The sequence below is a fragment of the Bidens hawaiensis genome, unplaced genomic scaffold, assembly GCF_021521415.1.
Source record: "Bidens hawaiensis isolate Kalapana, Puna unplaced genomic scaffold, B.hawaiensis_p1.1 tig00006990_1, whole genome shotgun sequence".
Lineage (NCBI taxonomy): Eukaryota > Viridiplantae > Streptophyta > Magnoliopsida > Asterales > Asteraceae > Bidens > Bidens hawaiensis.
The window spans coordinates 1,115,490-1,187,578 of NW_027491479.1; the positions used below are offsets into that span (position 1 = coordinate 1,115,490).

The following is a 72,089-nucleotide window of genomic DNA, read 5'->3' on the forward strand; positions in this document are numbered from 1 at the left end:
TGACAACCCAATGTTCCCCAACATCATCATTACATGCAAGCCAAGAAAAAAGGGTCAAGCAGTTGAACACCTTTGGTAGCAACCACGTTTTTTGGCTTCACATTGTGCAAGTAAATGCGCAATCCCACATAAAAAACTCTAACAAACATACAATTAATTAACAATTATTTGTCACCGCAGGTACATGCTCTTGGACAACATGTGTTTGCATCTAATATTAAAGACCATCACCAGATGTACAAAACATATTCCTATTGTGTTTTGTAAAAAAGAGATAGCAAAATGTATGACCTTTGTAGTTAAAACGAACACAATGATTGCTACATTTCTAGAAATTGTAGTAGAATAGGCTGGTAACAATGCTAGAACACCAAAAACATGCAAGTTTTGTACAATATAATACAACGTCAAATACTAAGACTTAAGTCACATTCACACTGTTGCAAGCACCCATACACAAAGAAATACAACAAAATTACGATGCGACGGTTCATCCAACTAGTATATATCTAATTTCAAGTTTATATGAATCACTGTGATTATGTCACATATACATAACCTCCACAAGTTTCCTAGTAACAACGGTAGATGCACACTTTGACGCACCATATAACAGCCAGAAGCAACTATGTTACCAAATAGCTTTCCAAACTCATTGATTACAATATGATTCAATAATCCATTTTTGGCTTTCGTTGACGCTTTGTTGCTCAATGCCCCAGAGACGTTTCATTTTCTATCTTTCCATGTGTTTGCACTTCCTATCGACTTTTTCTCCGTTTCTAAGCCTTCTAGCTAGTGACTCAACCTTGACATATCAGAACCAGGTAATTGTGTCATCCTTAAGTGTATGAACATCATACGTCATAAGATGTATATATACATGTATATGTATGTATGTGTCACACCCCGACCATGACGGAAGCGTCGGGGCGCAACCGATTCTTCATCGCACACGACACTATTAAGTGACAATATTTAATCAACTCATTTAAATTCATAAAAACATAAAGTCACATAACCTGTTCATACAATAACCGAATTCAAATCATAGTAAATAATATATTGTTCGTTTTGCTAATATCCTAATAGTCTCGATAACGTTTTTTTTTCTTCAAGTCCTCGAGTCAACCTAAAGTCAAACCTGTAACATTGCATAAATAGATTTTGTCAACACAAAGGTTGGTGAGCAATTTCATAGTTTTTGAACAATAGATATATAATATGAAATTCCACAACTTGTATACAAAACAATAAATAATAGCAACAATTTAGATAAATGAAATCGTTAATAAGAATACATTAACGACACCTTTCTATAAGGGGATGCCAGATATACTCGGATTTATGAATCAACCATCCAAAAGCGGTAAACACATTAGCACTTAAGCATATAAGCATGTAATCACCAAATCGAGCATTTATTTAAGTGAAGTATACAATAAAGTTTGTGGTTTAAGACTCAAGTATAAATCATTTGGATTTGAATAAATTTGCAATGTCACCCCCAAAATATAAAAGAGTGAAAACGGGGGATGAAAGTACTCACATTCAAGTAATAAACTTGAAAGATTTGATGATTTGGAGATTAACCGGAACGATGAGTTTAACGAACGAAGCCTAAAGGAGAAGAAGTCTTGTATTAGAAAAGTTGTCTTGGAAGTCTTTAAATGAAAATAAATGATAAGAAATATAAACAATTTAAAGTTTAAGGTTTAAAATGTAAATATTTAAGAAATTATAATAATAGTCCTTTAAAAATGTAAGTTTGCTCGAAACCGGGTTAAAGTATCTAGCCCTTAATTTTACTCAACCTATGTTAAGTAATAAGGTGGGTAAAAATGCAAGAAAACAAGTCCCTTTATAATATAGATACTAAAACGGGTTTTAACGAGTGTTCGGGTGGTCTGTTCGGGTCTTGGTGACTTGACCAAACCCAAAGTCAACTTTCCCAAAATAATAAATGTATGAGATAACTCAATAAATCTTAAAGAGACTTAACCAAGTATGTAGTTCTATTGTTTTAGAACTAACAACGTCCGTTAATCGAGTGTTCGGTTTAGTCGATCCAAACTTTGTTATAGGATCAAGTTGGATTCAACATTCCGAGTACTTTGTGAAAATAATTAAAATCAGTTTATAAAGTATTTTTAAAGAAATATATAAGCTTTAATGGTTAAAAACACACTTGTGTGTCTTAAGCGAGTAAACTTGGTTTAGTTCGGTTTGGCTCGGTTTTTTATCTTGGAATAAGGCCAAGAATTGTTACCACATGTCCAAACATCATAGAACTTGTAAAATAGTTTATAAATAATAATACCAAAGTTTTACATACAAAAAGTCAACAACAAAGTCTTTAAACAAAAGTTCGGTTTCCGGTTCGGATCTTGTTTCGGGATAAGACCGAGGTTAGATTCTACAAACCCATAACCATGGAACTAATTAAAATGATTTTAGAAACTCAAATCTTACATAAAACATGTTTATACAACTATTTAAACAAACTAGTAAACAAGAGTTCGGCTTCCGGTTTGGAGCTATTTACGGAATAACCGAGGCTAGTCTCTACAAACCCATAACCATGGAACTCAAAATGTAAAATAAAACTAAGATGAGCAGAAGTTAAACAAGTATAACTAGTTTGATAGTTAGATGCGGAAAATATATATAATCAAGGACTACTACGAGTCCTCCATGTAGCTTTGTCTTATGGGCCGGACACTTAACCGACCGAGACCGGAGAAATGCCCACCGAAGGTACAAAGGGTGCTATTATATATATGTTGTATAACAATCTTCAAGTATAAATAAGTGTTAACAAGTTGATTATAATGTAAGACTATGGTCAGTTTGACTTTGGAAAGTCAAACTGCCAAAAAAAAATATGAAGAACACCTTTGAATGCTTGAGAATTGGAAGAGAAAGAGATGAATGAGCAAGGATTAATGAAGGGGATTGGGGTTTATATATAGAGTGGGTTGAAAGGGTCAAGCATGGGGTGTGATATCAAGGTTTGCATGCAAGAGGGGTCAAGACAAGTCACAAAAAAACAAAAAAAATAAAAAATAAAAAAATGGGCTGCTGGTCTGCTGCTGATCTGCTGCTGGTCAGCACGTCGGTTCGCGTCCGGAAGTTCGTTTTTGATGTATCTTGAGCGTTTTAAGTCCGTTTTTGAATCCGTAAAAGGGGTTTTTCAAATTAGACAAGCGGGAATGTTTTAGTAACATAAAATCCAATATTTTATATATTTGAAATGTTCGGGATATAAATCGGGTCGGTTTACAACATAAAAACAAATACAAAATAAATACAATTTGACCCGAAATCGAGGATTGTCACAGTATGCATATGCGTATGTGTATGTGTATGCATGTATGTATGTATGTGTGCGTACATGTATGTATGTACGCCATATAGACGTACGTGCATGCGTCATTTTTTTACATATGTCGTCCCTTTTTAATTGATTATAAGTTGATCGAGTGAGTTTAGTTAACAAATTTAAATCTCAAAGTTTCTAGTTATTTATTTACACTTTCTTCCTTTTCTAATACAAATCTTTTTATTGAGTGGTAAATGCACGCTAACATTTGTTTATGGTTCTTTTATTATTATTTGTTTTTGTTATTACTAATTTGGTGAACTAGCTGTATTAGATATAAAATCTTAAATATTATGATTTTGTTACTAATATTTACGGGTTCATGCTGTTATCACTTCTCAATTATACTTCAATCTATCTATCTATAATATATATAAACGAAACCCCTAAAATCCTATATGTCGCGATGTGGTCGCTCCCTCCTTTTATGTAAGCCATCAGGTTGCTTAATTTTAAATGGAGGCCTCTCATTGATTTAACCCAAATTTATGGGTATGGGGCTTATCAAAACCAGATAGCTCTTAAACGGGTTATAACATCTCATTAAATAAAAAATTAATCTTAACAATTATTTGATATGAAAATCCTATAAAAAGGGATATATTAAATTTGATATCCAATTTAAAAAAGAAAAAGATATTATTTATAATTAATAAACAAATTTATAGTAAAAAACATAAGCGGGTCATAGGTCACCAAATCCAGATAGCTTATAATTAATAAACAAATTTATAGTAAAAAACATAAGCCGGTCATAGGTCACCAAATCCAGATAGCTTTTAAACGAGTTATAACATATCATTTACTTATTAAACTCTTTCATCATCAAACTCTAATTATATTATTAACTTTCATACAATAAAGAAAATTAAAATCCAAAAAATAAATATTAAAAAACGAAAAATGTAAAACAACCATTCTCTCAAGCCATCAGATTGCTTTATTTGTAAATTAAGGTTTCTCACGCATTTGACCCGAATTCACGGGTAAAGGTCTCACCAAACCCATATAACTATTAAACGGGTTATAACATCACATTATATTAAAAATTAATCTCATAAAATATTTGATATGAAAATTCTACAAAATAGGGATATACTAAAAATTAATATCCTATTTTATTTTAAAAAAAAAGTTATAATTTATAATTAAGAAATAATTTTATAATAAAGAAAATAAACAGGTAATGGGTATCACCAAACCCAGATAGCTTTTAAACCGTATTATAACATATCATTTATTTATGAAATCATTTTATCATCAAACCTCAAGTATATTAATTATTAACTTTCTTACTATAACTAAACTTAAAATCCAAATATACATATATAAATATTAAAAATGAATAATGTAAAACAACCCCCGTAATACGGGGGATAAAATCTAGTAATATATATAAACGAAACCCCTAAAATCCTTCGTATCACGATGTGGTCGCTCCCCTTTTTATGGAAGTCACCAGATTACTTGATTTTTAAATAGAGACCTCTCATTGATTTAACCTAAATTCATGGGTATGTGTCTTACCAAAACCAGATAGCTCTTAAACGGGTTATAACATCTCATTAAATTAAAAATTAATCTTACCAATTATTTGATATGAAAATCCTATAAAATATGGATATACTAAAATTTAATATCCAATTTAAAAAGAAAAAGATATTATTTATAATTAATAAACAATTTTATAGCAAAAAACATAAGTGGGTCATGGGGTCACCAAATCCAGATAGTTTTTAAATGGGTTATAACATATCATTTATTTATGAAACACTTTCATCATCAAACCCTAAGTATATTATTAACTTTCTTACAATAAAGAAAATTAAAATCTAAAAAATAAATTTTAAAAAATGAAAAATGTAAAACAACCATTATCTCAAGCCATCAGATTGCTTTATTTGTAAATTAAGGTTTCTCACGCATTTGACCCGAATTCACGGGTAAAGGTCTCACCAAACCCAGATAGTTCTTAAACAGGTTATAACATCTCATTATATTAAAAGTTAATCTCATAAAATATTTGATATGAAAATCCTATAAAATAGGGATATACTAAAAATTAATATCCTATTTTATTTAAAAAAAAGATATTATTTATAATTAAGAAACAATTTTATAATAAAGAAAATAAACGGGTAATGGGTATTGAAGAAACACTATGTGACCCCGGCGGATTATGGATAATCTTAGGGTTAAGTAGATGTTTCCCACGAGGGTTAGGTCTTGCAAAGATGGTTATTATTCTGATGACCTGCAAAACAGACACCGTGAGCTCGTTACTGAGAAGGGGGGGTTCCTCCTTGTGACCACCCTCCGGCGTGAGAATCAGACTAGATTGCTCTGAATATAAGTGTATATTGAGAGAAATAGCTAGGGAAGATAAGATAATATCAGATGATATATGATAATGTAAGATGATGATACCGTTCCAAGGTGTTGGAGTATTTATAGCTGAAGGTAGGTTTCCAAGCAGGTACAGCCAGCTGTATAATATTCCTTTTCCACCAACTGTGGGCTACGTACGTGCCATGCTGGTGGTTGGTGGGTAAGCAGCGGCTGATAGTGACATGGCCGGCTGTGTACTATTCCTTTTCCACCAACTACAGGCTATGTACGTGCCACGATGAGGGTTGGTGGGTAGGCAGCGACTGATAGTGACATTTTGTACTGGAGCATGCTCCTCCTCGTACTATTGTCGGTGAGCTGTCACCCTGTGATTGGTTTATGGGCTGCTTTGGTCAGATCTTGTCCATTTTGTCCATACCTTGGCAGGTATAGTACAAAAGATCTTCCAGAAGCATACGGACTGGCTCTTTTGGGCGGGAATATTCCCGCCTTGCTCATTCCTTCTTCAGGTGACATTACTGAAGTATTAAGAGTTAGTGCCTTATGATTGTAGCTTTACTGTTAGTGCGGGTGGCCTTCCTTCTCAGCTTGTACCCATAGCTGCGGGAACAGGCAAGGTACTGTACCAAGGGAGGCTTTCCTGCGGGAACAGCTGGCTTACTGCGTGTAAGGTCTTCATCTCTCTGAGCATGGTGGGTCTTGCGGAACCGGTTGGTCTTTGCGCAGACGTACCCCATCAAGGTGTGTCTTGCGGGTCCAACTGGGCTTTGCGGGGACCTACCTCTTCAAGTCCCCCCAAACCCAGATAGCTTATAAACCGGATTATAACATATCATTTATTTGTGAAACCATTTTATCAACAAACCTCAAGAATATTAATTATTAACTTTCTTACAATAAATAAAATTCAAATATATATATATATATATATATTAAAAACAAATAATGTAAAACAACCATCGTAATATAGGGGATAAAATCTAGTATTTCATATTTGTGAGAGAGTAATTAACTCCCCTGTTTTCTTTAATTAAAAAAATTCAATTCTTAAGTATTATGACTTTCTAATACAAATCTTTTTATTGAGTGGTAAATGCACGCTAACATTTGTTTATGGTTCTTTTATTATTATTTGTTTTTTGTTATTACTAATTGGTGAACTAGCTGTATTAGATATAAAATCTTAAATATTATTATTTTGTTTCTAATATTTACGGGTTCTTGTTGTTATCACTTCTCAGTTATACTTCAGTATTTCATATTTGTGAGAGTAATTAACTCCCCTGTTTTCTTTCATTAAAAAAAAAATTCAATTCTCCATTTTTGTAGGATGGAATTTTCTCCCTTATTTACATAATTTGTCCTTTCATCGAAAACATAGACAAGAAAGAATATACACGAATAAGAAAATTTAGTCAACGTGGTGGTTCATAGACAGGGTAAAATGCATGGAATGGAAAATATTTTAATTTATTTGTGTAGAACTAACAATAAGCATTGACTGAGGAAGCATCCCAAAATTTTAAATTATACGAATAATAGGATACGTTCTCTTGCTAGTTCATGTATTAATACTACTTTATTAATGTTGTTCTTTGGGCTTAGTATACATATACTTTACTTTTTTACAATATTAGAAGCAAATGATTATATGTTTAGCAAACTGTTCGGAATGTTCAATACCGAGAAAATTTGCCTTGATAATGGCCATGCATCTGGTTATATATCCGCTTTTAGTTGACATATTAAAATATAGCCCAACAAAAAATTATTAAAAAGAAATTAGTCCGTTATAAAACGTAAAAGGGAACTGAGGGTACATCGTTTGTTCACTTTGTTGCCAATTGGTTGTTAATATATATGTCGGAAAATACATGTGGACGACCCTGTAAAAGTTGTCAGTAATCAATCACTGTTAGTCTCATCGGTTAATCATCACTTGGTAAATTCCAATGACAGTATGCAGAAATTAGATTATCCATAATCAGATTTCTGGCAAAATATCACCAATAAGTTAACTTATAATTGACAGAATATCACCAATAAGTTAACTTATAATTGTCTATTGCATATTTCGTTACAAGATAAAGATATTCAAGTTGGAGCAAGACACAAAATATGTATAAAAAAATAATCCAATATACTAAAAGATTTCGTCAACTAGGTAGTTAACTAATTGTGATATTTATCTTATTATAGTTTGACATGTTGCAAGCATATGTTGTTACCATTAATAATTGGCATTAGAATATAAATAAATATTTGTTCATCGTATGCTTGTTTGTTCCCTGCACGTAGGTGTTAGACGGTACTCATTTGAATTGATAAATATAATAAGAGATCGAATGGAGATTAATAGAATGTCAAACACTACCAAACCAATTAGGAAGATGACTCATGGTATACATGTATAATAAGATCCATGCACTTCAGGAGATTTAAAAAGAAGCATATTAACTTATTAAATGGATCCATATAATATAAATAAATTCTATGCTAATCCGAAAGTTTAGAACTTTATTTTACTTTAGGGGTACCAAGGGCTATAATGAAGCTGCCCATGTTAGTGAATAAGAAGAAAGAAATTGTAAACTTCAAAGCACTTATAAAGAAAGTCTCTCATCCCGCATTGATAAATATCCATAAAACATGCCATGCTATCCCCCATTGTTAAAGCACTTATTGTGGGTTAACCAGGGAGCGGTTAAAGTATGTCGCATGGCTTGTTAACACTTTTAACACCAACACTGCGCTGCTTCAAACGAAGGAGACACCAAAAGCGTTTTTTCGTCTTCTTTGTTAGTGTGTTAGCACCCAAGAAAGCCAACCAAATGCACCAATCAATTTTTTTTTTCTCTTATTTAATTTTTGTTTACTTCATAATATAGTTAAAGGGTTGGTTAGTCAATGGCCAGGTCGCCTCCGTGAATTATAAAAAAATTTTGGGCCAAAGGCTAAAAACAATTTGAGACTTAAGTAAAAGAATTTTTATTGAGTTTAAATAATTAAATTTTTGAATGGACTTATTTGGTTATGATCTGGGTTGTGCATTTTTTTTATATAAAAATAGACTTAAATGAGTTTAGTAATTGGGTTTAAAAATTAAAATACATACTTTTTTGCATAAAAATTTATATAACTTTAAAAAAAAATGAGCCTACCGGGTGACTGGGCTAACCGTGACTGTTGGCCATCCTACCCTCCTTCAAAACCGGCACTGTAAAGGTTTCCAGTTTACTTGACGTTAACATTCCACTATGGAATTCTAGCTAGCCCATGGAGTAGAAAGTGGTGTGTGTAGCTGTTAGAAAAACTGTTAAAAAGGACCTCAAGTCCCCAAACCCAAATATTTTTTGGCATAAGAGCATTTTTAGCTTGTTGTCTTTAAATATTTGAGTGAGTTTTGTTAAAAATATAAGGTATATTTATGAGTGGTTGTGAGTACAGAAAAGAAAAAAAACATTATAAAGTTAAATTTGGGTTAGGATTGTTCACATCATATAATTTTTTTAATATTTTCTGAAAGTAGTCGTGAGTGAAAATAGTGAAAAATAATGATAAAGATATAAAAAAAAGGTATTATTTAATTAAAAATACAAAAAAATATAGTAATTTATAGTGTAAATGTGTAATTGTATTAATATTAAGTATTAACCAGGAATAAATTGAGAATGTTCCAAGTTTTGTTAAGCAAGCTTTGTTCTTAACGCTATAGATGTCTTCTCGCTAGAGATGATCAACAAAACCGGTTCCTGGAACCGAACCGGTGGACCTGAACCGGACCCGAACCGGTTCCTACCCGTTTTTTGTAGGAACCGGACCCTATCTGATCCAACCCGATGATCCGTGACCGGTTCTTGCATTTCTGAGTGGGGGCGGGTAGGAACCGGAACCGGTTCCTAACCGTTTTTTTTTGGCCGTTTTTTGACCGTTGGGGTCAAAAATAGCCGTTTTTTACCGGTTACGATACAGGAACCGGGTTAGGAACCGGTAAGAACCGGTTAGATATGTTAGGGGTCCGAGGGTGGGAGAACCGGTTCGGTTCCCTAACCGGTTCGAGCCTGGAACCGGTTTAAAAGGTGGTTTTGAATATAGGAACCGGTTAGGAACCGGTTCCGGTTCCTAGTCCCAAACCGTTTTGAACATCTCTACTTCTCACGGTCCACCCGGCACACCCAATGGGCCTTCAAACATTTGTTTTTGGGCCTACAGAAATTTTGTTTTTTGGGAAAGTTAACGGCGTTGTCTCCTTTGTCTACCCCAGTAAACCAAAGGCCGAAGGGCCCGCCCTGGTTGAATTCAACAACTCATCACAGATTAGTGTTAAAAAAAAATAAAAAAATAAAAACTCAACACAGATCCTCGGTGAAGGCACTACCATACAACTTACGAGTCCCTAACTATCTATATCTATGCATATACCTCCTCGGAATCCTCTTAGTTCAATACTATACCAAATCATTGGCCAAAGACAGTTTATACTTTATAGTAAACCATTCTGACATAAATCCCAATTGACTCTTTGTAATCTGTCTTTCCTGGTTTTTTTTTCCCTAACGGCAAACGAATAATTCAAATGAACTACTGGTTAAATTCATCACATCGGGATACACTCGTTTGAATGCACGACAGTGCAATGAGATAAAACCCCTTCAGTTACTAGATTATTTTAAAACCATTAATTAGATTCGTATTAAATATGGTAAACTTTACAATAGTTAGATCATTTTTAAATAATTAACTAGATTAAGTTTATCAACAGTAATTAAATTTCAATTGGGGAGTGCAGCGACCTAACACATAAAAAAGTCACCATTTCAAAAAAAAATTGTTAAAGTAGTCAAAGCGTAGTTCCTGGATATGGCAACAGTGCAAAGTATACTAGCAGGAGCTCTATGTTAAAATACACGACCCCTACGCAAATATTAAAGGCGACAACGACGCATAGCACACGACCTTTAATTAGCTTTTCGTCTTTGAACACATAAAGTTAACCACAACCACTCACCTGCACCCTTTATTGCTATGGCCACACATTCATCTCGCTGAAAGTTCACATCTATATATTTACACGCTGGCATATTTAATTTCCTACATTTTGATCACATCTTTTTATATCTTCTGTACAGATTACAAAATGAAATGGTATAAGTATCTATAGACTATGGTTAACAATTTTTAAAAAGTGAACGATAACTCAAGAAACTTTATCAATAAAAAAAATATATAAAGAATACAGAGAACTTGAAACTCATGGGATGTCCCTCATGGAAAAAAGCAACAATAAGTCCATTTTGAAAGGTGGTCGGCCAAATGGACAAAATGTGACTTTATTACTTTTTTCTTCTTGTTAACTTACATTAAGAGAGATTATAGTCGGCAGCTCATATGAAAAGTCCATTTTATAAGTAACTGGAAACACGTTCACCTTCAATTATTTGAAGAACATGCATACTCATCAACAAGAAAGGTGCATGGCTCGCCGTGAACATGGGTCTCGCTATCAGCCAGTGATTGATGGTTACTATGCACTAAGCGCGATTATCATATATTATCAGTTAAAATACCTAATATAACCAAATAACCAATATATACCTGAGTTTATATTCTGGGGAGACTGATAAACGTCATCAAATAACCTCAGTTTTACAATCAATAAGAAAAAAAGAATGCAGTTCCATATAACCTCAGTTAAAAAACTAATCTAGCAGAATTTAAGCAGGAAGAAAGAAATCCTAAATTAAATATATATATAGGTAAGGTCACAATCATGAACGTGTAGAATGGATGAAAAAATATATATAAAAGAAACTCAAATTGAAGAATAAATAATAAGGGTTAGTTTCAAATAAGAAGTTTGACTTTTCTAAAAGGGTTAGGAAGGAGGGTATTTTAGACATAACACTTAAATATCAAAACCCACTTAAATTAATTTCAAAAACCCACTTACATCTTCACTCATCTCCTACAACCACCACCACTCCACTGCCCACCGCCACCACAACCGTCACCCACCGCTGCCACCTCGCCGGAAAAGTCTATGGAAATTTCGCCGGAAATTTCACCGGAAAAGTTGTCGGAAAGTCACCGGAAAACAATCCTCGAGAAATTTCTCCGGAAAAATCGCCTATAAATTCACCGAAAAGTCGCCGAAAAAAGGTCATCGGAAAAAGGCCGCCGAAAAAAACACAATGGAAACACAATTTAAAAAACACAATGTAAAAAACACAATGGAAAAACACTATAAAAAAAATACAATGATAAAAAACACAATTGTATGGCACAAGGTAAAATACACAATGCAAAAAAACACAATGATAAATACCATTGTATAACACAATTTTGATAAAACACAATACGTGAAAAACCCACTAATTTTTTTTTAACAAATGTAGAGTAAGTACTACTTGAGCAAATCTTCATAGGCAAATCTTATGGTCAACATGCCTAAAATTAAATGGTTGGTTGGAGGACAAATTAAGTGATGAATAGAAACTTTATAATTTTGCGGACCAAGTACGTGGTTAATTTATTGTATTTATTATAAGTTTATAACCATAAGTCATGTTTAGGGATTGCTCCTACTTAACACTTAGAAAAAATCAGACTTCAATTAATTCACTAATTCATGGCCATAACCAGTATTTAAAGTGACATGCACCACCAATTCCTTGAACACTCCAAACTCATGGCTCTCTCCACTTCCATTGTTACTAATCATCTCATCATCTTCTTCCTCGTCCTCCTTCATGCTCCACCATGTCCCGCCGCTAGCGGATCATGGTCCATCCTCATCCCAAGCATAGGCATCTCAGCCATGCACATGCAACTACTACCCAACGACCGTGTTGTAATGTTTGATCGCACCGACTTTGGCCCCTCTCAAATCTCCCTCCCTAAAGGCAAATGCCGCCGCAACTCAACCGATTGCTCTGCTCATTCGGTTGAGTATGATGTTGCATCCAATTCTATACGTCCACTTACTGTACTCACGGATATTTGGTGCTCCTCGGGGTCTTTAATGCCAAACGGAAGGCTAACCCAAACCGGCGGTTGGGGTGAAGGTTTTCGTGTGGTTAGAAATTATAAACCATGTGATAGATGTGACTGGAAAGAAATACAAAATGGGTTGAATCAACCAAGATGGTACGCAACCAATCATATATTGCTTGACGGCCGACAAATTATCATTGGCGGTCGTCAGACATTTGACTACGAGTTCTATCCTAAGATGTCAGCCGCCGAAAATTCTCATAGTTTACCCTTCCTTGCACAAACAAACGACCCCAACATTGAAAACAATTTGTACCCATTTGTATTCCTCAATACTGATGGAAATCTCTTCATTTTCGCCAACACCCGTGCTATTTTATTTGACTACTCGAAAAACCAAGTTGTGCGGACGTACCCAAGTATGCCTGGTGGTCAACCAAGGAACTACCCGAGCACAGGCTCCGCAGTGCTACTCCCTTTGAGGATAACAAAGGGCGTGATGGATACCGTTGAGGTCATGGTTTGTGGAGGCGCACCAAAAGGAGCTTTTATCAATGCATTAAATGGGAAATTTGACAGAGCCTTGGATACTTGTGGTCGGATCAAAATATCCGACCAAGATCCAAAATGGTTTATGGAAACCATGCCTTTGGCTCGAGTAGTAAGCGACATGCTACTACTGCCAAATGGCCATGTGTTGCACATTAATGGTGCGTCAGCAGGGTCGGCTGGGTGGGAACTTGCAAGGAACCCAGTTCTGAAGCCAGTAGTCTACCGACCTGATGACCAGGTCGGGGCTAGATTTAAGGTCCAGAACCCAAGTAGGATACCTCGAATGTACCATTCTTCAACAGTTTTGTTGAGAGATGGTCGGGTTCTAGTTGGTGGAAGTAATCCTCATGACAAATACATGTTCACGGGCGTGCCTTACCCGACCGAATTGAGCTTGGAAGCATTTTCGCCATCTTATTTGGATTTAAGTTTATCCAAATTACGCCCGAACATAGTCTCACCCAAAACCAACACAAAAATTCGATATGGTAAACCGTTGGTTATTAGATTTATCGTATCGGGTCCCGTGGATCCAAATATGGTCTCGGTGACAATGATAGCGCCTTCATTTAACACGCACTCATTTTCCATGAATCAAAGGTTGTTGGTCCTTGATGGCGGTAACTCGACCAAGCCTGTCGGGCAATCTTACTATACAGTCGATGTGACAGCACCACCCTCCGGTAACATTGCTCCGGCTGGTTATTATCTACTGTTTGTGGTTCATAAAGAGGTTCCGAGTCCAGGCATTTGGGTCCGAATACAGTGAGTCATTAGTAAACGTGCTGCATTGGTTGTCGGTATTAATTACTGAAGTCATTTATGGTTTGGTTATTTATTTCGATCGTACACCATTTATTAAGTGTATATATATTTCTTTCATATTTGTAACTTATGTATAAAGTAATGCAATAAATCATGAATGGAATAAATTTTAAAAGTTTTGAATTTTCGGACTCTTGTAAGGGCGGTAAGGCGCTTCATTGAGGACCACTAGTAATGCTGACTGCTAAGGCTGAGGGGTGTGGGGGGCGCGAGAGGGGGCGCGAGTGGGGGCGCCAGCCAATAATATTGTGACGTGTGGCAGAGAGAGAAACTTGATAAGATGGGTGTTGGTTGTGGTGCTCGCGCCCCGGGCCATGGTGTGGAGGGGCGCGAGAGGGGGCGCGAGTGGATTTTTTTTTTTTTTTTATAAATGTATTAAAAAAACGTATTATTAAAAAAACTCATAAATTATTTAAAAAAACACACATTAATTAAAAAAACACGTTAATATCTAAAAAAAATTAAAGTACTAAAAATATTTGATTTTTACGATTTTTACGATTAATCGATTTTTACGATTTCATGTGCAACCCTAACCGAACAACAACATCCCCCTGCTATTCATACGCTCCCGTTTTAAAATATGTTTTGTAATAAAATTGAAAAATATTTAATGCTTTTGAGTATGTGTTGAAAATGAGAAAGATGGTTGCGTGTTGAAATGTTATATATGAATGACAATTTGTCTTTTACTTGATAAATAACTCTATATATGAGAAAGGTGTACAAGTAATAATTATTGCATTGCGTAAAACAACACTCTCTGTATGGAATGGTTGTACATCGTCGGTGGTTGAATTGAAGCTTTTCTGGCAATTTTGGTAAGTTAAATTTCACATGTCCGTTCAGTTCAGATATGTAATGTTGTAGTCGATTATTAATAAACCACCATAATTTTTAAGGAAGATTTACCATTTAAATTGGAAGAAATCCCAACAAATTATTGAATTTAGTGCTGCAAACAAATCAAATATTATTTGAGTTTGACTACGAATATATATATATATATATGAGCTGAAACAATCCCAAGACACCCAATATGAGCCCAACGGCTCTATTATGCATCCCAAGACACCCCTCACGCGCAACCTGTCCCGCGAGACCCCTGGCGCCTGCCTCTTTTTCCGTGCTCGCGCCCCTCTCGCGCCCCTCTCGCGCCTCGGTGGTGTGGTGCTCGCGCCCCGGGGCGCGAGCGGCTGTCCTTTTGCGCCCTTTCTCGCGCTCCACACCCCTCAGCCTAAGGTGGTACTAGTGGCCTCACGCTAACACTGCCCCGCCCCTACCCCCATATCACTAGTGGCTGGTCCCAATAACCGAGCCCACAAACACCACACTCAATAATATATATTTGCTTTTCTTTTTCATTTCTTCTATATTTCCTTGTATTTAAATAATATAAATGAATGAATGAATGTTGCAGAATGGTTAAGAATAAAGTATAATATAGGTTGAATGATGTAGGAAAAATGAGATCATTTTGATGTGGTGAATTGTTTAGAGTAGTGAAGATTGGAGTATAAAGAATAGCCTAATAAAATGCTACCGTTCAAGTAGAAAGTAAATAAACTTTCTTTAACATAATTAGAGCTCGATCTATACCAAAAAATTTCCCAATTTCTACATAGTTTTTTATTCTAGACTTGGTTAAACTTTCATATTTTTTTTCTTTGTCAAACTCTTTACCCTTACAAACTGTTAACAGATAAATGAAGTCATAAAAAACTTGCTTTTATAATTAGTGGAAAGAAAATTCATACTTATAAACACTTAAAAATACAATTAACTAGTTGAAGTTACCCAACGTGATGCCCATATATAATAGGTTAAATCTCATTAGCAAGATAGTAAACACATTCATATTGTTGTCCGTTAACTTGAAAGGGACACCTCGGAATATATAGTTCCATGCGTCTTATTAGTGTATAATGAGGATGGTTGAAAAACATATATAGATGTGGTTGTTTGAACATGCAACACTAAACTACGGATGCTAAATCCATAAATCGTGTGTCATTGCTTCAACCATGATCATTTGGTATTGGTAATCAAGTCTCATATATTAGCCCCACAAACACGTTGGACACATTCTCCAAACTCAATGTATATAGTCGATGCTACCGAATATATTCTCATGGCCATGTCTATCTTTAGGTCTGTTGTACAAAAGTACAATGTCTATCTAACCATAAAATAAATAATAAATGATAAAAAGTAAAAAATTAACTATAAAATAAAAAAAATAACTTTAAAATAAAAAAATAAAAAATTTCACCATAAAATAAGCAGTAAAAAGTATAACCATAAAATATAATATAAAAAAATTAACCATAGAATAGCTTAATAAGTTAATTTTTTAATATTAGAAACATGATATCAATTTAGGAGGAAAAACATTGTAAATAAAAGAGATATAGATATAGAAAGAACATGGTTTCTAAATTCTACACAATCATCTCCATAAATTGCATTGCAGCCTCTCATCTGTATTTACACCTATGTTTCCTCCTATTGAATTACCTTTCTCTTCATATCTCGGTAATTATTTTTAAAACATACTTATTATTATTAGCCTCCAAATCTATGTTTCTTGTTTACAAATTAAACCTCGTTTCTGCTTAAAAGTTTCGTTTTATGATAATTTCTCTTCAACGTTCTTCCTAATCACTTGTAAATTGTAATCGTTCTTACAAATCCTAACAAATTATCTAACAGTCCCCAGCCCCTGTGGAGCTAACTGACGCCAAAACAGAAATTGTTGTATATATTTGACAAGCATAAAACTAGAGCAGTTGTAGGATATGTGAGCTTATCTTAGATTGTTATTTCTAAGTAATTTGTATTATTATAAAAAATTATAAAATCTCTCGCCTTAATCATGGATACCTGCTGAAAAGCCATTCATACGAGTAACATGTTCAAGTTTATTGTCAAAGAGGTAATAACTTCTCATCTCATGTTATTATAAAGTCTTAAAAGACGCACATTTGACCCATTTACTTTTGAATCGTTCTATTTAAGTTACATTGGTCAAACGGATCGATCCAAAGGGTATTTACTGTAGGTATTAGGTAACATTATTTAAATTGTTTTTAGTAAACAAATTCATAATGCGCTATATACTGATGGAGATCTTGGGATAGTTACTTAATGCAACCCAACCCGAACCGTATAATTTACTCTTTTTCTTTTGACTCAATCTTGTTACTTAACTCCAGTTTCAATCTCTATTTAACTACTTGTTTTCAAGCCTTGACTCTTTTATATAATATCTAATTTTATTATAGGGTATATTGTTTTCAATTTTTGATAGAGGTGGTCGAATGGGTGGGCTGGACTGGGTTGAGTAACAGGTCAAAACAGTCAAGCTATATTGTAAGTGTAGGATATAATGGGTTGGGCCAAATTACAATCACTTTGCTAAATTTGATTAGCTTGAATAATAGTCTCTTTATTGCTTAGTATATTCAATAAATGCTTCGAGATTAAAGCAACATTCATAGTTGATAATCCACTCACACTTTTATCACATCAAACATCACTCCATTTGACTCTCATTTTCCCTTTTATTGGTAAGTGGTAGCATAAAGTGTGAGAAATCATGGCTATACGTCAAACACTCATTTTCTCTCCATCCTTCCATACATCCTTAATCCTTACCAACCATTTGCAGCATTAAAGCAACATACATCAAACATCACTCCATTTTTATGGAGATTAAAATGGAGATTACTCAAACATCACTTCCATCACTCCATGGTTGGTAATCCTTACCAACCATTTGCAGCATTAAAGCAACATACATCAAACATCACTCCATCAAACATCACTCAAACATCACTTCCATACATCCTTAATCCTTACCAACCAAATGGAGATTAAAGCAACATTCATAGTTGATAATCCACTCACACTTTTATCACATCAAACATCACTCCATTTGACTCTCATTTTCCCTTTTATTGGTAAGTGGTAGCATAAAGTGTGAGAAATCATGGCTATACGTCAAACACTCATTTTCTCTCCATCCTTCCATACATCCTTAATCCTTACCAACCATTTGCAGCATTAAAGCAACATACATCAAACATCACTCCATTTTTATGGAGATTAAAATGGAGATTACTCAAACATCACTTCCATCACTCCATGGTTGGTAATCCTTACCAACCATTTGCAGCATTAAAGCAACATACATCAAACATCACTCCATCAAACATCACTCAAACATCACTTCCATACATCCTTAATCCTTACCAACCAAATGGAGATTAAAGCAACATTCATAGTTGATAATCCACTCACACTTTTATCACATCAAACATCACTCCATTTGACTCTCATTTTCCCTTTTATTGGTAAGTGGTAGCATAAAGTGTGAGAAATCATGGCTATACGTCAAACACTCATTTTCTCTCCATCCTTCCATACATCCTTAATCCTTACCAACCATTTGCAGCATAAACCTTTGGAAGGCCAAGAAAGATAGAGGAAAAAAAAGCTGCTATTGACAAAGAAGATGAAATGGTGAAGGGGAAAGCTAAGTAGGAAAGAGAAGACTAGACTTGTGGAACATGTGGAGAAAAAGGTCAGAATAAAAAAACTTGCACGGGTTAAAAACAAACAGCAACATCATCATCCGCAGCTAATTGAATGGCTTTCTTTTAACTTTAAGTTGGAGACAACGTTTTAAGTTTTATTTTGAATGAGTTAAGCATTTTGAATGTATGCATTTGAACCAACTAGTATGTATTTTGAACCAAGTGTTTTGTGATTCGAATAATCTATGCTTTAGTTATATTTCCTTTCTACATTAACAAGTATAATGCTTGTCACATTTGCTTTGTACAAGAGGTAACATGTTCTAAGTATTAATTTTGAAAAGTTGGTGAATTTTTTTAGTCACTAAATACCAAAGTTAGATTATGTGATATTTTTGAAAGATGACTTTTTAGTTAAAATTGACTAAAGTCATATATGGTTCAGTTTTGAAAGGTTTGACTTTTTTTAGTTCATATATATTATTCACTTTATATTGCTAAGGATTAAAACATATACAAAGACGTCCGAATAATCATCACATTATATTTATACTAAAATTTTAAAATACTCGTTTTTTTTCAGTTCCTACTGACGTATTTGCAAATTCTTACACTCAACATGTACACCACTTTTCACACATAATCAAATTATTTTTTGTACCAAATGAAATAAGCAATATATAAATTAGCCATAAACAAATAATACAAAATTTAACCATATATAAGCATTAAAACTAAACCATAAAATAAGCATTAAAATCCAACCCTATAATTAAGCAATAAAAAATGTAGCAATAAATAAGCAGTAAAAAGATTTTACCATAAGTAAGCAATAAAAAAATTAATAAAAAATAAAATGCAAATAATGATAAAATGCAAATAAGAAAATTAATATGAAAAATAATCATAAAATAAAATAAAAGTCTAAGAAAACATAAAGTATAAAGGATTAAACATAATATGAAAAATATAAAAAATAATTAGATATTAGGTATTTCCACGTTGTCAACAGAAAAGACCACGTGTAGGTATAGAAACAACAACGTGGCTTCCTGCTTCAGTACGTATGCTTCCATAAATTGCTGCTGCTGCTGCGTTTGGTCTTGAATTGCATGCAAATTTCATCCTCCAATTCATCTCCCAAGTCAACCGTATTTACCATTCTTCCGGTATATTACTTACTCAATTAAGTCTTGTACAGGTTTCAGTATTTGATGCTAATTTCACTTGCACCTTCTTACTAATCATCACTTGTTAATCGTAATCATCCTGCATGATTTCTAATTCGATTTTGGGTTGGTTTATACTGATTTCTGCATGTTATTTTGACCTGAAAGCAAACAATTCAAGGTTTTTTGTTTACTTTGACACTGACATCCTTCATGCATGAATATGTAATTGTGTGGTTCAAAAGACTGATACTAAATAATATGGTTTGATTATTATTGGTATTGTACTTTCATGTTAGGAAATTGATTATTTGGTTATTGTTGCATGCAGGTACATCTTTCTGTTGCATAATATGTCTTTCAGCCCATCATTATTCGGTTCGTCTTCTCTGGACCGTTCACTAGACAGGGAACCATGGTCTGGTTTTCCACTAAATGAAGAAGATCATGTTTTGAGCCAAAGAACACTAAATCTTCCATCTTTTCCATCAGCTGGTACTTACGATAATATCTGTTAGGATGGTTTAGTTAAGTTAATTATATGGCCATATGTTTTTATTGTTGTAATACTGATGATGAAGAACTCCATCTTTTGAGGCTAGATATTTATGGACAGCAACAGTACTTTAATGCTAGTTATCAGCAACAGCAGCAGCATTCACAACCAAACATGCTTGCGGTAAGCAGTGGATTTTTAAATCAGGCGCCACAACCTCAATTTTATGGGCATAACATTGTAAGTCTCTTACACCTTATGGTTGGTCATATATTATGAGTGGCAAAACAGGCGGGCCGGATTGGTTCAGGTTAAACTGGCTCACTTTAGAAAGATACCGATTTGTTTCAGGTCAAACCCGGTCATTTTAAAAAAGGTATCAATTTGTTTCGGGTCAAAACCGGCTCGGGCCATTTTAAAGGGTATAAATTTGGTTTGGGTCAAAACCGGTCATTTATAAAATGTATCTATGTGTTTAGGTTAAAAACGGGCCAATTTGGTTTGCATGCATATATTTTGTTTGGATTCTTGATCATCTTCAAAGTTCTTGGTTGTGTTGACTTGTACAGGGTTGTGCTCCATATCTAAATTATGGTGGAATGGGTTACAGGCCACCTATGGTAAGATACATGATTTCATCTATCTATATATGTTTGTATATCTTCAAAGATCATAACCATCACAGAATGGCCTTATTTTGACCATCTTAACAGATTCAACCTCAATCTATGGATGTGCCAGCAAGGATGCTCTTGGCACCTGAAACAGAAACGGGACCTGAGCCTGTTTTTATAAACCCCAAACAATACCACGCAATCCTGCGGCGAAGGGCATCACGAGCAAAAGCAGAGAATGAAAATAAGTTAATAAAAAAACGGAAGGTGAATTATGACTTTATAATATAAAGATGAATTTGCTTGTTCAAAACGGTAAATAACATGCTATGTTGGTTGTTATATACAGCCATATATTCATGAGTCACGCCACCTACATGCAAAGAACAGGGCAAGGGGCAATGGTGGTCGTTTTTCCAAGAAGGAAGAAGTTGATTCTTCAAACACAAATGCTTCTAGTTCTTCACAGCGTGTGCAGCCAGAGTCTTTTGAAACACCAAGGCAAAGTCACCATGCATCACCGGATATGGGAGAGGTTTGGCTAAACATATCAACACCTAACCAGGGTTAGGTGTAGTGTTGTTTCCTGTGCCCGGGTTGATGTCAAAACTCGACAGTATTGAGAGGTTGCAACTGCATGTGTATATGGAGAAATGCAGTCTATCTTGTACAGAGAGAGAGAGAGGAGTGAATGCAATCTTGATGTTCAGTTTTTTTGTATGTATGTATGCATGTATGTATGTATAATGTGAATAACTTTTGTATGCATGAAGAGAGATGAGAGACGATTATAAACAATTTAAATCCATCACATTTCATTGCCTATTCTTTGAAGGTAACTTAGCTTAGATGGATTTTCTCTTATATCAACAATTCTCATTATATTACTTTTACTACTACCGCTGGCATGAATTACTTTTTCGTGGTTTCATATATTTGTTTTTTTCAAGTGTTTGTATGATGATGATGATGATGATGAGGTTAGCTTTTTTGAAGCCAGCTCTGGATATGCATTGTTATTATTACAGCCTTTTTTATCCAAAGAGTTAATATATATTATATATTTGAATAGTTATTGTATCTTATTGTTAATGCAAACACAGAGCAGGACTAGGTGGAAATAACTTTGCTATTCAGGATCGAATTTGTTTGTTTGACTATAAAAGTCAAAAGGTAATTTAGTTTTGTATTTGTTTCTTATTGTTAATGCAGACCGTAGAGCATGATGCTGGTCCAGGCTTCACTACAACATCTAAAGGAGCTCCAATAACGGGTCATGAGAAGAGGTTCCAATCTTCTGCTGCAAGTGTGGGAAACACCCAACATGGAAGTGTTGGCCCGGTTGAGCACATTGGTCTGGATGGGCTCGTGTTGGTTGTGTTTAGAACACATTTCCTCTTTCTTTAGTTATAACTAATGGGTCATATGATAGCCAACATTTATATTATATTATCTCAATTAAATTCATTTCTGGAGGTTTATGCATTAAGTATACACGCTAAGCTTACTCTCTAGAATTTATTTGCTTTTATCTGTTAGATAAAGGCCATATAGAGGCTTTACATAATTGTAATTGAATTTGTGGATGAACATATTCTAATTGTTTTGTCTGATGGTATGTAGTTAGCAAGGGAAACTTTTGAATGCAGAATCTAGATGGCCTTTTCGGCTCATTGATTGACTGTTGTCATTGAAATATTGGTTTGGGTATGTTCTTTTCGCCCATAGCATCATGTTTATTTTAGCTGAAAATTTTAAAATTTTATTGAATTAACCAAAACCGACCCATAACTGAGAAAATAACTAATTAACCAAAACCGATTAACCAAAAACCAGATGGCTGCATTGCTCTTTTGCAGGCTTTGAGTAAAATAACAATTTTGACATTCCTATTTTAATTGAGTACAGATTTTTAGACAAAGGGTATTTTTGGTTCACTTTTTTTTTTTTTTTTTTATCAAATTGAGTTTGATCTGATGCAAAACATTTTGATGGTTTATTCATTATACATGGTCTTTCATAAGTCCTTATCGCTATGAGAATTTAGTCATTTACATTCTGATGTTATATAATATATTTTGCAGATCATCTCTATGAATTCATAGCTATTACTTCCATCTCTTTATCAACATACAACCTGAACTCTATGTTCTTAGTTGTATAATTAAGTAATTAACCGAGCCACTTGCAGAATCTGCTGATGGTTCTAAATATACAGTTTACAATAGATGAGTCTGAACAGAAGTTTTTTGCAAAGTTCATCTTTCTTATCTGCAATATTAGTATGATGAAGAACCAAATTATGAAAATAGGTATTATGTTTATCTCGTAAGTGGTATTAGCTAAAAATAAAGAGTATTCCAACATTGCCATTTTAAAATTTTATATTAGTTATGATAATGTTCAGCTAAACCAATTGGTTTAAATTTCTTTTGAATTTTGATTTGGGTAAGAATGGGTTTTGATAAGTTGAATACAGGTCAACATGGGTCATTTTAAAATGGGTCAAATTATAAAAGGGTTGTTTTGGTTTGGTAGGAAAAGATCCGGGTCCAAACTGGTCCGGGCCAGATTTGTCCTGGTCAGAACGGGTTTCGGGTCGACTTTTAAGTGTGGCCAGAAAGGGTTTTGGGTTGTATAACCGGTCAAAACAGTCAACTTTTAAGTGTGGCCAGAACCTACGTTAGATGGGCCAACCTCCAATCATTTTTTTTAATCTATTTGATTTGAAATTTAAAACTATCAATGTACAAGGTATGGCTTAACTAAAATGCTACTACAAAAATTGTTATAGTTTGTTGTATTTTCTAATAATCATCTTGTCTACCATAGCTTACCATTTTTATTTTTTGGTTATTTGCCAATGTGTATCATAATGTATAAGCGGTAAGCCCTCCTAAGTGATTCTATTCAAGAAAACAGGTTCTTTCTAAAATAATGAAGTATTTGTAATCATAATTGGACTTTTAATATTTATTAAAAAGGTTTTAGGCTAGCCCAGTCCGACCTGTGTTTACTCAGTATTCGAGCCGTATATTTTGCCACAGACACTGGTTGTTTGTTTTTCTTCCATTGCTCAGCATTCGAGCCGCCCATGCTGATTTTATTAATAATCCTGTGTGCCACATGTATCCATTTTAATCATTTATATATTTGCCAACATGAAAAAATAGCTTAAAAAGTTACAAGTAGGATTAAAAGACGTCCAGCGTGTGTTACAAGGTATTAAGCATCTTAAATACTTCTGTTCATGGAAGTAATACAATGACTTTAATTACTTAAGCAAAGTGTTCCAGTCCAACCCAATTCGGCTTGTTTTGGCCCGGTACCCGAGCCACTTAGCTCTGCAATTTTTACCTGTTTTTATCCATATTGGCTCGCTTATCCTCATGTTCTAGGTTGGTTAAAATTTGTAATAGTTCTCAGCTCCTTAGAGTCTGGAGATAACTGAAACAGAAAATGCATTAAATGTCATGAAGCACATGTTTGACAAGAATGTAAGTTTAATTTAGAAAAAGCTTCTCTTTAAGTAAATTCTTTTTAGGTCATTGCTGTTTTTGATGCTTCTGAAGCAGAAGAATTTGCTGAGGTGGGCATGTGTGGCAACCAATCCATTAAGCTCTACAAATGTGCCCTTTGAGATAGCGCTCAGTTGTTGACATTTTTTTTAGTAAATTACCATAAGAACATGTTTGACCAACAGATATTCACTTTTAGCCTACAAGACCATAGACATTTCCATGTTTAGCAAATCAGAAGTTGTCACATATGCTAAGCAGGCTAAGCCTTAGGCGGCACATTTTGGCACTGAACTTGTTTAAAAGCCAGTGGACCGCACACTCTGACCAACTAGGAGTTGACTCGTGTTATGTGTAGGCTAAGTTTAGCCTGCAAATGCATTTTCTTAGTCGTCTATCTTGTAGGCTAAAAACTGCATCTGTAAGTTAAAATTAGCCTACATGGTCACAAGTCAAGTTCTGGTTTGTTAGAAGATGGGACCCATCTTACTTTTTATGATTTTTCGTGTCAAAAAGAACATGCTAAGGTTTAACCTCCTTAGCTGGCATGTCTCTTGTGGCGCAATCTGATAGTTCTAGAAGGGAATGTATAGAAAGTTACTTGCTAAAAGTCAAGGTTTATTTATGAGATAAAAAAGGTCAATATTGTCTATTTTGGTTATTTTCCCTATTTTTAACATGTTAAAGTTAATCGTCAGAGAGGTAACAACTTCTCACCTCTGGTTGTTAAATGGTACAGCTGGCATTTTAATCATTTGCTTTTCATCAGTTGGTTGCCAGAGTTACGTATGTCATTTGCCAAAGTCCAGAGGTACTTTAAATGTGTAAAGTCCTCTAAGTTGATTATTTTGATATCCCAATTCCCAACCAGGACTGTTAATTTTCTATTTTTACTCTTTTGTCAAAAGAGTGTAAAGTAGGGATAAAGTTTTCGGTATTGGTACGGTTCGGTATGGTGCCCGTATTTCCTGAATTTTGCACGAAATACCGGTACCGAACATTTCAGTACCAGTACCAAATATTTTCAAGTTTCAGGATCGGTACCGGTACAGTCCCGAGCTCATCCCTAGTGTAAAGGTTATTTTTGATGTTAAGATCTTCTAAATCGTTTTTTAAGTTTGAGAATTCATGGCTATAGTCCATATTGTTCACTCCCCATTCTAAGGGTTAAAAACAAATGTGTCGGGTTAGTCTTCACATTATTCAAAAAGACTTGTTTTCTCTCTATCCTTACAAACATCCTAAATTTCCACATCTACCACTTTTTACATTTAATCAAATTATTTTTTTATACCAAATGAAAACTTCTCGCTTTCAAATTAAACTTTAATTAAGCGTTCATTTGATGCTTATTTCTCTTCCACTTTCTTACTAATTACTTGTAAATTGTAGTAAAATTTAGATGTTTTTTTTTAATGCAACTGGTTTGATTATATTATTGTACTTGAGCATGCATTGTATTTTCATGTTGATAGATGAAAATGAAACTGATTATTTGGCCATTTTTTGCAGGTAATCTAGCTGTTGCATAATAATCTCCATGTCTCACACAACCATGCTGCCATCTTTATTCGGTTCGTCTTCTCCCAACCATTCACTAGACTGGAAATCACTAAATGTTGTGTACTTATGATACTTAAGTAAATGAAAACATGCTTTGAGGTTAGATATATATGGACAGCAACAGTTTAATGCAAGTTATCAGCAGCAGCATGCACTACCAAACATGCTTCCGGTCAACAGTGGATTTTTAAATCAGGCGCCACAACTTGATTTCTTTGGGCATAATATTGTAAGTTTCTCACACCTTATGGTTGGCTATATATTATCAGTGGAAAAACAGGCGGGCCAGCTGGGTAACGGGCCGTGCTGGGTTTGGGTCAAAACGGGTCGTTTTAAAAAGATATCAATTTGGTTCATATCAAAACGGGTCATTTTAAATACGTATTAATTTGTATCGGGTCAAACAGGGTCATTCTAAATAGATATCAATTAATTTGTTTTTGGTCAAATCAGGTCATTTTAGAAAGATATCCCTTTGTTTGGGTCAAACCGGGTCATTTTAAAGAAGGATTCATTTTGTTTCGAGCCAGAACGGGTCATTAAAAAGGTATTGATGATTTGGGTCAAAATGGGTCATTTTAAAAGGTATCATCAATATGGTTTGGGTCAAAACCGGTCAATTTGGTTTACATATACACATTATACTTGACTGTTAATTTTTTCCAAAGAGTTATCTTCTTTAGCCTTTTGTTAGAGGTGGCCAAATAGATGGGTCAAGGTGGGTTGAGTAACCGGTCAAAACGCTCAACTTTTAAGTGTGGTCAGAACCTACATTAGATGGGCCAACCTACCATCACTTTTTTTTTTTTTTTTTTTTTGTAAATCTATTTGATTTGGAATTTAAAACTATCAATGCACAAGGTATGGCTTAACTAAAATGCTACTACAAAAATTGTCATAGTTGGTTGTATTTTCTAATCATCTTGTCTTCCATGACTTCCATAGCTTACCATTTTTGTTTTTTGGTTATTTGCCAATGTGTATCACAATGTATAAGCCTCTTAAGTAATTTTGTTTAAGAAAACAGGTTCCTTCTAAAAATAATACAATATTTGTAATCATAGTTGGACGTCTAGTTTTTATTGAAAAGATTTTAGGCTAGCCAAATCCGACCTGTGTTTGCTCAGTATTCAAGCCATCCATTTTGCCACAGACCACCGTTGTCTGTTTTTCTTCCATTGCGGCTTAATTCCATTGTTTTTCTATGCTGGCTCAAATCTTAACAAACCAACAGCCCCCCAGCCCCTTTGGAGCTAACAGAAGCCGAAACAGAAATTGCAGTAAATGCTAGATTTGACAAGCATAATACCAGAGCAGCCGCTGGATATGTTAGCTTATCTTAGATAGCTAATTTCTAAGTAATTTATATATTATAATATTAAAAATTAAAAAATCTCTTACCTTAATCCTGGATGCCTGCTGAAAGCCTTTCATACGAGTAGCACGTGTTGAAGTTTATTGTCAAAGAGGTAATAGTTTCTCGTGTCATGTTATTATAAAGTATAAAAGTCGGCACATTTGACATTTTGACCCATCTTCTTTTGTATCGGTCTATTTTGAGTTACATTTGTCGAACGGGTCCAAAGAGTATTTATTGTATGTAACATTATTTAAATCGTTTTAGTAATTAGATTCATGGCACATTGGCACTTACTGTATAATTTACTTCTTTTGACCTTAATCTTGTTTCTTAACTCTAATTTTCTATCACTATTGAATTTGTTTTTTTCCAAACCGTGACCAGGGGCGGACCTACCTATAGGGTGCGGGGGTCGGCCGACCCCTGTGAAAAAAAAAAAAAATTAGTGTTAACATTGTGTTAAAATCCTGACTGGCCCCTGTGAAAATTTGACACCGACCCTGTGGAATTTCAAAATTCGATAGATGATGAAAGAATAACAAAGGAAGAAAGAAGTAGAATGATTGGAAATTTTTATTTCGGCTAGGAGGCTGTTGTTTTACCCTGTGTTGTTTGGATGACAAAGAAAGAAAGAAGGAAGATACATAAGTACATAACTGTTGCCCTATTTATTTTTTTAGTTGCATGGGCTTAAAGGCCCACTTAAAAAAACAAAAACTTTAATTCATTAAAAGACTTCTTTTAATGAAGGTTTCATATAAGATTTCTCTTGATTTCAAAACATCTATATTCTTTTTTTAAACTTAGAAAATATATAATAAAGCTCTAACTTATAATTTTTATTATTTTTGTTACGATCTACATAATAAACACATACACTTTTTTTTGTTTCTTTATTGTTATTTTATTTTACTTATCAATATTTTCAATATTTAAAATAGATATTGGTCGGTATAATGTCTATTTTAGAGTTCCGCCAATGACAAAGTAGATGATGCGTGGTTAGATTTAAAAAAATAAGAACCCGTAGAATACAAATTTAAATAAATTATATTTTAATTATACATTTCTAATGATATTTAGTTTGACTATATATAAATATGTGTGACCTGACTCGATTCAACCTGACCAGGACGTCTGAACCGGACCAAAAAGATATATATAGTAATTTGACCCAACCCGAATGGCTGAATTAGAACAAATTATATATATATGTATGTATGTATGTATGTATGTATGTATGTATATAACTGAATACCAACCCAAAAATATTTCTGACCCCTGTAAGAAAATTTCCTGGATCCACCACTGACCGTGACTCTTTTATATAATTGCTAATTTTATTATAGGGTATCTTGTTTTGAATTTTTGATAGAGGTGGTCGAAGGGGTGTGCAAGATTGGGTTGAGTTACATGCCAAAACAGTCATGTTGTAAGTGCAGGACATAATGGGTTGGGCCAACTTAAAATCCCCTGATCAACCTAGAGACAGTTTGAAGAATTATGCAAATAACTGCTCATACTTAGTTGTTTTTATTAATAATCCTGCATGACACAGGTATCCATTGTAATTTTTTTTATTGTTTCCAATATCCATCAATAAATTAAAAGTTTTTAATTACATCAAAACAGAAGGCAGGCAGACAACAAGCTGCGCCGCTATACCTTTTTAAATTGCAATCGGTTATTAATTTGCCAATGCAGGATCCTTCTGGAGAATCATTTCATATTAGTCATTTCCTCAAGGAAGTCTAGCCTGAATCACTTACACAGAAAAATCTTTTGGTAAAAAGCACACTGCTCTTCGGGCCTCGGGCGCTACCCGCATCCACAGTTGATTGTACTAGAAGCCATTTTCTTCTTTTTTTCAGATCTTTTTTTAATTTGGGCAGCTTTTTAAGGTTCTTTGATTGGACATAATCTTATAATATACAAATTTGCTTCTTGTTTCTAGAAATGGCAGTTTTGATAATTTGATAATGAATTAGTTAAAGGGGTACTTGGGGGGTTTATATTTTATCAGCAAAAGAAAAAAACATAGCCTAAAAAAACAAGGCATTAAACTTCTAAAATAATTTTGTTCAAGGAAGTAATACAGTAATTGCAATTACTTAAAGGCACTTTTTATTTAGAAAAGGCTTGTTTTTAAGTAAATTCTTTACTAAAATGAATTATAAGTTCTCTCAGAATTGGAAAGATTAAAGGTGGACTTTAAACAAGTAATGTGATGCAGCACTCTAAGATGAGGGTTCTAAGAAAATCATGTTTTTGATAGGAAAATAATGACGAATACATATCTTGAAATCGGACAAACTATTAGCTTGAACACTAGTCTCTTTATTGCTTAATATATTCTATAATCTTTGTAGATCAAAGCAATAAGACCAAGCACTTTTATCACAACAAGCATCACTCCATTTGACTCTTATTTTCCCTTTAGTTCTATCTTCATTAGCATCATAAGCCCTTCTAATATTTATCGGCAATATGAAGTTTATTAAATCATGGCTATAGTCCATATTGTTCATTCCTCATTGCTTAGGATTAAACATATAAGGTGTCCATATATTTAGTCATCACAATAGATTTTTACTAATTATTAAAAAAAAACCACTCATTTTCTCTAGATTGCTACAAACATCTTTACATATTCTTATATTTCACATTTACACCACCTTTTTACACTTAATCAAATTATTTTTTTGTTACCAAATGAAATAAGCAATAGAAAATTAATCATCGATTAGCAATAAAAAATTTGACCATAATATATTAAGCAATAAAAAAATTAGCCATAAAACAAGCAAATAAAAATTTAGCCATAAATAAACAATAAAAATTGTAAGCTTAAAATAAACAATAAAAATCCAACCCTAATATAAGCAATAAAAAATGTAGCACTAAAAAGATTTTATCATAAATTAGCAATAAAAATAAATTAATAAAAAATAAAATACAAAGAATCATAAAATACAAATAAGAAAAATAATATGAAATAATCATAGAATAAAATAAAAGTCTAAGAATAAAATAAAGTATAAAAGAATAAACATAATATAAAAAATAATCAGATATATGGTGTTTCCAAGTTGTAAACAGATGAGGCCACATGTAGGTATAGAAACAACGTGGTTTCATGCGTCCATAAATTGCTGCTGCGTTTGGTCTTGAATTACATGCAGATTATTCATCTCCCAAGTCAAGTCAAGAGTATTTACCATTCTTCCGCTAATTACTATTTACATGAATACTCAATTAAGTGTTGCACAGATTTTAGTATTTGACGCTAATTTCACTTGCACCTTCTTACTAATCACTTGTTAATCGTAATCATCCTGCATGATTTTAATTCGAATTTTGGGTCCAATGACGAATTAATGTTGATTCTATTCAATGTTTTTTGTTTAGTTAGACATGGATCTCCTTCATGCATGAATATATATGTAATTGATCATCTATCTGCTCTTAATTGGAGTTTTTGGTTCAAAAGAGTCATAATTAATAATATGGTTTGATTATTATTGTACTTTCATCTTATGAAATTGATTATTATTTGGTTATTGTTGCATGCAGGTCAGCATTACTAGTTACTTGTATATTGTAATCTTTCATGCATGCATATGTAATTGTGTGATTATTGATTAATATATATGCATTATATATGCTTTCATGTTGAGTATTCGGTTATTGTTGCATGCAGGTACATCTTTTCTGTTGCATAATATGTCTTTCACTAACAACATGAGGCCGTCTTTATTCGGTCCGTCTTCTCAGGACGATGCTGTAAGCACACAAACAATGCATGCTCCATCTTTTCCATCGGGTACTAATGCTGATTTTGCAGTGTAGTTAATATTTGTTTGGTTGAATTATTAGTTAAGTAAGTTATATGGTTATATGTTTTTGTTGTTGTAATACTGATATTGACCTCCATCTTTTGAGGTCAGGATTTTATGGACAACAACAATTCAATCTAAATTATCAGCAGCAGCCGCAGGCACTCCCAAGCATGCCTCCGGTCAACAACAGTGGATTCCTACACCAGGTTCCACAACATGATTTTTTCGGGCATAACATTGTAAGTTTCTTACACCTTTTGGTTGGTTATATATTATGAGTGGCAAAGCAGGCGGGTCGAGTTGGGCAACGGGCTAGAATATGGGTTTGGGTCAAAACAAGTCAAATTTGAAAAATTATTAATTTGGTTCCGGTCATTTATAAAAGGTATCAAATATGTTCAAATCAAAACGAGTCACTTAGAATGTGTCGACTTGGTTCGGGTCAAAATGGATGATGGATATCAATTTGGTTAAGATCAAGCTAGCCATTTTTAAAAGGTATCAAATTTGGTTCAAGTCACACCAGGTCATATTAAATAGGTATCAATTTGTTCGCCTCGTGCCGGGTCTTTTTAAAGAAGATATATATCATTATGTTTCGAGCCAGCGGGTCATTAAAAAGGCGTCAATTGGTTAGGGTCAAAATGGCTCATTTTAAAAGGTGTCAATTTGGTTAGGGTCAAAACGGGTTATTTTTGAAAAGTATTTATTTGGGGTAGGTCAAAACGGGTCGATTTGGTTTACATATATTTTGTTTGGATTCTTGATTTTCTTCAAAGTTCTTTGTTGTGTTGAGTTGTACAGGGATGTGCGCCATATTCATATTATGGTGGAATGATGGGGGCTTATGGTCGACCTTTGGTAAGATACACGATTTTGTATATCTTTGTGTGTTTGTATATCTTAAAGATCATCACTATCAGTTTATGGATTTATTTTGATTGTTTTTTTAGATTCCACCTCGATCATTGGATGTGCCATCAAGAATGCCTTTGGCACCAGAAACAGGACCAGAGCCTGTTTTTGTAAATGCCAAACAGTACCATGCGATCCTGAGGCGAAGGAAAACGCGTGTGAAAGCAGTGAATGAAAAGAAGTTAATAAAAGGCCGTAAGGTGAATTATGACTTTATAATTTAAAGATGAATTTGCTTGTGTAAAATGGTAAATAACATGATATGTTGGTTGTATCCTACAGTCGTATGTTCACGAGTCGCGCCATCTACATGCGGTGAACCGGGCTAGGGGTATAGGCGGTCGTTTTGCCAAGAGTGAAGAAGATGCTTCCTTAGAGACAACCACTTCTTATTCTTCAAAGCATGTGCACCCAGAGTCTTCTGAAACACCTAGGGGTGAATCTGCCAATTCGCAAAATTACCACGCATCATCGGCCAATCATTTCATGTCTTTTGATGTAGACGATTTTCTAAACATATCTTCACCTAACCAAGGTTAGGTGTAGTGTTGTTTCAAGTGCACGCGTTTATGAAGAATTGAAGTTTATGTTGTTTTTGGAGAGAGATGAGTTGATGCATTCTTGATGTTCAAATTTTTGTATGTATAAATTATGTGTAACTTTTGTAATTTGTGTGCATGAAGAGAGAGGAGAAACGACTTGAAATTTTGAACCCATCAAACTACTTTTAAGTACTGGCTAATAATGATAGTAGTTGTGGAAAGAGGTATCGCAAGCCCCTTGCAATTACTTATACCAATAATTAATCAGATATTGTTTATCTGTTCATCAAAGATCAGTCGATAATCAAGTATAATTTCTTTAAAACAAAACAAGTTCTTGCCAAATGGCTGAACCGCTATAAGTTCGGTCTGCAGGTTTTGAATGTATGCGGGTCATACAACCCGCCTTGTTTGTAGTCAACGACTCACTCGATTGGCAAGTTTTCTACTTCACTCCTCACCGAGTCAAACAACACCGTCGACAAGTAACGTTCCCCAAAGCTCGGTAAAACAACCTGGCACATTTTTTTGAAACAAAGTTACATTCAAGACCAACCCATAAAAGGATATGTTAAAAGAATAACATATTTAGATCATCTTACAACGATGAGCTTTCCTTCATATTCTGGTCGTTTTGCGATTTTAATTGCAGCTGCAGCTGCTGCCCCGGACGATATCCCCACCTGCACACACCATGGGAACAATAATAATGTAACCGAAAAATCAAGAAACGTTCTTTATGAAAGATGGCCATACCAGCAAACCTTCTTTCAATGCAAGAAGCTTGGCAGTTTCAATGGCTTCTTCACTAGTTATCTGAACAGGATTTTAAAAACTTAACACATTCATAACTGTAATTCATTTATTATTGTTTATGCATAAGTAAAAATTGCAGCTTGAATGTTTGTGGTCACCATTATAACTTCATCAAGAATGCTGACATCCAAAACATCAGCAATAACACCAGCACCAATTCCTTGTATCTCATGAGGTCCTTCATCATCCAACACAAAAATAATAATAGTGGAATTAAGCATATAAACTTTAACACATCTATCAAAGTCTAACTAAGTTAAAACATTACCACGGGTTCCTCCATTTAGAACAGCACTTTCACTCGGCTCAATACCATATATCTAAACTCAGATTATGCAAACAACAAACAAACTAGCTTAGCTCACCAATAACCCTTACAAAAGTTTAATATTTCAAAATTAAGAATATACTCACCTTAATATTCGTGTTTTTTTCCTTGAGAAACCGCCCCACGCCAGTGACGGTCCCACCAGTCCCGATCCCAGAAACAAAAGCATCAACTTTCCCATTACACGCGTTCCATATCTCGGGCCCCGTTGTTTCATAATGAATCTACAAGGTTATAATTGTAAATTCCATAATCTTGTCATTGTAATAAAATATCAAAGAAATACCTTTGGGTTAGCCGGATTATCGAATTGCTTAAGGAAATAACTATTTGGTGTTTTTTCTAATATTTCTTCTGTTTTTTTTAAAACGCCTTCAATACCCTTGGATATATCAGTTAAAATCAATTCTGCCCCGAAAGACCGCATAACAATCCTTCTTTCCATGCTAAATGCAGATGGCATAACTAATATAAGTTTGTAACCTTTAACTGCTGCAATAAAAGCTAACCCAATTCCAGTATTGCCACTTGTCGCCTCAACAAGCACCGTCTTCATTAAAATATTTTAGTTAACGATTTTGTATAAAATATGTGTTATATTAAAAGAAAACTATCTAAACCTTCCCGGGAGTAATAAGACCCTTATCTTCTGCGTCTTTAATCATACTTAATGCAATCCTATATGTTCGAATTCAGAAACAAAAATATATAAAATATACAGAAAGAAGATACTAGCAGTTCGAATTAACATAAAGCAAGAAAATTGACCTGTCTTTTACACTGGAGCAGGGTTCCATAGCTTCCAACTTGGCAGCGATACGCGCACCACAACCGTCTACAATCTTGTTAAGATAAACCATAGGTGTATTTCCTATCAACTGCATATTATGAGGGATAAAAGTACAAGATTATTTCAAAAATCTGAATAAACAGGAAATTAACGCATTCAAGATTCTTAAGGAATGGATTTACTTCCGTAACGTCTTCAGCTATTCCTGCGTTGGATCCCATGTTTCTTTGAGGTTACTGAATGATGAAACAATCTGCATATATGAATATGATATTCAAATTTCTAGTGTTGTTTTCATATTAATTTCAATATCAAGAAAGTCAAACATAAACAGCTACTAAGAAACCATAAAGTCAAAGTCAAGAGGCTCCTAATTGGCTAATTTCATTATTAATCTCGTCAATTCTATTTGTGCTCCATAGAATTAGTAGTGTTTTTTAGTTTTAAAGTCAAAAACTACTGCTCTCATATTCATAAATCAATGCAATAAATGGAAATCCAATGCTAACATCTCTTAATTTGTTGGTTCTTTTTAGATGATCCCATTATTCACTTTCCTTGTGATCATATTAACCATGAATACTAGCAGTTTTGAATCTGAAACTCGGTTGTCTGATCGCAAAAGTCAAAAGTGTAATATTTTTCATTTTTGGTGCAAAAGGTGTGTGATTGATTATTTTCCTCTAGCATGAAACAATGTTATGCTCAGCTTCAGAAATTAATGTGATATTCAAATTTCTAATGTGCTTTTCATATTAATGTCAGTGTCAAGAAAGTCAAACATAAACATCTACCAAGAAACCATAAAAGTCGAAATCAAGAAGTCTGATTCAATAGACCAGATTAACTGTCTTATTCCTCAACCCAAATAGAACATCAAAACAACTTTTATTATTATTAAAAAAAAACCCCACAAACACACACACATGATTGAAAAATCCCTAATATTGAAGTTGGAAGAACTTAATACAACAATTAAAGTAATTGGTATTCATTATAAGCTAAAAAATTGGGATAAGAATCATCATCAAAGTAGTACCTTTGTGGCAATTTGCAGCTAGATAAAGACCAAGATCCTGTGACAGAGGGAAAAGGGTTGGACTGACTGAGTACCTGTAATAAGCATGCAACTAAAAACTTAGTACCTGTCTTTTTATAATTTTTTAAGTTGTTCACTTTATATTAAGTAATGGAGAAAAGGACAATGGGACCACGACATCCACTGGCCGGTTCAAATGAAATTTTATTTGAGCCGGCTAACCATCAAATTTTAACTTTTTGTGTTCATTTTTTCTTGACTACCTTTTGTGAAAGTGAGACTAATGGATAGGAAGGCTTGCATGCTTAGATGTACTTGTACATCAAGCGCATCACTGGTCGAGAGTTTATGTTACTCCCCTGATGAGTCTATGGCAGGACAAAACTAGTGACCCTGGTTATAAACGGGATGAATTGGCTGGATATAAAAAAACCAAGGGCACCACACGAGGCCTTGAAAAATGATTCAATGACAAGTGTATTGGAGGGGTTCAACGGTCGGACAAGTTGGAAAATCACTTAATCCCATAATGTTCTTAAAAGATGGCTAAATCATGATGGTGGGAGAGATCGAAATTTGAAGTTCATTGGTTGGTTGGTGGCTAGCCGTTTTACCCGATCTTGACTTGTTTTGAAAGAGCAATGACTTCAACTAAGTCAGACAGTAAGGTAAACTTATCTTTCCAGGAGTTTAGTTTTCTATTGCACCGCTCGTGTAGTCATGGGCGAATCCACCATGTAAATGGGTGGTTCCTATGAACCACTCGAGTTTCAAAATAATAGTGTATTGGTATATAGAAAATAATATAGTGAACCACCTTAGAAAGGAACCATCCTAATTTGAATATGAGCTGTTGGTTTGATGGTTAAACCTCTAAGTTTGTTAATTGAAGGTCACATGTTCAAATCCTTTTAGGGTTTCATAAACCAAAATATTTAAACCAAGATACAATTACAAACGACATTCTCTGCCTCTCTCCCCTCTCCGCCATGATTATACAGGCGCCACACCTCCTTCCTCCGGCAGTCCAGGCATCCGGCCGAACGATCGTATTTTATATTATGTAACAATTTCAAAAGATGAAAACTCTTAGGAAACAACTATAAGTATTTTTTTAATTCATAAAGACCATTGTATTTATATTATGTGTTTTTTTATATTGAATGATGGTGTCTTTTTTATTACTTTATCGTATTTTTATTATGTAATGAACCGACCCGAACCATCGAACCAACCCGATATATATATGATTCTATGAAATTTAAGCATCTAAAAGTAATGTACCACCTGAAAAAAAAATTCATGGATCCGCTACTGCGTGCAGTTGCCAAAATCCAATGTCTAAAGACCAGGCGACCATGTTTGAAACTTGGTGTGATCAGCGCCAAGAATTTGACATATTTGGTCTTCGGAGCCAGAATTATGTACCCTTGGTCATTGGAGCCGCAAGTCTAATACTTGTCAAGTTTCTTTGTGTATAAGGTCTTAGGATTTATTTGTTTAGCCCACCTACCCGATCGAGAGGAGTTTCCTAGTCATCCATGTTCTCTGTTTTCTTAATAATTTATTTTATTTATCATTGATTGAGACGTGATTAATGAAAAACATGTGTATATTCATTGAAATGATGAGATGAAATAAATATTATGTGTTGAAGATTTGGAGAAGAAATACATGCGGGATGGAAGATTTGAATAGTGTGGAGTTTCTACACCCTCGGCTTACTCTATATGTGCTTAGGCGAGGATCACTTGGGGTAACCAACCAAGTGATATAATAGAAGGAAGAAAAAGGGATGAAAGTAAATTTTGTCCATAAGGACGATGCCATTGATGGCTTGTCAGTTGTGACTACTCTCATTGGTTTGGTCAGTCGGCTTATTTAATATAGACGGAATTAAAAAAGAAAATGAAAATTAGCTTATGTAGCAATTAAATTAGACGACTTGTTTGTATCACTGGCTTTAAAAGTCGGTTGGTTCTCAACACATCATTAATTCTTTTCACTATTAATTAATTAAAAACAACCTAGGACCACATAATATTAATAATATTATTATTATTAAAGTTATAACTTAATTAAATTTAAAACATATTAAATTAAAATATAATAATTAAAACATAATTAAATTTAAATATCATAACTAAAACACAATAAATTTAAAAAGTTGCGTATCGAACTCCCTTTCCAATTAAATTTAATGTTACTTTTTTAATGTTAATGTTAATTTAACTCTTTTTTTAAAACAACGACTTTCTTGTATGTAGGCTATCGTACTCTTTAAATTCGGATAGCCCAGTTGCCCCACTCTGGCCAGGCCCACGTTGGCTTCAGAGTTTAGCTTGGGCGTTCCCCCGGGACCTCTATGGAAAACCCTCTGGTGTAACACACGGTGGGACGAAAACCCGAATGAGCTCAGGGTTCGAACTGACAACCTTTGCACAAGGCATAGCTCAAATCTTTCATTGCCAATATCCACCAAAAAGTGACACAAGTGGGATTCGAACTTGAGTCTCCACTAGAAATAGGGATGGCAATGGGTCGGGTTTGAGTCGAGTTTAGGTATTCCCAAACCCATACCCGGTTATAAAAGTCCATCCCAAACCCGTCGGGTTTTAATCGGGTAATTACCCATCGGGTTTCGGGTTTTCCCCATCGGGTTTCGGGTTCCTATCGCGTTATAACAAAATACCCGTCGGGTATACCCGGCTCAAAACCCATCGGGTTTCTACCGGGGTTTTGACAAATTATAACTAATCGATTACAAAGATGGTTACCATAAAGGTAAAATATCTCAAATAATTGACATAAATAAGTTTCGACAAATAATATATTTGGAATATAGTATATATATAATATAATAAGCTATATCGGGTACATCGGGTAAATGGGTCTATGTAATCGGTTCGGATAATCAGGTATATTAGAAATCCAAACCCGTCCGAAACCCTAACGGGTTGGGTATTACCCGTCCCATTTATGCCGGGTTTCGATTTTTCCCATCAGGTTCGGGTTTCGTTACCATCCCTAACTGGAAAATCCAAGCCAAACTCTTTTAGGAGTAGATTTGAGGTTTTCTTAACAACAATTTAAAGTTTAGGTGAAAGAATATAAGCATACGTGTATGATCATCTTATCCTTACTAAACCAATATATATATATGTGTGTGTATAGGAGGTTCATGCGAAAAGCAATATTACAGCGAGAAGTGAATCTCATTTATTGATTTTGTTTGATCAATGGTCATTACTCAAAATAGGATTGTTGTAATTTTAGTTTCACCATTTTAATGAACTTTAATACTAAAGAGTGTATTAGTAATTTTTTTTGGTACCTCATTAAAAACAAACGTGGAGCTCATAACTAGTCAATTACCTCTTTAATTAGAGCCACACTTATTCACTTAAATCACTCTTTTAAAACTTATTTAGTATTTTTAGTGTCATATCATTTTAAAGGTTTAAAAATGTTTCATCTAATATAATGGATGATGAATATCTTATTATTTGCAAGAGTACAATGGCAACTTTGGTAAAAACCTCTTGTATCCCTATGAAGTGTAGGTACGTACGTACACGCATATGTACCTACGTTCCTATGTACATACATCACACATACATACGTAGGTACGTACCTACGTCCCTATGTGCGGACATACCTGCGTGCCTACATATGTACGTCCCTACGTGCGGACATACGTACATTCCTATGTACCTACGTACATTTATAAAGTGTATAGCGTACGTATGAGTTTCATATGTTATGTAGATGGTTTTTTTTTAATTGTGTAAATTTTTTTGTCTTGAGTATGTTCTGCTTGATAGGTGGGACAAAAAAGAATATAATCCAAAACCTATATCAAATTAATTTTGTTCTACTGCGTATTCTCAATTCAACTTATATAATCAAATTCTCACATCATACACGTCATATATAAATCAAACTATTTTTTACTAGTATACCTCTATCTTTATATAAACCAAAAAATAAAAGAAAATTTTATGATTGGTCCAATTGACTTCTCGCATTTTTCGCAGTAAGAATATTTCTGAAATGAACCAAATCCTATATATGGATATGACATTCTTCTTATTTTACTTGTCATTATCGGGGTAACACACACAAATTCATACACAATTACTTGAATATTTAGTTAAACCATATATCTAGTTAGTTATTGATATTTGTTTTATGTAAACACTCATGTCACGATTTGCCAAGGTTTGATTCATGGCTTGCACTATATTTTTGATTTAATGGAAAAAGTAGTTTTACCAGTTCACTCGGCGGTTCACCGGTTCTGGTCGGACCGCGAACCGCCAAGCACGGTCAGGTTGTTAGAAAATGTGCTTTATGTGCGAACCGGACCGAATTACCGGTTCTCAGTTTGACTGATCGAACCAGCTGGTCTGGTCTGGTCTGGTCTGGGTTTCAAAACATTAATTTAGTTGATTGTGTAGATGGAAGAGAGAGAAACTAGTAATTTAATGAATATTTTGGTTAGGTTAAATTGTGAATGAGAGTGGTCAGGAAAGGGAAATCTGTAAGGTCTATAAGAGATATAAGAGAGGATGGAAAAATATTTCCAAGCAATTTAATTAGATATTACATGTCCATTGTTTCTTTAATATCAAAAAGTATATCGAGTTTCTTCAACAGTGATTCTTACTGATAAATAAAATAGAAAATCAGGAAACTAAATATTTGATCATTACAAATTATCAAACTAGCCAATTTAGGGGTGTGCAAAGATAGAAAGCTGACCCGACCCGATAACTGACAATTACTAATTATTGAGACCGAAGACCAGACCTTATATGGTGGGTCGGGTTTCGCTCCTACACCGATTCGGTTTTCCGATCTTATGCTAATGACCGAACCCGATTCAAGTTCCAATTCAAGCTATTTCGTTCGATCTTGGTGAGTTCAAAGGCATAAATTTCATCAAATCTAAGTGCGTGAAGAAACACTAATCGACCCCGGGTAGATTACGGATAATCTGGGGGTTAAATAGATGTTTCCCACGAGGGTTAGGTCCGGCAAAGAAGGATGTTCTTCAGATGACCTGCAAAACAAACACCGTGAACTCGTCACTGAGAAAGGGGGGGTTCCTCCTTGTGACCACCCTCCGGCGTGAGAATCAGACTAGATTGCTCTGAATATAAGTGTATATTGAGAAAAATAGCTAGTGAAGGTAAAATACCAGATGATCCCACCGTTCCAAGGAGTTGGAGTATTTATAGCCGAATGTAGGTTTCCAAGCAGGTACAGCCAGCTGTATAATATTCCTGTTCTACCAACTATGGGCTACGCACGTGCCATGCTGGTTGGTGGGTAGGCAGCGGCTGATAGTGACAAGGCCGGCTGTGTACTGTTCCCTTTCCACCAACTGCAGGCTATGTGCGTGCCACGACAAGGGTTGGTGAGTAGGCAGCGGCTAATAGTGACAAACAGTACTAGAGCATGCTCCTCCTCGTACTGTTGTCGGTGAGCTGTCACCCTGTGATTGGTTCATGGGCTGCTTTGGTCAGATCTTGTCTATTTTGTCCATATCTTGGCAGGTATAGTACAAAAGATCTTCCAGAAGCATACGGACTGGCTCATTTGGGCGGGAGTATTCCCGCCTTGCTCATTCCTTCAGGTGACACTGAGTTGTTCGTCGAGAACCCGACGTCGACGTCCGAAAAGGACGACAAGAGCACTGCCGGCGAGTGCCTGTGTGCTCTTTCTATTGACCTCTACCAGTACATCGTCCGGAAGTTCATGCTCGAGCCTTTCGAGCCTGAGTTTCATGAGCCTCATCAGACGGTGTACGATGCCCCCAAGGGCAAGATAGGGGTGTACGCTGCATTCTTCGTCTATGGGAATCTGAGGTTCCCATTGACGAAGTTTGTGTACCGTGTTCTGGAGAGACACGGTGTACACTTGACAGAGGTACACCCAATGGCGATCGCGAAGATCCGCCATTTTGAGTGGGTGTGCCTCATTATGGGTGTAGAGCCCCATGTTGACCGCCTGATGACCTTCTACTCCTGGAGGTGCATCCAAGGGTGGTACACCCTGGTCAACCTGATCAAGGGTCTGAAGATTTGCGCCACCGAGCGCAGTCTTTGGTCTTGGAAGCGGGAGTTCTTCTACATCTCTGCCCGTGTCGTCCCTATTGCGATGACATTCAAGAACGGGAGAGCACTCCCCAACCTTCACACCTCCAACTACCAGGAGGCGGAATGGTTCTCCAAGATTTCCCGGATCCAGACTCCGGTTTACCGGTTTGCGGAGTCCGGGATGGTGATGCTCGGGATGAGCCGGGTATGGAAGGATGCCGGCTCTGAGACTCCGCAAGTGCCGATCGTCCTCGAATACGGTTTGAACTCTGTCCCTTACGGTATGCTTTATTTTATTTGCTAGGTTAGGGTTTTTGTTCTAACCATCTCTTTATTTTCAGAGGGAAACGACTTGCAGTCTCTCCTGCAGCCGCGGGAGGCTGGTGGTCCCGCTCGGATGGGTACTCGCGCTCTTGACGAGAACGAGTTGCCCATCCATGAGCAAACGGCGGATCGGTTCGTGGAGGTCTACCCGCCAGGCCACGAGATCCTGAGCGCCAGGCGGCCAGGTAAAGAACTTTTTAACCCTCGCCCTGTCAATGCTGAAACCTCTGCGGGAATTCCTCTAATTTTGTCATCTTCTGATGAGGAATCCGCAGATGGTCCTTTCTTGGCGAGGAAGAAGAAGGCTGCCGGCGGGAAGGGGAAGGCGAAGGTTGCCTCCACTGCCGATCCGGTGAATCGGTCCGAGTCAGAGACCGAGAGTGAAGAGGCGGCGGGGAACCCAGGTGGTGTTGAGACTACTGCTCCGGAGGTTGAAACAGCTGTCACCTCCGAGCAGCCCAGGACGACGACGGTAACCGGTACGAAGAGGCTGGCTCCATCGGGTTCGTCCTCGCCTGTTCGCACCTTTAGGCTCAAAAAGACCCGTAAGTGTTCATAACTTTTTCTTATCTTTCCGCTATTATACTTATATTTCTTGTCTTCATGTAGGCGTGGATGCTACAGCAGTCCAAAGTGGAGCGGGAGGGAGCAGCTCTGGACCCATGAAGGTAGGTTTGGTCAACCTACCCGAGGCGATGACCCAGGCGGCTACGCCTGCTTGCAGTACTGGTTCAGTTGCTCATTCCGTTGAGCCAACTGTTCCAGCTGTAACCTTATCCCCGCCGGCTGTTAGTGCCATTTTCACCGAATCCGTCACTGAGCCGGCGGTGATTTCTCTTGCGGGTTCTTCCGCAGCCGCGGCCACGGTTGTGAGTTCACCTCTGGTGAGTTCACCTCCGTTGGTTTCCACCGCGGCAGCCTCCACCGCGTCTCCTCCGGCGCCTGCGACTACGGCCAGTCCTTCAGGTACGTTTGGGGTTGGGGCGTCTAGCCAATCCTTGCCTCCTTCCCGTCTCCTTGACCTTTTGGATGGTTATCCCTTAGGTTCAGGTGATGGGTTTGGTGGCTATCGGCCTGTTGTCGACCCTACAGGTGCGGAGGGTTATTTTGGCCTATATCCCTTTCATCGTTTCTTTCTCTAACTGTTTTTTGTTTTATTGCAGTTCGTGATTCCAACGAGGTGTACGCTCCTCGGTGGAAGATCCGCCGGGGAACGACCCTCCGGACTGCTGAGGACTGCGTCGAATGGGCGCGTCACGCCGCCCCAAGCGGTGCGCTGGGGGAGGCCATGGCCAGCTACCAGGAAGGTAGGCTGTCCAACGAGCTCCGAATCCTTCTCGCCCGGATGCAGCCGCGCGTCGAGCTACTTTGTCGTGAAAACGACAAGTTGAAGACGGCGCGTAGCCTTGAAGTGGCTCAGGCGCGGGCCATCCGGGAGGAGAATGCGAAGCTTGCCGCCGTTGCTGCGGAAAAGGAGAAGGCCTTCAAGGCCCTTGAGGTTGACGTTCAGGCTCGTCTGGAGGCCCGTTCCAAGGCTGCCCAAGCTGTTAACGAACAGCTTCGGCTGGCCAAGGAAACTGCATGGAACGCAACCGAGAGGGCCACCAAGGCTGAAGCTGCTGCTGAGCCTCTACGCATCGAAAATGAGGAACTTAAAGCCAAATTAGAGAGGCTCCAGCAGGCTCATGATGCCTTGGCCATGGAAGATGCCAAGAAGCTCCAAGAGATCTTGGACCAGAGGGGGGTGCTTGACCACACTGAGCGTAAGCTAAAGGGCGTCGAAGAGGCTGCAGCCAAAGATGTGTTGCTTGCCAACCTCTCAAAGAACGAAGCCGAACGCGCCCGTAATGAAGCTCAAGCTGCCCTCCAGGAGGCTCTGGTTGCCAAGGAATGGCTTCTTCGAGAAGCGTTGTCGCAGGTATGCGCAGCTTCCTAACTTCTAACTTTACGCTTTTCCTTTTGAGTTTGACAAACTTCTGTTTTGTAGGTTGTGCATCGGGTGTTTACGAACATATCATATGACGATGCGATGAGCGCAGCCCTCAACGCTTCTCATGAGGATGGGGAAAAGGCTGGCTTCCTGCTTGGTCTAGGGTTTGTTGAACAAGGCATCCCGCCTTCCAACTTCCCTCTTTACAATGTGGATACTGAAGCTGCATATGACCAAGCAGTGAATCAGTATGCTGCCTTCCCGCATCCGGTGGTGGAGAAGGTGAACGAGATTGCTGCTGATGATGATGGGCTAGCTATCCTTAAAGCTTTCCTTGAACCGCCACACTCTACTGATGGTGCGGGTCCAAGTGGAAGTGGTCCTGAAGCTTGATCCTTTAGATCCCTTTCCACCATTAGAGTAGATTTTTATTTTTGTATAGCTTCTTTTGTATGCGGGTATGTACCCAGCAATCTTTGTAATATTTGAATTTCGATGGAATAAAGATTATTTGCTAATGCCTTGCCTCGTTTATTTCGCGCATATTTTAATTTAACTTAGCTATTTCTTTAGTACTTAGATAAGTTATATTTTCAACGTGGCAGATAATAAGTTAAAGTTTTGCTTCCTCTTTCGTGATTGTGCGGATAAGGCCGTCACTTGCACTTAGTAGGATGGCTAAACTTTACCTATATCTGACCTGCGTGGAAGTTTTCCTCATCTTTTCCTTTGAAATTTTCTAAGTGTTTTGAATAAGTTAACCTTTCGACGCGCGGTTGCCAATAGGTTAAAGTTCAGTTTCCTTTCATGATTGTGCGGGTAGGACCGTCACTTTCATTTATTGGGATGACTAAACTTCACCTATAGCTGACCTGCGTGAAGGTTTTCCTTAGAAATTTTTACCGTTTTATGTGTTTATGTGGATTTTTCCGCCTTCCACACGCAACGACTTACTTCTTTCCATATTTATGCAATGAATACCGGCATATCAGTGTGGGAAGTTCATAAGTATAAAGGTAAGGCTATCAACACAATGTGAAAGGAGAATCATTTCCATTATAAGTGGCTCTAGGCCTTTACAAGTTTGGAATTGATCTACATGTAACATTTGCGTAATTGAGTTCTGTTCCATGTTCTTGGGATAGGAGTGCCATCGAGCCTTTCGAGCCGGTATGCGCCTTTTCCCAAAACTTCTTTGATAATATATGGTCCTTCCCAGACCGGTGCCAGTTTTCCTGGGCGCTCTTGGTTTTAAGCCTCGTTGTTACGCAATATGTAGTCTCCTACATTGAAGTTGCAGAGTTTTACCCGCGTGTTGTAGTACTTTTGCATTTGTCGCTTGTAGTTTTCTTCACGCGCTGCGGCTAAGTCTCTGCGTTCCTCGGTTAGCATAAGGTCTAACCGTCTTTCCGCATCATTGTCTTCTGGCTGAATCAAGACCCTTGGTGAGGGCAAACCAATTTCGACTGGGACCATGGCTTCAGTGGCATAAGTGAGGCTGAACGGGGTTTCTCCCGTACTGGCCTTTTTCAGCGTTCTGTTTGCCCAAAGGACGTGTGGAACTTCGTCTACCCAGCCGGATCTGTGTTCTAGGAGTCTTTTCTTTATGCCTTCGACGATGCTTTTATTTGCTATTTCCACCTCACCGTTACCTTGCGGGTGTGCCACTGAGGTAAAGGTGTGGGTGATTTGAAGTTCTTCTAGCCACTTTTGTAGCTTCTTGTCAGCAAAGTTGGTGCCGTTATCACTCACCAAAGTCTGTGGAAGTCCAAAACGACAAATAATAAATTCCCAAATAAATTTTTTAATATGTTTTGCGGTTGTTTGGGCTAAGGGTTTTGCTTCTATCCACTTGGTGAAGTAGTCGATGGCTACCACTAGGAACTGAACGTTTCTTGCTGCTGTAGGAAATGGGCCTGTCACATCGATGGCCCACTTCTGAAATGGCCATGAAGAGGTGACTGGAACAAGTTCATTCTTCGGGCGGTGCGTGTTGGGTGCGTAGAACTGGCAAGACCTACACTTTCTGATGTATGCCAGCGCATCCGTATGCATCCCCGTCCAAAAGTATCCCGCGTTGTTTAGCTTAGCTACAACAGCGCGTGGACCTGCGTGTACTCCACATATGCCTTCGTGTACTTTCCTTAGGAGGTAGTCAGCATCTTGGTTGTCCACGCATCTTAAGAGTGGGCCAAGAAAGTTACGTCTGTAAAGGATGTCATCGATGAGTTGATAGTTTAATGCTTTACAACGTATTTTTCTTGCCTGTATTTTTTACTCTGGTAGTATACCCGCTGCAAGGTAATTTATTATTGGTGTCATCCACGTTTCTGTACAGGTTTGGATGACACAAATTTCCTTGTGCGGGACTGATGGTGCTTCAAGGAGTTCAATGCGGATGTCCTTTCCCAAATGGGTGAAGGCTAATGATGCAAGCTTGCTTAACGCATCCGCAGATTTGTTTTCGCTACGCTTGACGTGTATGACTTTACAATCATTAAAATCGCGCATAAGGGTTTTTGCTTGTGCAAGGTACAGGGCCATTGTGTCGTTCACGGCCGTGTACGTTCCGTTTATCTGATTGGCTACTAACATGGAATCTACGTGGGCTTCCAAGTTTTTCACTCCCATTTTACGCGCAATTCTTAGCCCTGCCAAGAATGCTTCGTACTCGGCTTCGTTATTCGTACTTGGAAAGTCCAGTCGAATAGCGTAAGTGTATTCTTGGCCTGCTGGGTTGGTTAATTTCAACCCTGCGCCTGAACCCTCGTTGCTGGCTGCTCCATCAGTGTAGAGTCGCCAGACATCATTGATGTCCTGTGCTGGGGAGGGTTGAGCCTCCTCCTGGCACTCTTTCTCCCTCGAAGCGGGGACTTCTGCAATAAAGTCGGCCAGGACCTGGCCTTTCATAGCTGGTCTTGGCTTGTACTTTATCGCATATTCCCCCAACTCAATTGCCCATTTGGCTAGACGTCCCGATAATTCGGGTTTGCCTAGAACGTTTGCGAGTTTGAAGTTGGTGAGAATGGTTATTGGGTGACCTTGGAAATATCGTCTTAGTCTGCGTGAAGCTTGTACAAGTGCTAAGACTAATTTTTCCAAGGTGGAGTACCGGGTTTCTACGTCTGTTAGGACACGACTAACATAGTAAATAGGCATCTGGATACCTTTCCGCTCTACTAGCAGGACTGCCCCGATTGCTCTCTCTGTGGCAGAAAGGTATATGATTAATTCCACCCCCGCTTCTGGTGCTGTGAGCGTTGGGAGTTCGATCAAGCATGACCGAATTTCCTGAAAAGCTGCTTCCGCTTCTGGTGTCCAGCGGAAGTGCGTTTTCTTTAAACAGTTTCTCAATGTTGACACGAATGGGAACGACCTATCCGCATGGTTTGACAAAAAGCGGTTAAGTGCGACTAGGCGTCCATTCAGTGTCTGAGCTTGTTTGATGGTAATAGGTGATTCCATTTTGATAATGGCTTCGACCTTTTCAGGGTTCGCTCTGAAGCCATCTTTAGTAACAATGACTCCCAAGAACTTCCCTTCTTCCATCCCAAATGAACACTTGCTCAAGTTGAGCTTCATGTTTATCTTTCTGAGCGTGTTGAAAGTTTCTTCGATGTCTTTCAACATCACTTCTGGCTCAGGGCTTTTGATGACCAAATCATCCATGTAGACTTCCAAGTTTCTCTCAATTTGGGCATGAAACTCTTTGTCCATCAGGCGTTGGTATGTGGATCCTGCATTCTTAAGTCCGAATGGCATCATTTGATAACAAATTGTGCCATCGGGCGTCCGAAATGCGGTTTTGTCCTGATCATCTACAGCCATGTGGATTTGATGGTACCCCTTATATGCGTCAAGGAAGCATTTAAGGCGAAACGGTGCTAATGAATCCACTTTGAGGTCAATTTCGGGTAACGGGTAACAATCTTTGGGGCATGCTTTGTTTAAATCTTTGAAATCTATACACATGCGCCATTGTTTGTTAGCCTTCGGTACCATAACGGGATTTGCAACCCATGTTTGATATCTACTAACGCGTACGACGCCAGCGTCAAGGAGTTCCTTGACTTGGGTTCTACACGCGTTAGCCTGTTCCGCCCCCATTACTCTGCGCTTTTGTATGACTGGCGTAAAAGCCGGGTCACACTTGAGCTTATGCTCTGCTTTACTTCGAGGTACACCAGTCATGTCAACTGGTGTCCACGCGAAGATGTCAGCGTTTCTCTGTAGTAAGCGTTTGAGTAAGGTGCGCGTAGGATCAGCGATTGTTGGGCCAATTGTAACAGCCTGGTCAGGGTATTTGCCATTGAAGGCCCATTCTTCCGGTTCGGTGATGGTTGGTTTAGCCATCTTTGGTTTGGGTTTAGATGAGACAGATGCGATGCATACCTGGGGAATGCCGGTGATCATCGCTACACCCTCAGCTGTTGGCCATCCCATCATGCCGTGGACTGAAGATACCACAGCGTTGAATCTTGCCATCCCGTCTCTCCCGAAGAGAATGTCGTATATGTGGTGTGACTTCCTCATTACGACAAAGTCCACATCTTCTGTGCGGGAGTGTTTCCCGTCCGAGAGAGTGACGGGGAAAGATAGGATACCCAGGGGGTGTTTGTGCTGCCGTCGAACCCTTCCATCGAGGCGTAGACCATTTCCAGGCGTTCCTTGTCTTCATCATCTAGCTTGTCGAAGAACTGCCTGTACATCACCGTTGACGAGGCGTCGTTGTCAGCAAGAGTGCTTGAAGTGATGTAGTGCCCTAGCTGGCTTTTGATGACGATAGGGCCTTCTTTGCTGGGTCCTCCTGGCACTAGCGGGAAGCGCACCTCAGCTTCCTTCCACGCGCATGGTTCTGTCGTTCGTCTTTTTCTTCCTGTGATGTTAGTATGAACCATGTGGATGCTGATGTCAACGGGCTTTCGTCCATTGCCTTTGTACCGTTTCTCAGTCCTCCCTCCATTCTTGATTGATGCCACAAGGTGTGCAAGTCTTCCATCCTTGAAAAATGTTTCAACTATATCCTTCAAGGATGTACACTCCTCTGTACTGTGACCCTTTGTCCCGTGGAAGTCACAGAATTTGCTCTGATCCGCATTAGGGCGTTGCCGGATCATTGGAGCTTTTGGCCATGGGATTTTTTCGGTGGCAAATATCTCCGTGACGCTTTTGGTGAGTGGCGTCCACCGGTGTTTTCGGCTTGAAGGGTGCGTGTTATCCCTTCCGCCAACAAGAGGGCGAGAGCTGGATGAGGTGTCAAAGTTTACCCTTGACTGCCAAATACCTAGCTTCCTCTTTTTGTTCTGTCGGGCGATCCGAACATTGTTTTCTCTGGTCCTCTGCGTGTAGAGATGTGTACTCTGGGGAAGGTCCCTACCCAGTTGCTTCTCCGTCTCGGCAAAGCGCTTGGCCGCCGTCATGATGGCATCCCATGTGGATGGCATGCCGTCCTTACCCGTCAACGTGCGGATAAGCTCTGGGTATTCGGCACCCTGGATGAAAGCGGCGCGAACAAGATCTTCACTTATGTCGCCCAGACTCAGCTTTTTGGAGTTGAAGCGAGTGATGAAGTCTAGTAAAGATTCATCCTCCTCTCTGGCGCAGTTGAGGATCGTCCACTGTTCTTCAGTATATTTCCTCTGTTGGCTGAAGTGTTGGCTGAACTTGTGCTGAAAGTCCGCCCAATCATAGATGTGGTGGACCGGTAAACGATCGAACCACGCTCTGGCTGCTCCAACCAACGTCATTTGGAACATATAACACCACGTGGGTTCCGTCCAGTTGCTGACGGTTGCCCCCGCTATGAATCTGATCAAATGATCGTCTGGGTCGGATATACCATCATAGGTGCCGATGTTGGACATCTGTTTGGCACTTCTTGGGGCGATTGCTTCCGCAATGTCCTTTGCAAACTTGGAGGTTCCCGCATTTGCGGCAGTTGGTCTAAAGGTTTTGGAGAAGTCACGTGGGTTTCCTCCCGCGTTCCTTGGTTTGAAGGTTTCTCCAAAATTCCTTCTTGGTTGGAAGTCCGTTTCCTTACGCTTCCCTTTCGCCCTGTGGCGAGGGTTTGCGTCGGTGTCGGATTCCTCCCGATCATCGTCCGAGTACTCGCACTCACTGTTCATGTTGAGCTGTTGTCGAGTACTTCCGAATTCGTCAGCCTATTGGAGTGAACGCAAACGTTCATCCAACTCATCTTGGAACTCTTTCTGACGTGCTTCGGCCCACGCCTTAACTTGACCGAGTGTTTGGCGAGGGAGCCTCGCCTGTTTCTCCAACTGGGCATCTTTGAACCCCAGTGAAATATTGTTTACTGCACTTGCCCCGGCTTGGGTAACCGGGGTAGTGTTCGTAAAATTTGTATAACCGCCGGTGTTCCCCCCAGTAGCTGGGGTTGTTACCGGGGTTTCTAGGTCACTTACTGGCCTTGGGACCGGAGTAACGTTAACCATTTCTTCAGAAATTTTGAAAAAACTGAGAATTAGTTCTAGCTTTTATGCACGGATGGCGCCAATGAAGAAACACTAATCGACCCCGGGTAGATTACGGATAATCTGGGGGTTAAATAGATGTTTCCCACGAGGGTTAGGTCCGACAAAGAAGGATGTTCTTCAGATGACTTGCAAAACAAACACCGTGAGCTCGTCACTGAGAAAGGGGGGGTTCCTCCTTGTGACCACCCTCCGGCGTGAGAATCAGACTAGATTGCTCTGAATATAAATGTATATTGAGAGAAATAACTAGTGAAGGTAAAATACCAGATGATCCCACCGTTCCAAGGAGTTGGAGTATTTATAGCCGAAGGTAGGTTTCCAAGCAGGTACAGCCAGCTGTAAAATATTCCTGTTCTACCAACTATGGGCTACGCATGTGCTATGCTGGTTGGTGGGTGGGCAGCGGCTGATAGTGACAATGCCGGCTGTGTACTGTTCCCTTTCCACCAACTGCAGGCTATGTGCGTGCCACAACAAGGGTTGGTGAGTAGGCAGCGGCTAATAGTGACAAACAGTACTAGAGCATGCTCCTCCTCGTACTGTTGTCGGTGAGCTGTCACCCTGTGATTGGTTCATGGGCTGCTTTGGTCAGATCTTGTCTATTTTGTCCATTCCTTGGCAGGTATAGTACAAAAGATCTTCCAGAAGCATACGGACTGGCTCATTTGGGCGGGAGTATTCCCGCCTTGCTCATTCCTTCAGGTGACACTGAATTATTTAGTGCCTTGTGCGTGTAGCCTTGCTATTAGTGCGGGTAGCCTTCCCTGATGGCTTGTATCCGCAGCTGCGGGGACAGGCGGGATACTTCACCATTGGGAGGCTTTCCCTGCGGGAACAGCTGGCGTACTGCGCGTAAGGTCTTCATCTCTGAGCATGGTGGGTCCTGCGGAACCAGTTGGTCCTTACGCAAACGTCCCTCTTCAAGGTGAGTCTTGCGGGTCCAACTGGGCTCTGCTGGGACCTACCTCTTCAGTGCGTATGCAATTTGTGTGTTACAAATGATAACTAATTCATACACAAACATGATATGCTTATGCAATTCAACATCAAATCTTCAACTTATTAAGTGCAAGTACCATTATTCTAGGGACATTGAATTTATAAAATTATTATTCCTTTTACTTAAACTGATATAATTCATCATCACAGATGCATGAATTTGTTATTAAGGTGTGATTGTTGTTTAAACTTGTTAATTAGGAAATCAATTCAATAAACTATATGTTTGTACAATATTTTTTCGTACACACACACCAACTGTTTGATGAAATGTTTGACTCAAGTTTCGTTCATAATCACCTACTCGGTTGATCGTATAAGTACGGTAGAAAGTTGAATTCGAATTTTATTTACATTCAAGTAAGCCGCATGCATATTTTTTTAGGGTTATTTGTCACACCCTCAAAGTTCGACTAACAAAGTTTTACTGTGAGGCGCGCGACATACCATGATCAAGTTCATTTGTTACACCAAACCATATTTAAAAATAATTAAAATATCATTTAAGCCTCATCTAAACATGTGAAAGCGAAATTCAAATCAAAAGTGTAAAGTTTAGCAGAAGCGTAAAGTAATCTGTTTAAAATATTAACCATGTGCCTAAACATGCACAGCCCATCAAATATAAAGCAAACTGAAATAAAAGTTCATGCAACAAGTGTGACTCCAGACATATGTAATGTAACTCGTTGCTTAGCACATCTAGCAACCTGGGCAAGTATAAATACTCAAGGGTCAACACGAGGTTGATGAGTTCATAAGCTGTAGTAAAAAGTAGTATATATAGTATACGTAGTATAAGTAATGTATGTTTAAGAATAAGTAGATTTAGCACTTTTCAAATATACCAAGGTAGCTAACCCATTTCCAAGCTACTAGACGTTTGAACCGAAGCTGACTGTATGTAGGACTTCTTTCCAGGTATATCACAAAACACCGTTGCATGTATGTTAGGACAATTTACACCCGTCTGACCTCCAGTCGAGTTTTAGCAAGTGGGGTTTATCAAACCTGGTAGTGCCACTTAAATTTCCCCGCAATCCCTTCCTAACGGTTCAAGATATGTAAGGACTTTAAGTGAGATGAGGGCATCTAGTATACACTTGTGATATATATGAAACTACATAAATCCAAAACAAGTCGCTGCGTTTTCCTTCAAAAAACCAGTATCTAACTATGTATGTGTTTTATCCCCGAAAACAAGTATAGACAAATGTTTTGTGATTTAATCCAGAAAACAAGGAAAATGTTTTGTGTTTTCTCTCCAGAAAACAAGTATTACGAAAATAGTTTTGTGTTTTCTCTCTAGAAAAAAAAAATAGGAAAAAACATGAACCCACATGTTGATGGGTGTAATAGACTTTTACCAAACCAACTAAATGCACTTGACTCGTTAACTGTTACCTAGTACAAGTTTTTAAGTGATGAGAGTGTGTTCAACAACACATGACTCTAAGACCCACGTATAGACTCACCCACAAACTTGACCCGATGACTCGTTGGTGATTGAAATTAATATCAATAGTCTTAAGTTGTTCTAACATGCATCCTATGTCGCAACAAGATCAAAACATCAAGCAGTTGTCAAGCATTTCAAAATCTGGTCAAGTAGTTTTAAAGACAGATTTTTGCATGTACAGCTTAATTTATTTAACCAAGAATTACTTGGAAATAAATTCCACAAAAATTAATTCAGCATCATGTATGGATTGGGTTTCTCAAAATATTTTCATTATATTTTTCCTTTATGTAAAACATTCTCCATAAATCAATCATCATAGGTAGGTATAGATAATTCATCAGATTGCGCAACAAAAAGTAGTTTCATTGTTCTCTCAACTCATTTATCCAAATTGTGAAAGGCCAATTGGATTGTCTTCTAGACTCATAATACTAAGTTCCAGAAGTAGAACCAACCCATTTAGTTTTGTCAATTTCAAGTTATGACATCGGGAAATTAGGTCAGAAAACATCTTCCCGCATCAGATTCGATACATGATTTTATAAATTCATAAAAACTATTTTCTGTATGTCCAAAAGTTACAAATCATAACTTTCTGAAAACTAGACTCGACGAACTATAATCCAGAATCAAGAATTGATTAAAAATCATCGTTTATCACCAAGTTACAGTTGAAACAATAAGCGAGTACAAATATGTCAATGTTATCATCATATAAGCATACAAGAACAAGATTTTCAACATCCTAGGGTTTCTAATCAATCATATATCAAACAAATATCATCAAGCTCATGATTTATTAACCATGTTTCGGAAGAATTGAACCTCTAGGGTTTCTATCAACAATCAAAACATAAGATAAAGCAAGAAACTATAATCAAATGAGAATTGCTTACGTATATTGGTTTATAAATGAAAGCAATGAACCTTAGCACCATAATCCCCCAAGGAACACCAAAATCAACCAAGGGAGTGCATGAAATCTTTTGGAGACAGCTGGAGGTGTTGTGAGGCGTTTTAGGGTCTCAAAACATTTTTAAGCCAAAATCCTGAATCCGTGGTGCGACGCGATCCCATATTTTTTTTAAAATTATAATATAATGTATGCACACATAACACGTTTACTCATATAACGCATATACGTAACACATACAATCATTCAACATGCAAAAATTAATATTTATAATTGTATTCAGTCTCGACAGTTTTCACTAACGCGCACAAACAGACTCGTATGTGTGTGACTCGCAACTGACTCGTGTAAATGCTATGCATGACATGTAAGAAAACAGAGTTTGGGTTAACGGAGTTAACATGAGAATGCAAGGTGTCGCATTATTGTTTACACATCCTGTTTTTTTGGTTAAATCGGTTCTTCGACTTTTAGTTGGTCTTTACTGGACCCAACCCGAGACCGATTGGACAAGATTTTAAAGACCGAAGGTATAAGTTTGTAATTAGGGCTGGTCAGGGTTTGGGTTTTTTCGGGTTTTATTATTGGTTTATATACTTGGGTTTTAGTGTAATGTTACATGGACTTTTAATCATAGACTTTTAATTAATTTATTTGGGCTCATGAGTATTGGATTTGGATTATATCAATCGATGTTTTTCCGTTACTCGGTCTCTCTTGTTCTTCATCAATACACAAATAATAAAAGTTCAATTCCATTAATCGATAAATCATTGTGTGTAACCAACAAATAGGTTTATCTGATAGTGATTACACGATTCAGAGAATGATCCAGGTTGTAATTTCTTCATCAACAGTCCCATACAAGATTACCAGATTTGTTTATTTATTTAAATTGATTGATTTTGGGTTATAAAGTACACAATATATACAACATGTGCGCCTTACAACCTGCCTTGTAGTCATCGACTCACTCGATCGGCAAGTTTTCTACCTCACTCCTCACAGAGTCGAACAAAGCCGTCAACAAATAACGCTCCCCAAAGCTGGGAAAAACAACCTGGTACATTTTTTAAAAAACAAAGTTGCACACAATAACCACTCATAAAAGGACATGTTAAAGGACTGAATATTGAAACTGTAAGCTGAGGGAGACTAAGATCATCTTACCACAATGAGCTTTCCTTGATATGTCGGTCGCTTTGTGATTTTAATGGCAGCAGCAGCTGCTGCCCCGGATGATAACCCAACCTACACGCGTCCCATTAACAATAAATCAAGAACTTTGTATTTGTAAATTGTAACAATCTTTATGAAAGGTGATCATACCAGTAAACCTTCTTTCAGTGCAAGAAGCTTCGCAGTTTCAATGGCTTCTTCACTACTTATCTGAAGCGCGTTTCAAAAACATATCGCGTTCATAACTGTAATTCATTTACTACTGATGATACAAAAATAAAAATTGCAGCTTGAATGTTTGTGCTCACCATTATAACTTCATCAAGAATGCTGGCATCCAAAACATTGTGAATAACACCAGCACCAATTCCTTGAATCTTATGAGGTCCTTCCACATCCAGAACAAAAACGACAATAATAATTTTAATGGAATTAAGCATATACACTTTAATACATCTTTAGGATTATGATTAAGTTAAATACCAGGGGTTCCTCCATTTAGAATAGCACTTTCACTTGGCTCAACACCATATATCTGAACTCAAATTATGCAATAAATAACCAAACTAAATTAGCTCACTAAAAACCCTTAGAAAACTTTAATATTGTGAAAACAAAGCACCTTAATATTCGCATTTTTTTCCTTAAGAAACCTCCCCACGCCAGTCACGGTCCCACCCGTCCCTATCCCAGCAATGAAAGCATCAACTTTCCCTTTGCACGCGTCCCATATCTCCGGTCCAGTAGTTTCATAATGTATCTACAACAATAACACTTCATATTTCATAATGCCCGTAATCTTTAACATATTAAAGACATATCTTTGGGTTAGCCGGATTATCAAACTGTTTAAGGAAGTAACTATTGGGTGTTTTTTCTACTATTTCTTCAACCTTTTGTAAAACTCCCTCTATGCCCTTGGATGCATCAGATAATATCAATTCTGTCCCGAAAGCTCGCATAACGATTCTTCTTTCCATGCTATACGTGCATGGCATAACTATTATAAGTCTGTAACCTTTAGTTGATGCAATGGAGGCCAACCCGATTCCAGTATTGCCTCCTGTCGCCTCAACAAGCACCGTCTTCATTAACACATTTTAATTAGTAACTTAGCATCAACATTATGTTATATAACTAAAAGAAGATTATCTAACCTTCCCAGGAGTAATAAGACCCCTATCTTCTGCATCTTTAATCATACTTAATGCAATCCTGTTTTTGTTAAAAATGAGAAAAAATATAAATAAACAAATAAAAGAAATTAACTTAAAGAAAGAAAATTGACCTGTCTTTTACACTGGAGCAGGGTTCCATAGTTTCTAGCTTGACAGCAATACGCGCACCACAACCGTCTACTATCTTTTTCAGATAAACCATAGGTGTGTTTCCAATCAACTGTTCATTAGGAAAATAATATTTAAGAAATTTGAATTAACGCGCTCAAGATTCTTAAGAAATGGATTTACCTCGGTAATGTCTTCTGCTATTCCAACACTGGATCCCATGTTTCTTTGATGTTACAGAAAACTTATCAGCTATAACCAGAAAGTTTTAATAATATGTTTTCCCTAATTCGAATAGAGCATTAAAACAACTTTTATAAGGAAAAAAATCACAAAATAATCCGCAGCTAAAACAGTGGATAAGAATCAAAGTAAGTAAATCGGTAGTGCCTTAATATTTTATGACGATTTGATTCTAAATAAAGAGGAGCATCCATTGACAAATGAGGGAAAGGAGTGGACTGAGTACTTAAGCATCTATTTTTTTCATAATATTATCGGTTATTAACTTATTCTAGTATTGGCCACCCATTAGCCCGGGACCATGATTCTTATTGGCTGGTTCGAATCAAATGTTCTCTGTTTTATTCGCAAATCCTTTTCTTTCATGATTATGAGTTCAAGCAACGTGTCAATTGAATACAAAGGCTGCGTGTTTTTAAAGGATTTGTTGAAGCTTGTGCGTAACAGAAAGATAAATATCACCAGCATTTGGGGGCCATGTTTTGATGTGATAGTATGCATGCATGTATGTATTTATTTAAACGAAAAGAGTGTTAATGGTTAAGTGTGTATTCATTGGAAGGTCTTATACAGTGTTGTGTTTGACCATAGTAATTTTTCTTTTACCGAGCCTTAATGATAGTTTACAGCTTTTGTTAGTTGATTCCGTATCGTTACAGTTTGATTTTTACCAGCCGGTAAAAACAGTTTTCCGATTTAGGTTAGAAAAAACAAGTAAAGTGGAGTGAAACTCAGGGTAGTTGAAAAAGGAAGAGGCTGCATAATCAGCAAGTGGTTGGATAATGTGAAAGAACAACTTGTGTCTCAAGTTGGATGTCAAGTAGATTTTGTCTTTTCCCACTCTATGTTCTATAAATAGAGGGGCTTATTCCTTTGATTATGTACCACCACTACCACAGCAACAATCTCTATAAGAAATATAACAAGAAATATGATCGCTGGTAGTCACCAAAAGAATTCTGTGGGTTCGTAGTTTGTTTTTCTGGTTAAAGATCCATTTGTGGACCAACAGCTTTCTTCAGCAAAAAAAATGTAAAACTGTAATACTGAGAGTTTTAGATATTGAATCAGCCAAAACAAATAAACTATGATGGGACCAACTGAAGGTGGATAAATCACGTTAGTAAATCTTTAGGGCGGACATAATGGGTTAAGGAGGACGCGGGCAGCTTTGGTATGGAACTGAGTTTGAAGGCAAAGAGTGCACCAGTGGGAAGGAGATCTTGAATTGAAGTAAAACTACCACTCGATAGAGAGGAGTAGGATGCGGGAAAACCATTCCAGCGAGATCAAACCCGTGTGTTGCTATGGGCGTAAAGTTTTTCGGTGTACACTATAGGAAATGAAAGAGAAAACTCAAAACATATAGTTGCAGACTGTAGTACTAGTATAAGTAAAAAGAGTAACACAACACGTCCGTTTCGTTGTTTTCTTTTATGTAGCGTCCAAACTCATGCAACTATACTCGCACGCTGCGGTGGGTACCAAACGAAAAATTAAACTTAAAAAATACAACGTGTTCGGTTAATTGGTTAGTTAAGCGTTTTTAGCAAATGTGTTTGTGGTTTTGGTCATTTGGGCTAACTCCAACCATTATCTTAACAAGAGATAATAGATGGAGAGCCAAAACCTCTATCAGATTTAAACGTTAAGGTTCATTCGTTTAAAAATTTTTTTCAATTTTGGGTTGAAAGTACTATGATACGCACACCACAGGAGCCAAAAAACAATTTACTCTTTTATTTATTTTCTTTTGTTTGATTAATCTATTACTTTTTTTTCATTTATAATAAATGAGTGTATAAGATTGGGAATTTTTATATCTCGTGACATTTATAATTACACGGTTCGTCCTTGTGGTTTTTTGAAAATAATGGATCTAGGGTCTAAGTTTTTTAAGTAACACGTTAGGGTTCAGCGGTTTTAAATTTGTATCAACATTAGGTACTACGGCAAACGTCTGTTAACTTTGTATAAAATGACCAAAATGCCCTTTAGTTAGAAAAAACACCACAAGGGTCGTTCATGTCAAATACTCAAAGTTAATATGCAGAAGTTAAAAAATTACCAGGGGTTATAAAACTTTCACACAATAATAACAACAATAATAATATGGAATTAAGCATATAAACTTTAGCAACTCTTTAAGATTATCAAACTCTAATTATGTTATTTCATCCATTTAAAACAGTACTTTCACTCGATATATCTAAACTCAGAGTATGCAAACAATAACCAAACTAAATTAGCTCACCAGAAACCCCTACAAAAGTTTAATATTTCGAAACTAAGAATACACTCACCTTAATATTTGCATTGTTTTCCTTGAGAAACTTCCCCACACCGGTCACGGTCCCACCCGTCCTATCCAGAAACGAAAGCATCAACTTTCCCTTTACACGCATTCCATATCTCGGGTCCTGTTGTTTCATAATCATAAGACCCGTATCTTCTGCATTTTAATCATACTTAATGCTAGGGCTGTTCACGAGCCGAGCCAAAACGAGTGAAGGCTTGCTCGTTGCTTGGCTCGTTTACAACCGAACTGAATCGAACGGCTGAAATTCGAACCGAGCGAAAAACGAAACGAGCCAAAATCGAACCGAGCATTTTTCGATCGAATATCGAGCGATTTCCAGCATTTTTTATTTCTTTTTCACTTTAAAATTTTCAGTAAGAAACAAGTTTGAAGGCTGGAAATAATATATTTTGTAAATAAATTAGCACTTTTTAGACAAACATATAATAAATTGTAAATTTTTAGGAGAAAGAAGTTTGAAGTGAGATATAATGAACATGTAAACAAACTTTTAGTATTCTGAAAACTTGAATCGAACTAATAAAACTATAAAATTGACAGGATAGGAAAAATTTTAAAGGGTTTAAAAATTGTATACTTATATTTCATGTGTATTGTCTATATATTTATATATTTGTTCAAATATAATTATATATAAAATAAATTAAAAATATTCGAGCCAAGCCAAACTGAGCAGACCTTTGCTCGTTGCTTGGCTTGTTTACAAGCCAAACCGAGCAGAGCGGCTCGTTTACAATCGAGCGAAAAAACGACCGAGCATTTTCCGAGCAAATTCCAAGCGAGCAGCGAGCGAGTTCGAACGTCGAGCGGTTTGAACGGCCCTACTTAATGCAATCCTATTTGTTCAAATTCAGAAATAAATAAGTAAATAAAGATAGAAAGAAAGTATACTGACAGCTACAAATTAACATAAAGCAAGAAGCTTGACCTGTCTTTCACACTGGAGCGGGGTTCCATCGTTTCTATCTTGGCAGCAATACGCGCACCACAACCGTCTACAATCTTTTTAAGATAAACCATAGGTGTATTTCTTATTATAAACTGCACATTATGAGCAACAAAAGTCAAACTGTAATATTTGTTTTCATTTTAGGTACAAACGGAGTATGATTGATTGTTTTCTACACACATGAAACAATCTTATGCTCAGCTGCAGAAATGTGATATTTAAATTTCCAGTGTGCTTCTCATATTAATGAGAGTATCAAGAAAGTCAAAATCAAGAAGTCTGATACAATAGACCCAATTCATTTAAGCTAACAACTCGGAGATAAGAATCAAATTAGTACCTTTATATTATTTTATGACGATTCATGGCTTGACCGAGTACTATGTTACTTAAGCATTTAACTAAAAAACTTCGTATCTTTCTTTTTATAAGTTATTGGTCATTCACTTTATATTCAAGTACCGGAGAAAAGGACAGCGGGCAAACGTTAGCCCGGGACCACGACTTCCACTAGCCGGTTCGAATGAAATTTTATTTGAGCCGGCTAACCATCAAATTTTAACTTAAGTGCAAAATGCATCTGCATGGTCAACACCCCTTTCAGTGTGAGAACCTGTGGTGAACCTTATGCACTTTCCTAATTTAGAGTCTGTTAACTCGCGCAATCAGAACCCCACCGTGAACCCAATGTTTACCCGCTGTTAGGAATCCCATGAAAAGAACGTTATACCCCTGCACTTTGCGTCCCTGTGGTTGTGTAATATATAAACTTTGAACCCTCAATGTTTTATACGTTTTCCCACCAAAATTTAAATCAACCGATTTTGACTTTTTCATTTGACTTTCTTTGACCCGATTGACTTTAACTAAATGAAGTAATTGTTGACTACCACATTGACATTCAAAATTGTTCTATAATCACACACACTAAAATGAAAATTGACAAATAACCCAAAATGTAGCACACGAACTGTATTATGTATTCTGCACATACATACACTTACAACTACACTGAAAATTGACAAGTAACCACAATTGACAACAATTCACTGCATAAACTTGAACTGAAACACCAAGTCCATAACAGTGCTTCAATTCATGATCATACACAAGTGATCATGACATACAACTAAATTGATTAAACATGATCATTGCATACAAACAAATGGTACGTAGAGGCATTAGGTAGAAGGTTCTCGGAAGTCTCATGAGGAACTGAAAGATTGAATGGCAAACAAATGAGCAATGATCATCGTTACACCCTAAAGGTCCATCAGTCTACCTAAAAACAACCAAGTCAACAGTTTGACTACAAAGTCAAACTGTGTAATTGATCCAACAGATTCAATCTCAATCAAACACATGCAGGGGTATAATGGTCATTCAATCAAACACATGCATCAGGGGGTATAAGAACACTGATCGTTATAATTGTTCAATCAAACCTAACACATTCATTAGTAACAGTTTATAATATGCATGATATACAACAGATTCAATTCATGGCATTGCTTGAGTCTGGTCATAGCATCTGATCATATGTACAAGAAACACCCTGAACATCCTAAGGCAGTTTGCAATCATACATAACACTATTGTATAAACTATATACACTTTACAGTCATACATAACACCATTGTATAAACTAAATACATAACACCTGATCATTAATATAATAAAAAATATGTTACACATTAGTTAATCATTCCTTACAAACATATATTACTAGTTGACCATTACAAACTTTATCATGATCAAGATAAAACCTTACTATCAACAAAACTTGATCATCAAAAACCCTAAACCCCTATCAAACATAGTGTAAGCGTGGCTGCCCACAAGCAAACTAGAGCCGGAACACCATCGGCCAAGTCTTCAAGAAAAACTTGAAGTTCACGAGCAGGTGGGTCAATGTGCCATTGACCCTCAAATCTGCTACACTATCAAAATCATGCAGTTAATTGATTAATCATACAGTTTCATACAATCAATCAATCTCAAAATCGATTGATCAATCTCGAAATTGAAGACGGAAATGGAAATGGATACATGTGAAGTAAGGGCGGTCAAGGATAGTGTCGAATATTTTTCATTCTTTTCTTGACTATTTTTCAAAGAATGTCTGAGAGAGCAAGTTTATGCAGATCATTTTTGCTAATTTTATACTTGAGAGCTTGCGTTTACTAGCTAGTCTGGACTTCAACGGGGACGGCCTACGCAGGTAAGAAGGTGTGCATGCTTAGATGTGAAAAAAAAAAGCCTTTTGTTTACATATTTTAAGGACTTTTAACTCCATGTTTACATCCATCCAATCTAAAAGGTAGAAGCAAAATAATGACCCCACTTATTAAAACACGCTTCATTAATATTCTTCGTGTTCTAGAAACCGAACCGATGGAGCTGCAGGGGCGTTGCCAAAGCACCCGAGCAACCCTTTAGGACCCTAAAGGGTACCAAAGCTGAAGGTGCCCCGAACATTCTTAGATAGTACATGTCTATTGTCCTTTTAATATCAAAAGGTTTCTCAATTTTCTTGGATGATTTATTTTTTATTGAGAAATTAAAAAAAAGTTGCATTCTTGAACAATAACCATTTGTTTATAAACTGTTCATCAACGATTCAGTTGATAATATAAATTCTTTAAAACAAAACAATATATTTACTTCCCAGTCATATCTTTGAACCACTTTGGTCTGTTTTTAATCGATGCGGAGTCTTACAACCTGCCTTGTAGTCAACGAGTCACTCGATCAGCAAGTTTTCTACTTCACTCCTCACAGAGTCGAACAGCGCCGTCGACAAATAACGTTCCCCAAAGCTGGGAAAAACAACCTGGTACATTTTTCAAAAACAAAGTTAAACACAGTAACCACCCATAAAAGGACATTTTAAAGGACTGAATTTTGAAACTGTAAGCTGAGAGAGACTAAGATCATCTTACCACAATGAGCTTTCCTTCATATTCTGGTCGCTTTGCAATTCTAATGGCGGCGGCGGCCCCGGACGATATCCCCACCTGCAAGCGCCCCATGAACGATAACAATGTAACTGATAAATCAAGACGTCTATATTTGTAACATTCTTTATGAAAGATGATCATACCAGTAAACCTTCTTTCAGTGCAAGAAGCTTGGCAGTTTCAATGGCTTCTTCACTACTTATCTGAAGAGCATTTCAAAAACATAACACATTCATAACTGTAATTCATTTACTACTGATGATATAAAAATTGCAGCTTGAATGTTTGTGCTCACCATTATAACTTCATCAAGAATGCTGACATCCAAAACATCAGGAATAACACCAGCACCAATTCCTTGAATCTTATGAGGTCCTTCATCATCCAATACAAAATCAAAATTAATAATGGAAGAAGCATATAAACTTTAACACATCAGATTATGATTAAGTTAAATACCAGGGGTTCCTCCGTTTAGGATAGCACTTTCACTCAGCTCGATACCGTATATCTAACTCAAATTATGCAAACGATAACCAAATTAAACTTGCTCAAGAAATACCCTTAGACAAGATTAATATTTTGAAATCAAATGACCTTAATATTCGTGTTTTTTTCTTTAAGAAACCTCCCCACACCCGTCACGGTGCCACCTGTCCCTATCCCAGAAACAAAAGCATCAACTTTCCCTTCACACGCGTTCCATATCTCCGGTCCAGTAGTTTCATAATGAATCTACAAGATCACAATTATAGCACATTAACAATTCATAATTCTCATAACTTATCATTTTAATAACATAACAAAGAAATACCTTTGGGTTAGAGGGATTCTCAAATTGCTTAAGGAAATAACTATTTGGTGTTTTTTCTACTACTTCTTCAACTTTTTGTATAAGTCCCTCTATGCCCTTGGTTGCATCAGATAAAATCAGTTCTGCCCCGAAAGCTCGCATAACAATCCTTCTTTCCATGCTATATGTAGATGGCATAACTATTATAAGTCTGTAACCTTTTGTTGCTGCAATGAAGGCCAGCCCGATTCCAGTATTCCCACTTGTCGCCTCGACAAGCACCGTCTTCATTAAAACATTTTAATTAATATTTTGCATAAAAAAAATATGCCATTTTTAAAGCAAATTATCTAACCTTTCCAGGAGTAATAAGACCCTTATCTTCTGCATCTTTAATCATACTTAATGCAATCCTATATGTTCAAATTCAGGAACAAAAATATATATAAAAAAATAAAAATAAAGAAAGAAGATACTGATTAACAGTTGAAAATTAATTCATTAACATAAAGCAAGAAACTTTACCTGTCTTTTACACTGGAGCAGGGTTCCATGGTTTCCAACTTGGCAGCGATACGCGCACCACAGCCATCTACAATCTTTTTAAGATAAACCATAGGTGTGTTTCCTATCAACTGCACATTATGAGAATAATAATTAACAAATTTGAATTAATGGGAAATTAACGCGGTCAAGATTCTTAAGAAATGGATTTACTTCGGTAACGTCTTCGGCTATTCCAACACTGGATCCCATGCTTCTTTGAGGTTATGGTCTGGTATCAAACTTCAAATATGCAAAAACTTAAAGTGAAAACAAACATATAAAGGCCCTATAGTATGCAAAATTGACAGGCAACAATATTGTCAAAATCCTAAATTAATTTATTAATTCTACTTTTCAAAATCCTAGTACTTTTCAAATGAATTTGCAGTATCAAGAAAGTCAAACACAAACACCTACTAAGAAACCATAAAGTCAAATCCAAGAAACCTGATTCAATGCATTTTTTATTTAAAAAAAACCCAAAATAATCTGTAGCAAAAGCAGCAAATAAGAACCACATAATCAAAAAAAATCCCAATTTTGGAGCTGGAAGAAATTAGAGTATGACAGTAGTACCTTAGTATTTTTATGAGGATTTGTTTGTGGATAAAGACGAAGGGTGGAGTGAGTACTTAAGCAGACATTGGTACAAATATATAATTTATTGGTTATTCACTTATTCCAAGTTTAGGAGAAAAGGACAACGGTCAACGGTTAGCACGGTACCACCGTTCTTATTGGTTTGTTCGAATTAAATTTTATTCGAACAGGCGGATAAGAACCACTCTTTGTTTAGTTTATTTTGTTCATCTTTTCTATTCGTTGATGGCTATGTGATCAAGCAACGGGTAACTTGAATACAAAGGTGGATGGTTAAGGTCAACTCGTTTGCGTGTTTTAAAGGATTTGTTGAAGCTTACAAGTAACAGAACCATAGATACCACTGGTATTGAGGGCCATGTTTCGATGTGATGGTATGTATGTATATATCACTAAATGAAAAGAGTGTTAGTGGTTAAGTGTGTACACATTGAATCTTCGTTTTCATTGTGCCGTGTAGTTTTTGTCCATAGCAACTAAGTGAGTTTTACACTACATTCTTGAGTTTTTTATTTAATGGTTTGGAAAAGAAAAGATAAAAAAAAATTTTTTTTTTTTCATTCTTGAGTTTTTATTTTAAAAGAAAGCAAAGGGAATGGAAAGAAAAGTTGGGTCTTTTTTCCTTCAAAAGTTTCCTGCCAAATATAGCCGGATTGTGAAGAAAAGTTTATAGCCCATTACAATATTACCAATTTACCTATTTTAATTCTCTTTTCCATTTGGCTATGAGAACATAATTGTAAAGTTATAATTTTTTTCCTATATTTTCCTTCCGATCTAATTCAAGAATATAATTAACACTTTCTTTTCTTTTCTTTTCTTTTATTTTAACTCAAGAATCTCTTTTAAGTATATAATTTCTTTTTCTTTCTTCCCCTGTCCGATCTTATCATTTCTTTTCCTTGTCTTTTAAACCCAAGAATGCAGTGTTAATGATATGTACTAATTTACAAATTTGCTTAGCGGAAAATGTATAGAAATGTATACAGTGGCGGACCCAGGATTTTTTGCCAATGGGGTCCCATATTTTCGGTGTTCAAATTTTTCGGGTCGGTCGTTGTTCAGGTCGGGTCGAGGCGAAGAACATAATAAAAAACAATATCATAATAAAACTTTCTTTTCAATCATCACTACCTGAACAGGTCAAAATGGGTCGGGTTGACACATAAACACTTTGTTTTCCCTTTCTTAAACATTTTTGAGATAGAACCTAGATCCACCCTTTCATAAGCATGTGTTGAAAACCATTAACTTAAACTATTGAAAAATAAAACTGATATTTTAAAGTGTTTGAATGTTTCTAAAGAAAACCATGCATAAAGTTGAAAACAATGATATGTATTTTAGAGGTGTTTGAATGTTTCCAAAGTTATCATTGCAACATTAGCAATCAAATGATTGATTAACACTAAAAATTAACACAAAAAACCAAAAACTGAGCCTTGTAAGACATGAACCCATGACCTTTCAAAGATAAAACAAGGGACTTTCCACCAGACCACATCAACATTAATAGTATGGGTTCCAAGTATTAAATCTTATGGGGTCCTCAAAAAATTTAATATACCGCTTCTAATAAATTTTTAAGAAACATTGGTGTCCCGGGACCCCGATCCACACTATGTGGGTCCGCCCCTGAATGTATAAGTGTAATATCGAGAGGAGATGCAAGAAGTTATTGGCGTTTTAGATTTTAGATATTGAAACAATTAAAGTAAATAAACCATGATGGGATCAATTGAAGATGTGGATAGATCACGATAGTAAATCTTTAGGGCGGACACAATGGGTGAAGAAGGAAGCGGGGTGGGAGGAGAGGCTTTGGTATGGAGCTGATGTGGCAAAGAGCTAGATGGGAGGAGCGTACTAGCATGTAGGAGATCCTGTATTTAAGAAAGTTACGTATCACTAAACAATGAGGACTGAGAAGCAAGAAACCCATTCAATGGCTTCAAATAGGGAAGCGACGACATAGGATGAGATAAGAAGTGTTTCCTCTACTCTTAGGGGGTCAGATACTTATTAAGGGGGTGTTTGGGATTCCTTATTTTACCTCCTTATAACTTTTCATTAAGTTAATAACTTATGAAGCTCTTCCTCTCACAATATAAGCAATCCCAAACACTTTATTACTTTTTAAAAAGTTAATAAGTTATAAGTTGATGAAAATAAGCAATCCCAAACAACCCCTAACTAATGTGTTATGGTCATTGAATAAGAGGCATCATTCACTATCATTTCAGAGTCACATCACCGCCCTTCTCACTCACTCAACCTAAGTTATTGTCTCATTCACCATTTCAATTATTTTTATTTAAGTTATTAAAAATAACAATTGTCCGCCTCTCATAAGTGTGAGGGGACTCACGCATGGCCACTCAAGGGAGGTCTTATAAGGGCGCACTGTGCATAACTAAGTGGCGTGTTATGTTATCGTACACGATTACTTCTCATGAACCATAACATATGATCTTAGGGCAATTTATAACATCCTAATTTTTATATAATGCGTTAAGATAGTTGTTAAGTGATCAAGCATATAATCAACACAATTAGATTGTAACTTATGTCTTGTAGCACAAACCTATACAAAAGATAATTAAACAGTTATGATGATATTAGTTTAAAAATAAATATATAAGAAGTTTTTCTACGAAAATAGAAACTAATTCTATTGAAATATTTCAAACGAGAACAAAAAAAGGGTAATGAGAAAAAAATGTCTACATCTATCTATACTAATAAAAAATAATAATCTGGACACATAGCATTCGAAGGTTAATCCTTACCATCAAATTCCCGTCTAAATCACTTCTCTTTCTATTGATTGAAAACAAAAAATATATATATTTGTTCTAAATATAGTATTGATTATAAATTCAACATTCCGTATTAATTGGTCAATCTCTATTAATTGAATTATTAATGCTATAAATTATATTGTAAACATACTTAATATAAAAAATATCTACCTATTCTAATAAAGTAAAATAAATGTGGGCACTTGTCATGTTTTGGTTAATTTTCATAATTTTTTCCCTTCAAAACTAATTTACCCTAATATATGTAATAAATCAATAATTATTCACTTTTCTTTTACACTATATTTATATAATATCTATATATTTTTATAAATATAAATATTAACATATTATTTTACTACATATTTCAAAATACTTGGTGAATTTCAAAAATTAACAACAAATCATGTTTTCTCAAATGAAAATTGTTTCGGGTTTTTTAATGAAACTTAAATTTGATATTATGGGTCAAAAGTTGGTAAATAAATTATTTGGTACAAATTAACTACATTTAGGTCAAAATTTGTTAAGGGTCAAAAATGAAAATTTTGAGTATTTTTAAAAGTTTGAGAATGCAAAATAGATTTATCGTCAAATTTGTTATGGGTTCAAAGTGTTGACTTTGAAATGTCAAAAGTATGAAAGTTAGAATTTTAAACATGATTCGGGTTTCAAATTTACTTTTAAGGGCATTTTTAAATAATCAAAAGGTTCGGGATTTGGCAAACTGACTATTTTTCCCTCAACTATTAAAATGTAAGAAAAGACTGCGAACACTTTCGACATACCACCCCCATGCTTATTAATGATTCTAACTTTTATCAATTTTGAAATATTTATGTTAATATTAATTTTTCCTTCAATGGTGATCAGAACGTTATATGGGAAGCATGTCATGAAAAACTATGCTCAAATGAAACAAAATATTCACAAAATTGGATGGGTTAACATGTTATTTTTTATGTTGTCATTATGACAAAGTCGATAAGCCTTCTGAAACTTATCAAAATCTTTTTCATGGTGTAGCTCAGAAAAACATAGCTCTTGAAGAACATCCATTATTACAATTTAATTTTCTACTTTCCTTTAATGAGTGATAAATTGATAAATATATCAATAAAGGTAACGCTCATTTTGTATTTAGACTGAGTGGTTAGAACTACTATCGTATGAGAAGCTTTATTTCCGAAATTGGTTCATAACCAAAAGTCTTTCAGTTATACATATATGGCACCGAGAATGAATTTTTCAATAGAAAGAAATATTCTCGGGTACGCTTTTGCACGAGCATTTTTTTTATTAAGTTCATTTAAAAAAATAATTTTGTGATATAAATAAAATCAATTTATATACACATTGTATAGATACAAGCATAGATGTAATATATTTTTTTTTCATATACGTTATGTAATTATTTGTTTTACTTATAATTTTATAATTTGAATTATCCCGTGTGTGACACGGGCTCTGAAACTAGTTAATATATATAATAACGAGGATAATAACCCGTGTTACACACGGGTGGAAAACATATCAACAAACAATATAAAATATTAGCAACATATTCAATCAACACAAATATTTGGCATAAGTATTTTAGCTTCAAATATTACAAAAGATGTTAAACCATGTCTATAACATAAAAAGAAAATACTTTATAAATAAACAATGCAGTGAATAAGAAATAATATAACATAAATGAACCATTAGACCTGAAAAAAAATAAAAAACACATATTAGCAACAAATTTTGTAATATTAATTGAAAACTAAGCTTACAAATACATACCAAGTTTAAACTTTATTACATTAAGTTTCCAAAAATCTCCTTGTAAACAACGTTTGTAGTTTTAGTTGTAAGCTGTGATTCTTTATCGAGTATGACTAACTTAATACCGGCTCTACTCTTCACTCTTGACAAAGCTACATAAAATCTTGTAGCAGCCAATTATACTGTTAATATGCTTAATTATATAATAAAGTCCAAATTAAAAATCTTGTAGCAGCTAATTATATTGTTAATATGCTTTTGGTGAATTGAAAATTTTTAAATATCCAGATACATGAAACATCCCAATTATAGTTAATTATATAATATTTATAGTCAATATATAACTAATTGAATAACTTAAATTGCAGTCAAACAATATGTGCTTCAATAAGTTAAATAGACTAAACGACACGGAAAGTCCAAGATCATTTGGGATTTAGGGTTTGCATGCCAAATTTGGGGACTTGATTAGAAGTTTGATATAAAATGGCTTTAAATTATATTTATAGACTAACAATTATAAACAGACGACTGGTTACGAATTATATTAATTTCAAACTTCGTACTATTTTAAAATATGATGAAGCAATAAATAACTAATGATGCTGTTAATTTGTGATTAACAATTTCAAATAATTTTGACACTTAAAAGTTACACAACAACAATATTAAGTTATATGAACAGAAATCAGCTTATAAACGTTTCACTTAATTTAAACGATAATTATAATAACGAGTTTTTTTAAGACCTAAACGAAGGGTTTAGAATAAAGAAAAAAAATAAACAAATTTTTGGATTTTCAAACAAAACTGGATTTGTAAGTTTATCTAACATTTATTTAGGGATGATAATTGGTTTTATAATAACAATAAAGTGTTAAAATAATAATAATAATAATAATAATAATGTGTTAAAAGTAAAAAAAAAACTAACAAACTGCTTTTTAAGAGATTCGAACCTAAGTCTAGATTGGTTTGGAACTTTGTATGTAACCCGCAAACCAATTGGACTACAATAAGATTTTTTTTTTCAATGATTGGTTTTGATTAATTATAAACACAACTTAAGTTTTATCCCCAAATCCATATAAACCCTAGAACTATAAATCACAAATTGATCAAATAAATACCTCTGCCAATCTAAATTGACAGCGGCTTTGTACCTGTAGATAAAACCGAACATGAATCACAATTAAATTACCCATGTGTTTATTGGATTGAAGGAGATTAGCTTGGTCGGAGTACTGGAGTTAGAAGAGCTTGAGTCCGTTCGCAGAACGAAAGCTTAGAAGAAATTGAGAGGATATGCGAGTGCGAAAGGATCAGGAGATGGTTCTACGATTTTATACAGAGCTAAAAGCCACGTTACAATCAATTTAGTCAACCCACAATTTCCGCTCCGTTAATTGGAGGCTTAAAACACTGAATTGAATTTCAATCATGGTGGCGAACGCTCGGTTTGAAGTTACGAGCCAAATGGTCTCATCAATTGGCCGTTTTAATTCTTAAATCAGTGTTAAATACTTGCCGGAAAAGCGCCGATATGTGGCCGGACTTCTTGGTTGAGATGACAACATAACAGGAGGTTTACTCCAAGTTTATTAAATTTTGCACAAAAGTCCTTCAACTTTATTAGCATTTAAAACTATTATTTACAAATTGGTACTTTAACTTTCATAAAACTAAAATATAATAATAAAATATCAAATCTTTATAACTTTAATAAGTTATATAAACTCGGAAATAAAAATCCAAAATGGGTCGGGTTTCGGGTTCGGAATTTGACGAATGTCACATTAGGGTTGAGAGGATGATAACAAATGGCTTCAACTGGGTATCGGATTATAGAAATAAAACGGGGTAGCGTGGTTTTAGATTTTGTTTATTAAAATTTTATTGTGAATATGTGAAAATTAAATTTATGGAAGATTGATGACATGGAAGTCTATGTGGACAACCTACGTGAAGGACATGTGGATAAAATTGTGTTGCTTTAATATATTAGTTAGATAAGTATTTTAATTCTAACAATAATTAGAATAATTAATATCATAATAACATTAATAAGTTACAAAAATATAAAAGTCAATATCATTAATTTAAATTTTATTGTGAATATGTGGAAATTAGATTTATGAAAGGTTGATAACATGGAAAACTATGTGGACAACCTAGGTGAAGGACATGTGGACAAAATTGTGTTGCTTTAATATATTAGTTAGATAAGTATTTTAATTCTAACAATAATTAGAATAATTAATATCATAATTATATTAATAAGTTACAAAGATATAAAACTCAATATCATTGATTAAAATTTTATTGTGAATATGTGGAAATTAGATTTATGAAAGATTGTTAACATGGAAGTCTATGAGGACAACCTAGGTGAAGGACATGTGGATAAAATTGTGTTGCTTTAATATATTAGTTAGATTAGATAAATATTTTAATTCTAACAATAATTATAATAATTAATATCATAATTACATTAATAAGTTATAAAAATATAAAAATCAATATCATTGATTAAAATTTTATTGTGAATATGTGAAAATTAGATTTATGGAACGTTGATGACATAGAAGTCTATGTGGACAACCTACGTGAAGGACATGCGGACAAAATTGTATTGCTTTAATATATTAGTTAGATAAGTATTTTAATTCTAACAATAATTAGAATAATTAATATCATAATTACATTAATAAGTTACAAAGATATAAAACTCAATATCATTGATTAAAATTTTATTGTGAATATGTGGAAATTAGATTTATGGAAGATT

At 36.1% G+C, this 72,089-nt stretch overlaps 2 protein-coding genes and 3 pseudogenes across 4 annotated transcripts; 2 read left to right on the forward strand and 3 right to left on the reverse strand.

Annotated features, from left to right (window-relative positions):
- Positions 1-12,419: 12,419 nt before the first annotated feature.
- Positions 12,420-14,073, forward strand: LOC143634105 (aldehyde oxidase GLOX1 pseudogene; annotated as a pseudogene).
- Positions 14,074-31,857: 17,784 nt separating this feature from the next.
- On the forward strand, positions 31,858-32,653 carry LOC143634076 (nuclear transcription factor Y subunit A-9 pseudogene; annotated as a pseudogene).
- Positions 32,654-32,969: 316 nt separating this feature from the next.
- Positions 32,970-56,788, reverse strand: LOC143634116 (cysteine synthase-like). Its single transcript, XM_077102281.1, has 11 exons — positions 56,710-56,788; positions 34,772-34,825; positions 34,568-34,677; positions 34,420-34,477; positions 34,086-34,349; positions 33,886-34,023; positions 33,740-33,791; positions 33,570-33,649; positions 33,412-33,471; positions 33,258-33,338; positions 32,970-33,170 (listed from the first exon to the last, which is right to left on the reverse strand). Exons 2-11 carry the CDS (start codon positions 34,808-34,810, stop codon positions 33,081-33,083), a joined length of 972 nt encoding a protein of 323 aa, XP_076958396.1. The 5' UTR covers positions 34,811-34,825; positions 56,710-56,788; the 3' UTR covers positions 32,970-33,080.
- LOC143634118 (cysteine synthase-like) lies at positions 54,790-56,816 on the reverse strand (annotated as a pseudogene). The gene is made up of 11 exons (XR_013153800.1): positions 56,632-56,816; positions 56,503-56,563; positions 56,322-56,431; positions 56,191-56,248; positions 55,840-56,118; positions 55,656-55,793; positions 55,517-55,568; positions 55,342-55,421; positions 55,184-55,243; positions 55,025-55,105; positions 54,790-54,914 (listed from the first exon to the last, which is right to left on the reverse strand). The product of XR_013153800.1 is annotated as a cysteine synthase-like (transcript).
- A 5,726-nt stretch (positions 56,817-62,542) lies between these two features.
- Positions 62,543-64,786, reverse strand: LOC143634117 (cysteine synthase-like). 2 transcript variants are annotated; one of them, XM_077102283.1, is made up of 11 exons: positions 64,707-64,786; positions 64,302-64,370; positions 64,110-64,219; positions 63,940-63,997; positions 63,606-63,869; positions 63,389-63,526; positions 63,251-63,302; positions 63,087-63,166; positions 62,935-62,994; positions 62,774-62,848; positions 62,543-62,664 (listed from the first exon to the last, which is right to left on the reverse strand). In XM_077102283.1, exons 2-11 carry the CDS (start codon positions 64,338-64,340, stop codon positions 62,575-62,577), a joined length of 966 nt encoding a protein of 321 aa, XP_076958398.1. In that variant the 5' UTR covers positions 64,341-64,370; positions 64,707-64,786; the 3' UTR covers positions 62,543-62,574. The 2 variants fall into 2 exon arrangements, with proteins under 2 accessions (XP_076958398.1, XP_076958397.1); XM_077102282.1 differs by lacking the exon at positions 64,707-64,786 and having other exon boundaries at positions 64,302-64,531.
- Between the last annotated feature and the right edge of the window lie 7,303 nt (positions 64,787-72,089).

Bases quoted from the DNA above. Each gene is read 5' to 3' on its own strand.
- LOC143634117 (XM_077102283.1), bottom strand. From the start codon at position 64,340: ATGGGATCCAGTGTTGGAATAGCCGAAGACGTTACCGAA. The intron at 64,220-64,301 runs GTAAATCCATTT...CATAATGTGCAG, and splicing joins TAGCCGAAGACGTTACCGAA to TTGATAGGAAACACACCTAT. The intron at 63,527-63,605 runs GTATTTCTTTGT...GTGATCTTGTAG, and splicing joins AGAATCCCTCTAACCCAAAG to ATTCATTATGAAACTACTGG.
- LOC143634116 (XM_077102281.1), bottom strand. From the start codon at position 34,810: ATGGGATCCAACGCAGGAATAGCTGAAGACGTTACGGAA. The intron at 34,478-34,567 runs GTCAATTTTCTT...TCGAACATATAG, and splicing joins TGCTCCAGTGTAAAAGACAG to GATTGCATTAAGTATGATTA. The intron at 33,650-33,739 runs GTAATGTTTTAA...TGGATGATGAAG, and splicing joins TCTAAATGGAGGAACCCGTG to GACCTCATGAGATACAAGGA.